General features: G+C 36.9%; 3 protein-coding genes across 5 annotated transcripts; 1 reads left to right on the top strand and 2 right to left on the bottom strand.

Moving 5' to 3' along the window:
- The first annotated feature begins 666 nt into the window (after positions 1-666).
- LOC127952198 (transcription factor MafK) lies at positions 667-16,159 on the top strand. Of its 2 annotated transcripts, none has more exons than XM_052550616.1 (3): positions 667-814; positions 10,605-10,679; positions 11,632-16,159. In XM_052550616.1, exons 2-3 carry the CDS (start codon positions 10,635-10,637, stop codon positions 12,058-12,060), a joined length of 474 nt encoding a protein of 157 aa, XP_052406576.1. In that variant the 5' UTR covers positions 667-814; positions 10,605-10,634; the 3' UTR covers positions 12,061-16,159. The 2 variants fall into 2 exon arrangements, with proteins under 2 accessions (XP_052406576.1, XP_052406568.1); XM_052550608.1 differs by having other exon boundaries at positions 10,601-10,679.
- Positions 16,160-16,206: 47 nt separating this feature from the next.
- LOC127952194 (transmembrane protein 184A) lies at positions 16,207-30,939 on the bottom strand. Its single transcript, XM_052550598.1, has 9 exons — positions 30,301-30,939; positions 29,128-29,382; positions 24,976-25,141; positions 23,680-23,770; positions 23,130-23,205; positions 21,957-22,048; positions 21,668-21,837; positions 21,310-21,507; positions 16,207-17,851 (listed from the first exon to the last, which is right to left on the bottom strand). Exons 2-9 carry the CDS (start codon positions 29,380-29,382, stop codon positions 17,619-17,621), a joined length of 1,281 nt encoding a protein of 426 aa, XP_052406558.1. The 5' UTR covers positions 30,301-30,939; the 3' UTR covers positions 16,207-17,618.
- A 466-nt stretch (positions 30,940-31,405) lies between these two features.
- Positions 31,406-32,668, bottom strand: LOC127952211 (proteasome assembly chaperone 3). 2 transcript variants are annotated; one of them, XM_052550629.1, is made up of 3 exons: positions 32,505-32,668; positions 31,910-32,138; positions 31,406-31,823 (listed from the first exon to the last, which is right to left on the bottom strand). In XM_052550629.1, the coding sequence occupies exons 2-3, from the start codon at positions 32,123-32,125 to the stop codon at positions 31,671-31,673; spliced, it is 369 nt and encodes a 122-aa protein (XP_052406589.1). In that variant the 5' UTR covers positions 32,126-32,138; positions 32,505-32,668; the 3' UTR covers positions 31,406-31,670. The 2 variants fall into 2 exon arrangements, with proteins under 2 accessions (XP_052406589.1, XP_052406591.1); XM_052550631.1 differs by lacking the exon at positions 32,505-32,668 and adding an exon at positions 32,250-32,451.
- Positions 32,669-60,948: the final 28,280 nt, after the last annotated feature.

Raw genomic sequence — 60,948 nt, 5'->3', positions numbered from 1 at the left:
ATTTAAATCTGATTGAACATTAATTTCACCAGATGAAGCGGAGAATAAAGACAGTAACTCCCTAAAACAAGCAACAGTTGAAATTGGCTGCATTAAAGGCTGGAGAAAATTTCAAAGCATTAGACCAAGAGTCTGGTGATGTATGTGGGTTGCATCACTGCTTTGATTGCATGCAAGGGATCTGCAACTAAATATTAGCTTTTAATCTTTTACATCTGTCTTAAATTCAACTGTTCCAATACTTATGCTCACATCAAATAGTTGGATGAACCCTAAAAGTACTGTCCTTTTTATTTGGTAAAACATGTAGACAAAAAATAATAAATAGTATAAAAAAAAAAAATATTTAAATGGGAGTAACGTTATGAGTTCTAATAACAGTCATGTCATACCACAGATATATTTAGGACTCTGACTAACAAATTCGACCTTTTGTCAATGTCTACCTCAATATCATTCCACCAATTGCTAAAATAACTTTTCGCTTTATGTACACATAATTTGAACCATAAATGCTCGATTTTAGCGATAAACACAACAAACCTCCCAAAGTATTCAGTTGCGTCTATTTCTGGCCTCCCCTGGTTTCCCGCCTGACTGACGTCAGCATAAAGTTATTTTCATGAATGGAGGGGGCGGTCACGAGGAGTCGCTGACGTCAGTGCTTGCGGAAGCACAGAGTGGAATGTTGATACATTGTTGTTGTTTTGTAGTTAATTTAGTTCAGGGAAACATTTCGCTTCGGTTGCAGGACGCGAGACAGGGCTCGACCTGTTGATTCCAGGACACTTCTCAGAGATTCCGCGTTCATAAGGTACAGTGTGCGAGCTTTTCTGGGAGATGTTTTGAAATTCCTCTCGAAATTGCTGATGTTCTCATGATGACGGATAAGAATTCAGCCTATCCGTAATATTTGTGTAGTCGATTGATGCGTAGCGTTATATATTGTTCTCTAAAATGATAAAGTTCCGAGAGGAATTGCATTTATTATAAAGATGAAACATAAGTATATATTTAATGGGTGAAATATTTGAGTATAAAAACAAAAATGTATCGGTCTGGAATGGACACGTGTTAAAGGTTGCAACTTGGAATTTAGCCTACAAATACTTTTTGGGATTTTTTTGCTCTTTTTTTTTTTTTTTAACTAAAACAAAAACTATCACTTGTATAAGCATACTACTTTCACTGGCACTTTATAATGTTGCGTACATTGGAAGTTTGTTTCACTTGTATCTTAAACGGAATGCTAAATCTATCGTATCGCATCTTTAACAAAGTAAACAACGGCGTCTTGTAACTTTTTGGCGATACGATTCCAACTTTTTTTTCTGTGTGAAACTGTTTACAGCGGGCATGTTTCAAAATAATTAATGTTACTACACTAGGAAATAACACGTGGTGGGGATTTTGGCATTCTGGGACAAAGGGCACGTTTTGAATTGTCGGAATGACTGTTATATCGATCCAGAATAATCACCCGTCACGCGGAAAGATTCGGTTTTCTCGCGCTCTTTAATCAACACGAGGGTTCAAGAATAGGGTGACGTTATGTCAGATTTTCGCGGACTGCGTGATGAGTATTACATTTAAGCGTAAAGATTGCACTGTGTCTTCTATAAAATGCCATTATGTTATGTTATCGTTGCGCAGTGCAAAAACAAGTGATAGTTTAAAATATTATCTATCATAATAAAGGAGCATGTGGCACCTTAAACATGTCTACTAAAACCTAGGACACTATTTAGGACGTGATAAAAAGCTAGTGATTTAATATACTCACAAGTTTGTGTAAAGAGCACATATGGAATGGAATGTATATGAGTTTGTGATGTGTAGGTGATTGGAAAAATCTATGAAGACATTAAAAATGATTGCGTCCACTCTATTCTGGCAGGTTAGCACTAGAGCAACGCCCTCACAGGAAAAATGAGTCATAACTGGATAATGTGATTCATTTCCACAATGGACGATAAAATAGCAGTTCTGAATCAAATTAATGTGGTTAAAGTAAAGTCCGATCATTGTAATTAGGTGAATGCATGTTCAATGGTCAGACAGAGCATATGTTGGTATGAAATGTCACAATAAGTACAATCAGGGTGGGAAGCAAACTTTTTTACCTATTAGTCACTGTGAATCATTGACTAAATAAAATTACTATATATTTGTTATTAAATAAATATGCAAAGACATTTTAAGTGGACCAAAAATATATTCACATTATCACACTAGTAAGGGTCTCTGTTATTAACTTTACATTCACACGTTTTTTTTTTATTTTATTTAAATATAATTCAACTTTAACCCCACAGTTGTTATGTTGCTTTAGCTTTGTGTAGAACTTTGTACAGCCACAAATATTTGGAATTCCCCGAGAGCTATGAATGTACATTGATAGAAGTGATTGTCAAGTACATGTATTAAAAGTGCTTTTCATAATTCACATTATTTCAAAACATCTTTACCGAGTTTCATCATGTTGATACCTAATTGTCAATTTTTAGGAGTTTAGAGCTACATGACAGTACATTTTATAAACAATCGAGCAGTTCCGATTAATTATATAGTTTTATATAATATAAGTATTATATAAGTTGTGGCACAATGATAGTGTGCTATACAGATTGTTATGATTAATTTATATTTTATATTTACCACACTATAAATTTATAGTGAACTGCAACTGAAGCAGCTCTTACAATACATTTAAAATTGTTATATGTAAGGCAAAACTTTCAGTTGTAAGGTAAGGAAATTCATGTGTGGTAAATGGAAAGCCCTCACACAGCATGCATGACGAACAGCAAGTCAGGCATGCACATTGAAAGCATGCCTTTCATCTGTTCCTCAAAATAAAATCGAATGTGTGCATCATTGTTTTTTATGTAACAGCATTCGGAGACGTTCTACACGTCGGCCGCCACAGCAACTGGTAGATTAGCAAAAATATCCACCCCTGTTTAAAACAGTATCCACATTTGGCTGGTGACTGGTGTTGATTTCACACCCTGGAGAATATAAAAAGGACACCATCCACTTGTGAGGGGCTGCTGTGTTCCAATCTTTAGCTTTGTTTTTCCAGAGTCAGCAGAAGATCAGTTGTTGAGGGCTGCTAGATCAGCACCAGCCATTGCCCAGGAAGAGTCCTGAGAGCAGAGCAAGGGGAAACTGCACTGAGTGCCTGTCATTACTTTGAAATAGCTGCTGGGGTCAGATTATGTTTGTGTTTCCATTGATTTAAGAGCATATTGCGGAAGATGGAACAGATAATAGAGCAATTATTGTGTTCTGTGGTGACTTTTGTCCCATCTTGATTGATATGGAAAATCATGGAGGAGGGCAACCATGTCATGTCTCCTTATTCATACAGTGTATGCAGGGCTTTGTGACCTCGTCTGAGAGGCAGTCTGACTCAGAGTAGCTGAGGTATCTGTGGCGATGGCCTCCCACAATCTTGCATTTAGAAACCCAGGGGAAGCGAACTGCACACACTGTACTGTCATGAGACACACACGTGGGATCACTAGAAGGAGGCCGGCACTCGTGTCTTGTCACTAAGCGATGCTCTGAGCAAACAGTTTACCATCAGTATTGTGTTAATCACATGATGTCAATTTTAGTTCATGATTATTGTTGTAGCATCAGGTATCTCACTTCTAAAGATAGTGTCGTCCAAAATCACTGGAGAAATAAATCCTGTGGTTTAGATGGTGCATTTGGAGAACAGGAACTCTTACAGTATCTGTTGTGGTTAGGACAGTGGGTTTTAAAAGTGAATGAGACGGCGGTACTTGGTGAGTTAATGACTCAAAATGAAACACAGGGAAACTCCAAACCCAATTCTCACATCAAGCGCAACCATTGCTTTCTCTCTGAGCACCACGTTTTAACCTATGCTTTGGCATTATCCCCAGTCATCATGAATTCAAGTTGAAATATTTAATATGCAGTTAAAGGGGGTCATATGATGCGATTTTGCTTTCTCTTTGGAGTGTCACAAGCTCATGGTGCATGAGGAAGATCTTTAAAGTGGCAAAGACTAAAGTCTCCAACCCATAGAGATTTTCTCTATAAAAGTTAAGTCAACCACGTCCTCCTAAAACTGCTCATTCAAACCATGTCTACGTCACTATGTTGGAAGATTTGCATAATGCCGGCCCATTTTATGTGCAGCGCATTTTATGAAGGATGAGGACTGTTTCCTGTGAGAGTAGCGTACAATGCCGGTGTCTGTTTCTATAAAGTGGGGCAATTTCAACTTTGCAAGGACAGTCTGGTGCTTCTGACTCAGTCTATAAGTACGTTTTCATATTTAAAGAATTTGCCACTGATGCTTCAAATGTGAGTTTTGAGCTGTGTAGGGTAGTGCTTGTTGTTTGTCATTTCTCCGATCACAAATGCAGACATGGTTTTATGTTTACGCGGCGCGAAATGCATTGTGTAAAAAGACAGTATAAGTCATTATAATCAGTAATTATGTCCCCACCGGATGCAACAAATACCTGGTTTATAATGGGTTTTATTGTTTTTGTCTCGCTGCACTGGGACATGGCATCACAGTATGTTAAGTGGTTTAACATTTCCGTCACACGCTTGAGAAATTCAGCCAATCACAAAACACTGGATAGGTGGCCAATCAGAGCACACCTCGCTTTTCAGAACGATGAGCTTTGTTAAAACAAAAAAAGCGGGGCATAGAGGAGAATCAATAATGCACATTATGTGTAAAATAATGTATTTTTTAACCTTAAACTTCATAAACACATTACACCAAATATACAAAATAATGTTCTTTTTAGCAACTTCATATGACCATTGCCAAAATTGGGAAGTATGTGATATGGGCCAGCATAACTTTATTGGCCTATAGGGTGTAGGGCTGGGCGATATATCTAACAATATGATCATGCGCAACTAATCAGTAAAGCTGCTTCCGTGATCACTGCTAAAATCGCCATCACCTGCTTATAATTGGAGTGGCATTTAATAGACAGAGCCGTAGATCGCTGACAAGCTACGCAATATCGCGTTCATTATCGAAGGCGATTCATCTGCGATAATGAACGCGGTAGCACTTTATTTTACAGTCCTGTTCTTCATGTACATACTATGTACTTATTATAGTAATTACAATAACTATGTAATAACTAGGTACTAACCCTGAACCCACCCCTAAACCTAATCCTTCCCCATGTAGTTACCTTGTGTTACCAGAACTTTCTTAGATAAATACACTTTAAGTACACTATAAGTACATGTTAGTACACGTACTGTAAATATTGCGTAGCTTGTCAGCGATCTACGGCTCTGTCTATTAAATGCCACTCCAATTATAAGCAGGTGATGGCGATTTTAGCGGTGATCACGGAAGCAGATTTACTGATTAGATGCGCATGATCATATCGTTAGATATATCGCCCAGCCCTAATAGGGTGTCTACGTAGACCACAAAGAAACACCCTGCTGTTTTCTTGTTGCCGTTTACCAGTTTCTGGATCAGACAGGAGTCACAGAACTGACCTCACCACACTGTGTTCAGGTCTGTGGAAGACCTGTGTGGTGCTTATTTCCAAAGAGCTTGAAAAAAATGATGTTTATATGTATATGATGTGTTGATGCCTCATAGCGTGATCCTTCAGTTTGTCCTGTTTGCTGTAGACCATTAGTTAAGCATAGGTCTTTGATGGCATGAGGGTGGATTTTACTTCTGATACGAATTAAGATGAGTTAAAACAAAGTTGTTCATGTCATGGTTTTCCATGTGCTTGCTGTTCTTCCCTTATTAACCACGTTGCACTGGCTTCCCTGCCGTACATACTGGGCGGGTTTGTATTTGGTTAGCACATACTTGACATTCCTTTGAATCCCTGCGTCCCCAGTTGGAAAGGAGCTTTGCTCTTGCTACCTCTCCTCCCAATTTGCAGAAAGTTCCGGTGGCCACGCTAACCGTTCCCAAGGTTCCACGTACTTTTCCTTCCACCCCTGTGAAACAACAGGATTTTCCAGGAAACGTCAGTTCGGGAGGGTGTGATTCTGTGCCGATCGTCCTCACTCTTACCAGTAAACAGCATGACTCACGGCTCTGCTATGCTCTCCATTTCCTTTACATAATATCATTGTGAATGCACCGCTGTGGAAAAGAGTAGGCTAAGACCAAAAGAGACGGAGCTCTCCATTTCCCTGCGAAAAACAGAGACTCAGAGCAAAGCCTTCTGCTACTCGCTCGCGCAGGAACATAGCAGCTGGCTGCAAAAGTGGAGTAGTCTAGCTGCTTAACTAGTGGAGCGAAAGAGGAAAAACAAACAGCAAAGACAAGCCAGGCCTCCATTTATCATGGGAACACAAGCACACATGGCTTTGAAGTGGTGTATAGCTTTGCCCAAGGCTTTGTCTCAATTCTCTACCTTTCATAAGTGGTCAAAACAAGAGAATCTCACATGTGTTAACATGGCAACGCTGGCGTCAAATTCCATAGGAGGGGAGGTCCTTTGCGGGCTGCTTCTGAGAAAGTTCAAAATCTCAAGACTCAAATATGCGGTTTCCCAGCCATATTGCTCAGGGAGCCTAGAAAGAACGTCATCCCTGTATCAGCCAAAGCATGCAATACTTTAGCAAACATTAGTAATAATCTGCCTCGTTTGGTTTATTGGGATCAGATGTCATGTAAGTAATTACTTGAAACGTAAGTTATGTGACGCCAAAGTAGTTTACTTCATGGTTTGTAGTTTGTGGAAAATGACTGTGATGTTTGGAAGTGCACCTTGACACATGCAATCATTTCCATTGTAACCTAGAGCTGCCAAATCATGGCATTAACACTAATGTGCAATAGAGGCTGACCCTTGAAGTGTGACAGAAAGGTTGTTGATTGGGCTTAATACCGTGACCAACATCCATGTGATGCCACTGACATGTCTGAACGGCTTCACCTCGTGATTACTGAATAGTTTCAGTTTTGCATGTGCCCACATATTACAGCAACACAAATCAGGCATGCTGTTGTGTAAGCACGGCAATATTATTTGATGAACCAGTATATGGTTCATGTGAAATAAAAGGCAACTCTACCACATTAATCAGCCTCTTTCAGAGAGGTCTGCAGTTTTGTTATTGTTGACTCAGAAAAGGATGTGGATGTTGGGGCTTCCAGTTCTGGTCCCTTATATCCATCTGATGATGAAATCGTAGCTTTACCACAACGATGCATAAACAAGCAACTCTTCTCGACCAAAATGCTGTGCTTGCAGTAATAAAGTAAACTTGCTGTAACAAGTATTTAAGAGTGAAATGTAGTCATAAGTGACATGAGGTTGCACAGTAGCACTATTTAATATTGTCAAAACTTTTGGTTTAGCAATGAGTGCTAAATTTTTAAATATTGTAAAATAATTATTTATACATTATACATCAAATATGTAACTAAGCACATTATTAAATGAAATCGTAATTAATAAAATTACATTTTAATGATTATTATATATATCAACATAGGATAAGCAAATTGGATAAGCAAATAGTTGGATGGATATTCGCTGTTGATGTACACAATCTCAATGACTGTAAACTAATCACATGCATTTATATGCCATTTCCATTTATTATTTAAGTCATGTTTTGGTAGCACACTGTAACAAGTGACACTAAATATAACATGGATTGAATGTGGTTATATTTAGATGATTGTAGTCATGTAATAAGGTCATTATTCATAGTATTATTAAGTATGCAGTTCTCTGAATGGAACGTGGGGCTCCTTCTTAATGTCAGTGTGTGTGGAATGTCCCTCCATTATCCACACCTTACACACTCTTTGGTGCTTCCTTCACAGAGCCTTGTGCTGTAACATGAATGCATGTTTTTTTTCCCTGCCCTTAGAATCCATAAGAAGACTAGTGTTCATATTGACTATCAAATGTTCAGCATCAAAGGCAGCTATAATTTATGTTCAGGAAACTATGAAACCCCGGCTCTGGCCTTGGGACATTTGGGCTTTTCCTCTCTGTGAGGGCTGAGCAGTAAAGAGAGGCCCCCTGTCAGTTCACCCCAGTTCACAGCACAGATGGAAAGGGGGACCATGTGCTGAAGGAATTCCAAGGAAGTGTGTGTGTGTGTCTGTGTGAGTGTGAGAAAGACCTGAAAGGCTGAAGGCCCCATGAATAGAGGAGGGAAGCATTTTTTATTTTTATTTCATGGTCCTCATTGGAAAGAAAGGCAGGATCTCCCCAGTCACAGCCATTTTAAAATCAGCCATGCTGAGCCAAGTTGCTGGAAAACGCTTCATGTCAGAGCCTGACTTGCATTGTTTGTTTGTTTGTTGCACAGTTTTAGATGATTTTGCATGGCGCAGTGCAGATTTGATATTCAAATAATTGTGATTAAATTCATTATTTCAAAGGGTGCCATTGCAATTTCACTTTTTCAAACATAAAGCAATATTGCATTTTTCCTGGTACCAGTCTGATTATAGCCAAATAAGTTGAGAGGCCCTTAATGTAGCCCTCACATCAAGGGCCAGATGGTATGAATCAAGCTTTAAGTGATTTGTTCCCCCCATGGTGATATTTGGTTTCAGTTGCTCAGTTCATACCTAATCTATACTCTTTTCCCCATCATAACTGAAACATTTAAACCAGCAACTGATGCACGTCTGGTGTGGCTTACTACCAAATCAAAAGAATGACTCCGAATTTACGGAATTTACAAAGCTATCACTTAAAATGGTTGAGGAATAAAGAGGGTTGAAGGCCAGATGCCTGGACAAGAGAAATCGACTGCGGAAGTTAGAACATGGGGTATCTGTGCTTCAAATTAATGCATTCTGAATGGAATGTATGTTTGATCCTGGAATAAGAGTAATAGCCCAAAGGAATAATCATACTTGTGAAACAGTTGCAGTTAAAAGAGTAGCTTTAAAGTATGATTCCACAAGTACTTCACTTAATAAGTTGCTTATAATATTTCCACTCAAAATTGTGTCACTGGCAACTGGAGTTTTGTGTCAGCACTCTGTGCTAAATATAACATGCACAGTTAAATAAGGACATGAAACGAGCCAGGAAAGCCTAGTGTAACAGGATCCAGTCTTTCAGCCACAGTTCTAAACCTGATAAAGAACATTGTCTAAAGGCACAAATAGAACTGTGACTGTATAAGGGAAACTATTCCCATGTGACTGACAGCCTCCTGGAATGTTCCATTTAGGCCTACTGAACAGCAAAGGACAGACTCATTTAAAACGTAACTAAAACTTGACATTACCTTCAAAAAGGTTTCCATCTGTTCTACCACTTTTTACATTTAAAATAATTCATAATAATTTGATGGATAGATGGATACATATTTACAGACAAATCACTAAATAGAAAGATAGACCGAAGGCAGAAAGAGATGACATTAAGACAGATCACAATCTATGTATCTGTCCGTCTGTCTGTCTGTCTATATATTTGCATGACAATGCCTAAGCTGTTTTTTATTTTTATTTTACATTTTACTACAATGTATTTATTTATTTAACATCATCCCTACTTGTTATTTTGGTTAATTCACGCCCTTCATTGTTTCAACAGTTCTCTAATTCTGTAGTGGGTCTACTTGAGTTTTTGCTAGTTTTGAGAGTGGTCCTCCTGTGTGGCGAGCTTATGAATGAGTCTTGTTTACCATTGTTCTGATCACGTGACATACACTCCCACATCCATTTGCAGCGTGTCTCCATGGCAGCAATCTTGAACAGAGTTCACGCGTTCTGACGCTCCTGAAATGGAACCCGCAGAGCGCGTGTCTCACGCGGTGTGTATTTTTGGTTATATTTGGTGGTGGCGGGTCTCTCGAGGCTGTGAGCTCGAACGCAAAGAGTGGCCTTTTTAAAAAATAACGCAGTGACTAAAATAGCCTGGCATGAACGGCTAAGCAGAGAGATCAGACAAAGCCTCTTGCCGAGAGCTGACCTGCTTCTATTATTGCACTCTTGTAACGGTCTAGTGAGCTCCACCGTGAGAACGCGAGATCAGCAAGTAAACAGGGTATCCCTTGTCTCACTGCTATTGTACAGAGTTGTGCTGACTTCTGCTGGTCGCTCTACGTAACTTCATTTAACTCAGCAGTTTTATTGCAATGTACATGACATGAGTCTCTGAGAATGACACGTGCAACACACACACACACACACACACAAGGACAGACTCATTTAAAACGTAACTAAACTTGACATTACATTCAAAAAGGTTTCCATCTGTTCTAACACCTTTTTATATTTAAAAGAATACATAATTTTAGTTTCATGGATGGATGGATACATATATACAGACAAATTGTTAAATAAAACGATAGACCGAAACACAGACAGAAAGAGATGACATTCAGACAGAAAACTGTCTGTCTATCTATCTATCTGTCTGTCTGTCTAAACTTCTTTTAACTCGGCAGTTTTATTGCAATGTACATGACACGAGTCTCTGAGAATGACACGTGCAACCACACACACACACACACACACACACACACACACACACACACACACAAAGTTCCTTAATGGTTTAATTTTATTATTATTACCTTTATTTAGTATATGCTAATTCATTTCTGTTATTTTCTTTAGACAGATTTTTGAGGAGTTCTGACTAGCTGCTTGTATGCAGGGCATGACGACTCATTTTAAAGCGGGCAAAGCTTTAAAGGTAAGAACATTTGTATGTTATTCATAGATTTGATATGATTTATATCTATTATTTAAAGCCAGGGTCCCCAAACCTGGGCCTCGGAGGGCTGCATCCTGCAGAGTTTAGATCTAACCCTAATAAAACACACCTGAACTAGCTAATTAAGGTCTTACTGAGCATACTAGAAACTTCCAGGCAGGTGTGTTGAGGCAGGTTGGTGCTGAACTCCTGATCTGAACTATAATTTCTGGAATGTTTATTATCAAAAAAACTTAAGTTGTGAGAAAAGTTTCTTTTCCACGTTATATGGATGGCCCTATATATTTCACACATTTAGCACCATATTATTTCAGAAGTCAGTTAATCTGAATTATTTCTAGTCTTCTAGTATATTTAATTATACATCTAATATTACTAGTATATACATTTTGTTTTTAAAATTTTTATGCATATTGTTAATTGTAAGGCTGCATTTATTTTTTGTAAAACAATACTGTAAAAACTGTATTATTGTGAAATACTTTCATGGTAAAGACAATATAATTTTTAATAATATATTTTAATATATTTTAAATGGTAATTTATTTTATGAGATCAAAGCTGAATTTTCAGCATCATTACTCGAGTCTTCAGTGTCACGTGATCCTTCAGAAATCATTTTAGAATGCTGATTTGCTGCACGAGAAACATTTCAGTTAAAACAGTTGTTGTGTAAACTTTCTTGATTATGATTTGGCCCTAAAGAACATAATTTATTTGAAATAGAAATCTTCTGTTACATTGTAGTGACCTTTACTGTCACTTTTGATCAGATTAATGGTTCCTTCATGTGTAAAAGTATTAATAAGTATTAAAGACTTTTGAACTGCAGTATATTTACTATCTAGTTAAAACCTTCCTTTTGTTTCTCTGTTGAATTGCAAGGTGAAAAATGATGGTAAATTTGCTGAAACTCTGTTGTGTGGTTCAGGTCAAGAAGGAGGTGGGTGAGAATGCCCCGGCGCTCAGTGATGACGAGCTGGTGGCCATGTCGGTGCGGGAGCTCAACCAGCACCTGCGCGGGTTGACAAAGGAAGACATGGTCCGGCTGAAGCAGAGGCGGCGCACGCTAAAGAACCGCGGTTACGCTGCCAGCTGCCGCATCAAGCGTGTCACACAGAAAGAGGAGCTTGAACGGCAAAAAACAGAGCTGCAACAAGAAGTGGACAAACTGGCTCGTGAAAACGCCAGCATGCGATTGGAGCTGGACGCACTTCGTGCTAAGTACGAGGCCCTGCAGTGCTTTGCCCGGACTGTCACCCGTGGGCCACCTGGTAAGGTGGCCACCACCAGCGTCATCACTATTGTCAAGTCTGCCAATCACAGCCCCAGCTCTGCCCCTTTTTCAGCACATTCGTAGTCCTGATCCTGCCTAGCTCCTTTCTGATCCAGTCCAGCTCTGAATCTAGACAGGCTCACGGGCCGCCGCTCGACCCACACTGAGAGGAAGCTCAGTGGTCAGACTGAGAGGAGGGTGGCGGCCTTAATCTGCGTGACTACAACAGGCTGCATCCATTTTTTCACTTCTCTCTCTTTTACACACTCAAAAAACACCTATACATACAAAAACACATCTATATTGTCTGTGCACTGTGCTATAACCTCCGGCACCGGCAGGGCACACTGACCACTCTTTCAACCTCACCACAGGCTGAGATTTAGCAGAGATGAGCACTTGTTAATGTGTGAGATAGTACTTGACTTAACCTGCCATGGCAGCACTGGTTCGACAGCTATGATGGCCATGACAAATTATTACCGTATTTTTCAGACTATAAGTCACACCTGAGTGTAAGTTGCATTGGTCCAAAAATACGTCATGATGAGGAAAAAAAACATAAATAAGTCGCACTGGACTATAAGTCGCGACTTATAGTCCGAAAAATACGGTATACATATTTATAGTTTAAACATGCACTACCGTTCAAGTTTGGGGGCAGACTAGTTTTTTTTTTTTTTTTTAAGAAAATAAGAAATTAATACTTTTATTCATCAAGGACTAAATAGATCATAGTAACAGTAAAGACAATATACATCAATAGAATCCTGAAAATCTTGGTTTCCTCTAAAATATGAATCAGCAACTGTTTTCAACATTGATAATCAGAAATGTTTGTTGAGCGGTAAATCTGCATATTGGCAAGGATCGTGGGACACTAAAAACTGATTTAATGATGCTGAAAATTCAGCTTTGCATCCCAGGAATAATAAAGCATGTTAAATAAAAAAATATATATATTTACAATTGTAATAATATTCCACAGTATTAATGTTTTTACTGTATTTTTGATCAAAACATCTTGCCTTGGTGAGCAAAAGCATACTACTTTTTTTTTTTTTTTTTTACCCAGCCCAATCTTTTGAAAAGGAGATCAGAAATAGTTTGTGATGTCATCTTGCGTCATGAAATACGTTGGCATAAGCTCATAATACATTAGTATAAAATGATACCTGTCATTGTGAAAGACCAGCGATTCTGATCCTGGTAAAGTATAAGGTGTGACCAACACAGTCCAAAGCTGAGAACGTTGAGAATGATGTTAACAACATCAAGAGCAAATCCTTATCCTGAAGCGTTACATTACTGTTAAACAGCAAATTATCCAATGGGAAAAGAGATGATTCTCTCTTAGTCAGCAGTTTAAACATAGGAATCTCAAATGGGAAAACGGCACTTATTTTAACTGTTGAATTACAGTATAATACTATGAAGCACTTGCAAAGCAGACTGACGTATGTGAATATTCACGACTGAAATTACATTGTAAACTGAGTTTCTAGAAAAGGGCACTTCATGGAGTTTTGTTTTATGAGAGGTTAGTTAGTACGATGTTAATTATCCTCAAAGTGTAATGTGTTGATGATAACATCCAAGCGGCACATCTATCAAAGATATTCCGTTTTTCCTGACCTAATTCTACACGACACCATAAAATGGTAGATAATCCATATTGGATATATAATGATGACAGGAGCTGTCTTGGCCAAAAAACAAATGCAGTTCAGTTATAACCTGTATATTACGGAACTGAGTTAACAGCCTTAAGCTTAAAAATAACGTCAAAATTAAGCTCACAATTTCTTACAGACAATTCCGTCCACTCCGAAAGCATTCCTTCTGCAAAGTCACAAAAGGTGCCACTGCCGGTGTTGGTAACCCTGATTAAAAATGTATATAAAATGCAAATATTTGATATTTCGACACATGCTCTTGGGTAAGGAGAATCCTGGTGTCCTGAAACCAGCTCAAAAGTTAATCTCTAAAACATTAACACAACATTTATATTTGGTAAAACTGATCTGTCATAAAAATCAAGATGGCTGAAATCAGGATTGTCTCTTACCTAAGTGGCTATGACTGTTCGTGTGAGCCCTCCCACGCCTGCAGGAAGCATTAGAGGGGTATTGTGCTGTTTGCCCCACATCTCTGGGGTCCTGTTGAGCTCTTAGCATTTTCATGTCTCCACAAGTGTTTATGTCTCTTTATCCCCAAACATAATCCAATCTAATGTTTCCCATTGTTTCTATAGTTTATATGTAACATCTTCAGATTGGTGTGATTCTTTTACTCATTTTTAATCACAGTGGTTAATTAAACTGATTTTAGTTCAGATGTCCAATAGAAGAAAGATGTTTTAGCCTTAAACTCCCACTCTTAATTTCTCTATGTCAGCTCATACAACCTAACACACTATTAGTTTTATTGCGAATGGTAGTGTTCAGATGCTATTGTGGATATTTATATTAAGAGTGCAGATTTTAAGAACATGTAATCTCAGTATTCATCATGTATTTGCCATTGTTTTTGGTCCTATAGCTAGCATTTCAAAGCATGTCAGAACCTCTGTTTGTGAAAGTGTCTTGTGCAGTACTTTTAAATGTGACCACAGCTCTGGTTGCCAGATCCTCTTCTCTGGTCTTATGGGTTTTTAAATAGTTGTCTCTACTTTCCTTTTAGGCAACAAAAGCCTTGGAGTGAAAAAAAAAAAAAAAATCCCAGGAATTGTCCATTTGTCATGGTGTGGCCAAGACCTAATACATTACATGATATTAGAATTTATCAGCATTTACTTCCCTTGATAGAAAGTGTTACGTGTCACTTCTTTATGAAATTAGAGTGTATGGTGACAGATTGTACTTTATTATTTTTTTTTTAAAGAGAGCGAGAGAGAAATTGACAAACCATCTCTTTCTGTGCTTTACACTGACATCTGGTGGTGATTTGTATTTCTCAATTTTTCTAAATGCTGTGATCGGATGCTGATGACACCAAGAGCTATAATTTCTTGGACTATTGAGGCATTGCTGTTTTGCTTTGCGTTCATTTCAGCTGCCACCAAAGCCATAACCCATCGGTGTGCTTTCTTTAAAGTTCACTTCATTTCTGTTCTTTTATTATTTTTATTGTGAGTTAAACAAGCTACAAACCCTCTAGTAACTAGATCGTAATGCCCTAATTTAGACTAATAAGAACACAACATGCCGTCACAGAGCTATTTTGTCATTTTACAGGGAGGCCAGTGGTTTTGGCCAGTTAGTTTAGTTATTTGTGTTATCAGTACTGACCGAGGCATTACAGGTCATCTTGTGACTGAGGCCTGTAGACATTTCCCTATTTTACAACAGTTTTGTGCAGTAAACGTTCCTCCCGACACGGTTAGATGGTGAAGATGGTCTTTAAACTAAGTGGGTACTTTTTCACTCTTTTTATTTTTATTCTATGTATGCTGTATGTGGCCTTTTGGGCTGAATGGGATAAATTATTCTATATTTTACATATGAATATATCTATTTTTCAAAGTATATATTATGTGCTCAGTCAATTCTTAAAAGCTATTTACCATGTACGCACATAGGAATTTTAACCAATGCTCTTTAAAACACACTTGCCTATAAAAATCTTAGAGAAACTCCATGACGTATAAAGTATGCTGCTCCAAATTATTACTTTATATTTGTCAATGCTAATATGAAACTGTAAGGTATTGGGGGAAGTAATCATGTTATTTGTGGTTAAAATAGTGCCTTTAACTTGTCATCATTTAAGTACTGTATGAAAGGGTGTGGTTGTTTTGTAAAATCTTATTTCCGTGTACAACCACGTTGAACAGATTTGCCTGTTTGATATGTCTCCTTGGCTTTATTGTTGTGCTATATATAAAAGCAGTTGTAAATACGGACACCAAGAAAGGAAGCAAAAGCTAAGCTTTGATTAATCATATACATGATTCTCATCATTAATCTGCTTGTATCACATTGATCTTTGATATTTATTTTATTCTTTTATTTTCAACATCTAAATTATTTTATTTACATTCTTTTCGTTTCAATGAACTACCATCATGTACAAATGAAATATATTTTTTTTCATTCTGGCTAAATTTGAGGTGGTAAATTATTCCTGTACAAAGTCTGCAGTGTTTGTTTTGTACTTTTAAATAAAGCTTTTTCTCATGTAATCTTGTTTGATTCACAAGTTTTGTTTAGAAGAAGAAAAAAAAAACACTCCCTTTCATCATTTATTTCTTATAAGATGTAGTCAACAAAATCAACTGTACAGGTAGCTAAAATATCAGTATCCAGTATCTGTTTACAGATGACTAGGTCCACATATACTCTGATTCACACTGATAGGCTATACACACTTCAATTCCTTCATTCACAGCTGCAAGGCAGCAATCATTGGCACAAGTCCTACTCGCATAATGCTGCCTCTTAATATCCATTTAACAAAGTTTACAAGTATGGATATTTTATAGACAAAATAAGTCAACTTATTTTGTCTATAAAGGGAAGAGAGCAACTCTGAATCACAAAACATAGGCTGTTGCATTTTGAAGTCCTTTTCTTTGCTAAAAGTATTTGCAAAACAAAGTAACTACTGTAGTTTAATCAGATTAACAAATACATCAACCGATATTTTAAAAACAATTCTCTATCAATGCACAGTGCTCAGAAACTTCAAAAGACAGGGCTTCAAAAACTTTAAATTCTGTTTGGATAGTACTGACCAGGACTTTGTGGTAATACGTAGTAAATAAACATTTCAATAGCTTGGTATGATAATTAACTATATGCATTTCATTTTGGACTGTTTACAAACAATTAAGGGAAACTGCCTTTTAAAGGCAAACAGTGGAGAACTAAACAAGATAATTTAACATTAACAAACGAACACACCCCAGTAACACCTGTGCCATTATACACTTACAGTGGCACAGGTTAAAGCTTTAACCAACCAAATAATGGCGGAATACAAATGATTTGCAATTAAAATACGCGATGATGGCCGAGACTTGCATTTTTGCATCAGATCTCACACTCTTTGAAGGCCTGGTGTGAAAATTAATGAACCTCCATATCAAGCGGGGGCAGTGCTCAGTCCCCCACTTTGTCCGAGTGGCATGTGTGATACAAAGGTTTCAAAGAGCAGCAGACAACAGTTTGAAGTGTGATCTCTAAAAAACTAGCGCATTTTATGAGCCAGTTCAATTCATCCAGAGACCAAGCAGAGGGCTGCTGAGCAAATACTTCAAACGACCAGATGCAAGAATGGCTCCCTAAAGTGTCAGTCCCCGATTCATTCCATCTGAACAGCACCCCATGCCTCATGTTTTTTGGCCATGCCTCAAAATGGGTCAGAGAAGAGAAGTGAACTCTCCATTACAAGGCCGGATCGCCCACCACTACAGAGGATCAGGAAAGGATGAGCTCCAGGACTACAATGAGGAAAACATAACAACCCCCTACCTGACACAGTCTACTCTTATCCCTTGTAAGGTAACTGTTCAGATCCCTTTACTGAACTCTCTTTTTTAAAATTCATGAGCTGATTTACATGATTAGTGTCCTCATTAAAGTTATAGAGTCAAATTCGTTTTGGATTAAATAAATAGAAAGATCGGGACAAACGGGGCACTAGAGCTCATCATCAGTGTCGATCAGCATCACTTTGTCAGATTTCTTCGAACTCTTTGAGGTGCTGATCCCAGGCTTGCCATTCATGTTGGGCTGCACCACTTCCTGGGTGGACTGCTGGGTGTACTGTTGGTAAGCCGGAGAGAAGTTGTGGATTGCATCCTGAACCATGTCTCCAGGGTTAATGGTCTCCTTCAGGCCGCTGGATATGCTGTGCATAGGTGCTACATTCTCTACAAAAACAAAATGAAACAACAGATTAAAGCGTCGAATATCACACAACCTATTTACAATTGTTTTAAATGAGCAAATCTGTTTTTGTACTACCAGAACTTAGAATGGCATGAAACTTGAGGAAGATGTAACCAAAACACAAAGGGAAATAAGACGCCGTTCTACACACAGCCGCATTATTAAAACCCATGACATTATGGCTTTGTAATGAGGTCAACATTTGAGCCCTTGTCTAATGTAAAGGTCTGTTTTTCTCATGTGAGACCTGGCTGGTGTGGGTCAAGTTTTAAATCAGGAGGGAAAATATTCATCTGTGAGCGGAAAGCAAGAAAAAAAAAATACTTTGTCAAATGTATTTTGTTTTTAAGGCACAGAAACAGCTAAAATAAACGGTTACTGGATATTTTCAATGGTGTGTGTGTGTGGGACAAAGTATAATTTGAAACTGTTTGAAACACCATATGCAAACCTCTAGTCGGATCCATCCCACCAATAAAGAACTGGAGTATTTAACAGAAAGACTTAATTTACCTAATGTAGATAAACAGACTTCAAGAGAACATTCACCCTGATGAACAAACATGCCCAGAGTGACTTAAAGCATTACAGTCATGTTTTACATTTCTGAGCTATTTTGTTTGTCTGGATTACACAATCTGTTAACAGCCGGTGACATTTCAACACAATGCAACCTTGCTATTATCCTCACTCCTGTGAGCACATCACCACGGGCAACGCCAAGGTCCAACCCAGCTGTTCGCAAAATAGAAACCGGAATGAAAACACTAGCAATGCGGAGCTCCACTCCACTGATGTGGTTTCCAAATCACTCTTCTGCTTCATTTATCTACTACAGGCTGGAGAGGCCAGGAAAGAAATTCACAATCACACTGTGCCCAGATTTGTCTCAGCTGTGGATGCATTATTACAGAGTACAGCCTGATACACTGCAAAATGATGAGTTCCGGCTAACTCCATCTTGCCTTGTGGATGATGAATGAGAGCTTGGATAAAGGTGACAGCAGGCTGCTAAAAAGAGGGTGCAAGTTTCTGACCTCCTGTTCGTGAAATACTTGAACTATGCTTGTAGTTCTCCAGTTGCCGGCCTAGGAGTTGTACTGTGTGTGAACGGATGGACAATTTGGGACCTGCCCCCATGGGCAGAGGGTGAAATCTCAGGATCCGCAAACTGCCCTGAGCTTCTTCACAACTGGTCCGCTTGGGATAAAAGCCCATCCTGGAAGGTTATTCTGCCTAATAGGTTTCATGACAGTCATGACCTTTTATCAACAGTGAAACCCGCAGTGACTTCACCCTTTGAGCTCTGTGGCTCTGGTAAAATATGGAAAATACCACCATGCTTTCATATGCCAGTAAGGTGAAGGGTTCTTAACATATTTGTAGATTTTCTCACACATACATTCCAACAACTGTTGAGCAGCATGCTGGAATTCACTGCGAAAGAAGAACACCTCATGCTTAGAATATAAACATTCAAACTGACACAAGACTTGAAACATACATATCTGACTGACAGTCCATTTATATTTCATCGAAGCCCCTTGAAGTCAGAACATAAATCTGATGCAGCTTTTAACATTCAGCAGCTGAACTGACATTACAACTTAAATTGGTGGTAATCGAAACAGAACTATTATTCACCTTGAAAAGCACAAGCGACAGAATATAACAAATCCGTTATGCATGGAGAGGCTTTTGTAGCTTTAAGGATATGATCAGAATGATATACTACTAGTATACTGCTTTCTGTACAGTGCATATATCTATGAAATGTAGTATGTACTGTACGTTATTGTTTGTCCTCTATGCCCCGCCTGAAACGCATTGTTTTTACAAAGCTCATTGGTCTGAAAAGCGAGGCATGCTCTAATTGGCCAGCAATCCAGTGCCTTGTGATTGGATTGCAAGTTTGACATCATATACCTATGTAAATAAAAACAATTTAAATTCACTTATCAGACACTTCAATGCACTTTGAATGGAACATATACGTTTGCCTTGAACTGGAATCATGGCGGAATATCCTTTGATGTCCACTTCGCAGGGCACTTTCGAATAGAACAAATGTCTGGAGCCTCAAGAGAAACGTACTAAATGTGCAGAGCAGGGAATCGCGAGGACTGGAATTGATAACCGCTTCTTATACACTGCTCAAAACTCACGATTGAATCATCAGTGGCAAATCCTTTACATAAATTGTAAACATACTAACAGACTGAGAATCAGAACAGCCAGCACTGTAGTCTTCTCTCCCAGGATCAGTAAAACAGTCCTCCATAAAATGCACAGCACACATCTGAATATTTGGGCTGAACTGTTCTGGAACAGTGTTAAAAACGTAACCACTGATTTCTAGTTCTGTCCTCTTTTGGAAGGCCAAACAAAGTAGTTTCGCAGTAGTTTCGTAGTTTTCACAACGAAACAGCATCTCCACAACATGGCGCTGGTAGCAACAGTGAGAATCAAAAGTTAAACCTTCATTATTTGCGTGAACATTTGGGTGGTGTTATGCAAATCTTCCAGCATTGTGACGGAGACATGTGGGGTCATGTTAGAATGAGCTGTTTTAGGAAGGCATGGATGATATAAAGATTATCTCTTTGGATTTCAAACTTTAGTCTTTGCAACTTTACAGATCTTCTTTATGCACCAAGAGCTTGTAACACTCCAAAGAGAAAGGAAAAATTTAAATTGCATCATAGGACCACTTTAAATATACAAAGAAATATCTACAGACATCACAATGTGTTGCTATTACTGCCACACAAAATCCGGTCAGAGGAGGTTACAAATGCTTTGAGAGTGAATGAGTGGAAAAAAGAAAGAAAACATAAAATGAATCTGAATTTGACTGACAGCTTAATTTTTCTTCCAAAATTTCTACAGATATTGCGATATCATGAATTCTTGGGTTAAATGCAAAGCACAAATTCTTTATGTATGGGTCACCATACTTGGCTGTATGTCATGTCATTTTTTTAAAGTCACAATAATCATGTAGTGAAAATCTGATATCAGGACACCCCCACTGCAAACAAACAACATATGGGTGAATGTCAGAATTTACATTTTTAGGAGAACTATTTATTGAAATTGCCATAATTTGACCTCAATATATTGCTACTGAAATTCCCAAAGTAAAGATTTGCAGCAAGAAAACACCTGCTGAAGACTTTGTTTTCAAATTTTTCAGGTGTAATGCATCATTCAACTTGCCACAGGTCTGGGTTTTCTCAACACACAAGTTATTTTGATGATCTGTATCTATGAGTGGAGCTTTCCAGCAGTCCTCTGAACTATGAGTCATAACCCTTCTGAGGAAGAAAACTTTCAATTGCCTTATAAAAGATTGCCGAGACATGTTTCTAAGATCCTCTAAACAAGTTAAAAGATTTTGCTTAGTTTTTCTCAAGTGTTCGATTTATGAGCGTCTTACCTGGTGCTTCACTCTTCTTCTCGCGGTAAACACTGGAGGTAAAGGCGTAGCGGAGGGCGATGGCGGCAAAGACCATTTCGATGCAGATGATGAAGTTCTGCCAACCAGCTGCCACTGTACCAGCCCCCACCTCATAACCATCAATGACAAGAGCTTCTGGGATTACACCACATCGCTCCAGAATGGCCAATACCATACCTAAAAAAAAAAAAGACATACCAAAAGAAATTGGCAGGAAGTTGGCAGAATTTTTGATTCTAAGGTCCTGCCTTGTCCACAACCATATTCAAAGAAAATGTTTCATGTGTCAATGAACAGCTTGAGATGAATACTGAACATATAACGCAGAGTAACCAACCTTGCCAGAAGGAGAGAAAGATGACGGATTTGATGGTGAGGAATTTGAGCACAGGCTCAAAAGGTCTCAGAAGGTCACTGGTCGCAAAGTAGAAGAGAAAGAGGGCATAGAGAGCCAAACTGACAGAAATGTTGTAGATGATGGTGATGTAAAGGTAACCTCCCGTTACACTATACAAAAAGACACATGACAAGGAGTAAGACAAGGAGTAAAACAGTTCTTTAAAAAGTCAGATGTTGTGTTACTATGGCATGTTGATATAAAAAGGAATGAATGCTGGGTGGCTCACTTAAAGTCTCCATCGTGATATTTGCCAAAAGCCTGCAGAAGGATGGTGATGACAGCCATGATGGGCTTCACAACACAGAACTGAAGTGTGGCCTAGATGATGACATTAGTAACAGAAGCAGATGAATAATGGTGATGGTTTAGTTTTTACGCTGAATCCATTTATTCATGGGCCTGTAATATAGTTTGAGTGATAGAAGACTTCCAGTCCTCATCATTTTCAAAGTCATGGTAATGTTGAATGCTTATTTTTGACAGGAAGTGCTCATTTCTTACATAATCAACACAAAGTTTGACATGACTGACAAATCCACTCACGTTGAGAATGACATAGAGGATCATTTTTATCCCAATCTCGCTGCATGCAAGTCAGAATCAACTGTTTGAGTCATCAACGTGGAATTTAAGTTTTAAATCGAAGCTGTCTGTGAAAAAAGCCATCGCAAAATAATCAAAGCGTGCTCTGTCTCTGCTACAGTCGGGTACATTGCAAGATGATGCTTTGAAAAATCCCACATGTAGGCGTATGGTCAGATAGATTTATGCGTTTTGAAATTCCACTTCCTATTAAAAAAGTTCACTTCACATTCTTTTCTTTCTTTTTGGGTATGGGGTATCAAATCCAATTTCCATCTGTATTATTCTCAAAGTTCGAGTGGGTTTCTCAGTTGCTGTGTAGACAGCATCAGGCTGGCGGCAATACCTATTTTTCTGTGTTTATTATCGAGTGACTTGCACCTGCTTCCTACTGTTTTTAATCCTACTTTAACCACTGGAGCTTCTCAGGAAAGACAAAAGTACAAAGATAACAGCTGCCACTTCATGACGATTCAGGTAGAGAAGGGAGATAAAGGTTGAGGAGACAAAGTCACAGAAATTCAGACCCTCTTATTAACATATTCATGCTGTTTACATACAGCCATTTGTTCTCATACAGATGCAGGTCGAAACAGAATGGGATACAAGACATGCTAAAATTCTAAAATGTTCAGCTTATTTCCAAATTGTACATCTCATATTTTCAATTTGGTCTCACACTTTTGGACTCCACTGGAATTAATCTGAATATTTTAGGATTTCTAAAAAGTTAAAACAAAGAGATGTTATGAAAAACATTGCTGTGAAGAAAAGTCATTTTAATAAAAAATAAAAATAAAAAAAAACGGTAACAAACCTGCTTGCAGAATCTCAGAAAGCCAATGGAGTAACTCATTCCTACCAAACAGCACGTCCCGTAAAGGCAACTAGACCTGTTAAAGGCAAAGGAAATGGAACATTTGAAAGGTGATGCTATTCTTGATGGTAATTTGACAAATATATATTTTAAACAAGCCAGGCATAAAGGTATGTTGCACAAAAATAAAAAAAACTAGCTTAGAGTTTAGCACACATGCTCTGAAACACAGAGTCATGATGATCATGTCATCAAAATTGTATTTTATTTAGTCATCCATTATATTTATTTTCTCAAAGCTCATCACTATGCATTTTGTAGGACTTCCTTCCTCATGCTGGATAAATGTGATGCTGCCTTACAACTTCCAAAATGAGGTACAGAGTGGCAGCATAAATATTAAAATGTTAGATTGGCAGCATAATTAAATCGTCTATGATTTTGGGCAGCCTTTAAATAGGAAGTACATTTATCATGCCTTAAAATTCTGAACACTAGGTTATTAACCCAGCAGTTCTTTAACAAAAAAAAAAAAAAAAAAGACACTCACTGAATAGGTTTTCCTCTTATTTCCGACATGATGGCACTTTCTCCTCCAAGGTACTCAAAAGATAGACTCAGGAAGTTGTAGATCACAAATGCTAGAATGATAAATGAAAAAAAAACAACATAAGTCAATCATGAGAGCCTGACATAAACATTTTGCTGAATCTGCAGAGAGAGGTTTAAATAAGCAGACATAATATGTTCGACATGACCAATAAATAAATAAATCATTTCCTGTCACTTTGTGCAAAAACAAGTCAAGATCGAGGAGTTATCTTAACCCGAGAGGTCTATTTAAAGACAGATGGTTAGATTTCATTGTCTCTCAGTGTGTACCCTCTGTACAGTGTGTATTACTTATGGTAATATTTTACTGATGGTCTCCTTGACTAAGACTTCACACGTTTGAAATTAATTACAATTATATCATTTTATTTATATTACATTACTTATATTGAAGGAAATTAAGGCTTTTTATTCAGCAAGAATGCATTAAATTGATCTAAAGTGACAGAGAAAATTTTAATAAAGATTTGTATTTTAAATAAATGCTGTTCTTTCGAGGTTTCTATGTTAAAGAATCCTGAAAAAAAGGATAATGGTTTTCACAAAATATTAAGCAGCAAAACTGTTTTTAACATTAATGTTAAATGTTTCTTTAGCATATCAGAATGCTTTCTGATGGATCATGTGAGACTTAAAACTGGAATAATGATGCTGAAAATTCAGCTTCAGCATCACAGAAATAAATTTGCCTAAATTTTAAAATATATTCAAATAGAAAGAAATATATTCATTATATTTATATGAAAACTTGCCAACTTCCAAACTTCTGAATATTAGTGTATTAAAGACATAAATCACTCTAAATTTCATAACAGACTCATTTATATAAAGTAACAATATTCCATTCAGTAATACGATGGTTTACATGAAACAAAAATCCCCACAATGGAATTTTCCCATGTTACTTAAATAACACAGTAAAAAACTGTTTCAAATAGTTATTGTCTAGGAGTAGTGGGATAGGCCTGAAAAGATAATAACACATTGGGCCGTCCTCCCTTCTAGGTGCAACATGACAAACTGGTCTGTTCAGTTACAATGAACATGTATTTGTTTCCCCTCTGTGAAACCTGCCACCCCACGTCTGTAAAGTAGGATGTCCTCCCTCACTGCAGGCCAGACTTCCAAACAACAGCACACGTCATTCTCCCAATGTGATATTTGGGGTTAATAACATTAGCCCCAGGGGGCAGGAGGGACTGTAAGGGTAGAGAGCAGCTCATATTTACTGTACCTTCATAACAGTCACGAACGGAGTCGAAATACACATAATACTGGTCATTACTGATGAACAGCAGGCTGAGCCAGGAGTCAAAAGCAAAGATGGGGACGATGAAAAGGATGCGGATGATGTAGCGCTGCTCATTTGGCACTGTGTACGACCTTAAGTGCAGGTATATCTATAAAGACAAAGATTTTATTAAGCAAGACACAAATTTGCTTGACTACAAAAAAAAAAAAAATTTAGTCAGACATACATTGCAAAAACTGTGAAATGCAATAAATGATTAAAGTGCAGTGGAGCAACATGCTGCAGAGCAGATCAAAAGATTGCAAGAAAACATATATTATTTATTATTTATTATCAGACACTTGTATGCAGTAGTACTAGTGACACACACTAAATAAGTAACTGTAAAGTCTATATAAGTTTATGGACAGCTAACAGAACAAAGCAATGTTTAACCAAACTAAAGCTGACAGGATATTAATAATTATATACTTCAAAAGAGCTTTTACCATCACTAGCTGTTAGGAGACAATACATACATTTTCTTAGCAGTATATTAGCCACAGAGTTTTCTTCTTTTATTTATTTATTTTTTTTGCAGTTTATGATGTCTGGTAATCAGCATAAAGGTTCATTACCATCACTTAATGCTATTTTGGAGTGTTTGTTTGGGAATTTATGACCAATTATCCACAGCATTTGTGGGTCAGGCTGTGATGTTGAACAAGAAGGCCAGGCTTGTAATATCCGTTCCAGTTCGTCCCACAGGTGTTTGATGAAGTTGAAAATAAGGACTCTGTGAGGGTCAAGTTCTTTCACACTAAACTCATCTAACCATGTCTTTTTGGACCTTGCTTTGTGCACTGGGGCACAGTCATGGAGTAGAAAAGGGCTTACCCCAAACTGTTCCCACAAAGTTGGAAGCATTGCATTGTCCAAAATGTCTTTGTTTGCTGAAGCATTAAGTTTTCCATTTACTGGAATTACGCAGCACCATACCATTATCCCTCCTCCACCAAACTGTACAGTTGGCATAATGCAGTCAAGCAGGTACCATTTTCCTGGCGTCCACCAAACCAAGACTCACCCTTCAGACTACTGCAGTTTCCAAGCTACATATTAATTTGGCACAGAATACAACTAATGTGCTGTCACAGGTGTGCATTATGCTATATAGATATACAGTTTGGCACTAACGGTGCATTTAAAAAAATACTATGTAGTTTGTGAGGTATGTGTATGTCCTTAAAGTCCCTTTGAACTTCACATTATCACTGAGGGGGTTCAATATTCACCGGTTTCTTTAAACTCTTGGACACTCAATCATTTGAAATCAGATTATTTTTAGTCCGTCATTCCATGGGTGGAGGCTTGATGTATTTGTGGGCTCTAAAAAAAGCAAAGGGAGTTGCTCTCTGAACTCACCTAGCCTGCAGGGGAAATAAGTTCATAGTCTCCCAGACTCCATTACATGGAGCCGACAGTAAGAGAGAGAGCTCACAATAATGGCTCTGGCCATTGACGGTGTACTGGCTGTCACAGAAATGGAGTCAAAGCTAATTACAACCTGCCTGAAGCAGAGAGGAACTGCCGGTGGAGCTGCAAGGAAACCAAAAACAAGGGCCGGTGAATCACAAAGGTATAGCACCAACTTTAAGACTGTAAAGCTTGTAAAAACTAGAGAGCTGAGAAAAGGCCGGCCCAAGAGTGCTGTTGGTGCTTTGTCAGTACAATATATAACAATTCACTTAAGAAGGTTTGGCCCAGAAGGTGCTCATGTTCAAAATAACTGGTCTTCAAAGACTACTTTGATATCTCTGGAACTGATGGGAAAGTTTTGCAGGCAAATCAGTAACTTTTTAGGAATGCAATCTCAATTTCTGCCTTTAGTATGCAGTGTGCAAGAAAAGCTCCACCAGGAGAATCTTTTGTGGCGAAACAGAAAGGCAGCGAAATACTAAAACAATCCTGAGGGCTCCTTTAATCTCCACAGGATTTACATATGTTGTCTAACTGAACCCTCTGCAGGTGGCTGTTTGGTGGTAGATGAGTTGTTCTCTTGCTAGGCTGAGGGACAAAACTCAGACTGTTTTGACATGGTCGTGACTTGAAGAGGTAAACCACTACACAGGGACTCGTTTCCAGGCTCCATATAACATCCCGACGTTGTTTGGCCGCTTCAAAACTGTCAGCTTCTCCGAGGTATTGGCTTTTGTATGGCACACAAGACACTTTGGAGGCAATCAAATCATATTCCTCCGGGCACACTGTGGGCACTGCAATTCAAAGCTGAAGAAATACCTTTCATGACCTCTGCTCTCCATCAGTACGATCCCAGCAGTTCAATTACATAACAGATGCTTGAGAAACATATTCTATATTAAATTTCTTCATGGGTCATATAGGCTGCAATGAAAAGGGATTCAAAATATAATAGCAAGAGCAGGGAAATTAGATTTCGGCCTTTTATGAAACCGAACAATGTCTGCAAACATAATTGGTAATTCGACACACAAGATGGGTATATTCATACTGTGCCGGCACTTCACCTGACAATTACTTTTACACAAAATTCATCCACCACCAGCTGATTTCAGAATGCTGTAGGCAACACAGTGAATGCCACAGAAGTGGATATTCAGGTATGATGTGCACTTTTAGCTGTTGAACAGCAAAATATAAAAGACCGGGAAGTACCCAAGGAAATTAGAATTGCTCAGCATGTTTAGATCTATAAAGAAATTACCAAACCTTTGCAAGAAGACTTATTGAACAGTCTGGTGTCTAAGAAGCTGCCCTTATCGCTCTCTTTCATTGATAGAGCTGGTGTGAAGGCTAGTGACTGATGGTCTTTCATCAAACACAAAAGATCTTCTATAAACAAAGGTCCAGCACACAAATATTGCTCACACTGTTTCTGCTTCAAACCTGTGAGCATACATTACCAGTCAACAGTTTGGACACACCCCCTCACTATTTTCCACATTTTAGAATAATAGTAAAATCAACAAAACTATGAAATAGTAATATATATATAAATGAATATCAAATGCAATTGTGTAGTGAGCAAAACAACAAAATAAAAAGCTAAATCAAAACGTACATTTTAATTTCTTCACATTTTAAATTTTTGCTCACATTCGCTCAACCAACTTCAAGGTATCCAATTTGGATGCTTTTTTAATGGCTTTGAATCTCACCAATTTACAATAAATAAATAAAGGCCATGCATCGATTGAACTAAATGTTCAAAAGTAACAGTAAAGAGATTTATAATGTTATATTAAATCCTTAACTACTTGAAATACTGACAAACACTATATTAGAACCACACACACACACACACAAAAAAATAAAAACAGATAAACTTGAGTTTTGTCAGACTTCTTGTCATAGAGACAATAACCTTCTTTAAAAGTGTTCCTGTAGTGCACAACGCAGATGGTACATCAGGGCACATATATTATTGGTTACGTATCTTTGCATTAGATCACCAGAGTGCACTAAAGCTATATTGTGTGTTTACACAGCACTCTTATCAGCTCTGGGAACAGGTACCACTCTGCTCTGTAGCTAACTTTGATTAGTCAAGGATGGTAACAGCAATTTAAATGAATCATTTTGAGTAAAGAAAACATGGATAATGGTCTAGAACAAACATGCAGGTATTTATTGATCTCTGATGATCGATAACCAGTGGAGGCAGGGAGTGGAGGTTTAGTTATTTCTGTAGTCTTTAATGACTATGTGGCATAGATTAACCTTCTGAAATGACATAGTATTATCAGGATCTGCAGATGATAATGAGCCCATGGTCAGGTATGAGGGAGGAGACAGCATGCTACAGCTCTTGTTTTGTCTGTGTAGGTTATTTGACTGTGCTCTGAATGAAGCACAGCTATTAGAGCTTCCAGCTTTCTCCAGGTCTCAAAACCACTCCATTTAATGCTGAGATTTGTTTCTCACCTCATGGCCTATAGTTGCTATACTCCATACTAGTTTAAAAGCAGCAGTGATGCTTTTCAGTACCTAAGTAAGCAGTTGTGAGGTCTAGAATTTGTGCCGGATGTGTGAGTGCCTGGCTGTAAAAGGATTACCATGAATTACTTGTCCTCAAACACATTAGTGACATTTAGTTCCTCGAAATGAGCCTACCTGATGACAGGTGATGAAGAGTGCAGACCAAACGAAAATCCCTGACAAGGCTTGGGCCGTGCGGGTGTTGAGGAAGAGCTGGTCGTCCCCCACTATTTCAGTCCCATTACTTGATCTGATCACGGTTATGTTTGACATGCCGGTTATATTTGACAGCACGGAGTATGATGACAAAGGAACGGAATTATTCATGTTTTTATCCGAATCCATTGACAAAGTGCTGAAATTTGCTTTAGCAGTCACAGACTCATTCATCTGTAGGAAAAAATAAATAAAATAAAAATAATGTAACATTTTTCAAAATCGAATTAAATCCAAATGAAATAAGTCATAAATATTATGTCTTTTATTTACACCTTTGTTTATAAACTATCATCTAAATTCTTCAGAATTAATGATCCTTGAGAAATCATTCTACTATGCTGATATGGTGCTCAATTATTATTAATGATGATGAAAAATACTGCTTATATATATATATATATATATATATATATATATATATATATATATATATATATATATATATATATATATATATTCAGATTTGAAAAAAAGAACAGCATTTATTTAAAAATATAAATCTTTGTAACATTACATCATATCTTATGTGTCACTTTTATTCAATTGAATGCATTTAAAGAAAGAAAGAAAGAGAGAGAGAGAGAGAGAGAGAGAGAGAAAGAAAAAGAAAAGAAGAGAAATCTTTGAACAGTAGTATACAGAATTCAGTTTATTCTATGAAATGCAACCAATTACCAATTAATTGCACTATTTTTGTTCGAATGACAACACACACTTATATATGTACAGTTTAATATACAAAAACAAATTTACCATGGCTACTATAATTACTAGTTATTTCTTATTCCAATAAAATGGTGTTCCTTTGTAAGTACAGTCTACAGTCTTTTTTAAATGTTGTTAGAAGGAGATCAGACGTCAGTTTATTATGGTTTTACAGTAATCAAAACAGTATTTGCTGATTTATTGCATATACATATTTACATATATTTTACTGGAAACTATGGTTAACATTTTTTTCTTTTTGTCAAATTAAACGCTGCGTGAGGATACATAATTTTAAAAGAGCTACCTAGCAATCATTTCACTCCAACCTATTATTGAAACAGAAGACAAGACCTGTTTATAGATATTTTCTGAAACACTTACCCTGATACAGTGTCAACACCTGTGAGAGTTTAGTGCGATCAAACTCGAATTACTTTACCATAAACCTAACTTCTCTCTGAACATCGCACTGGGACTAAAATAATAAATAGATTACGTGGACGAGAGACTAAAGAAACATAAATATACGACATGAAGCCAAAGGTAGACACGGCCCGCGCGATGTCTCAAGCGCACTTCCTCGTTGAACTATTATTGACAGGTCTGACGTGCGTCAGTCAGCTCGGTGGAAACAGCCCGGAATCTAATTGATCTTTATAAAAATCCCGAAGAGAAGAAGAAAACGGTACAAGATGACTGTTTTTCTAAAGGCTTTTTCCAAAACACAACAAACAGGCTCGTCGCTCCGTCTCAAATTAGGGCAGGTGTACTTAGCGACAAAACAGCACTGCCAGGTCATGTGACCTTGCGACTTTAATCCTTGGTCACGTGACTTGACATACAGGGACGGGCACCTGTCGATCAAAGTTACAGTATTCTAACTGCACACGTGCAATGTCAATTGATACACCAATGTAAAGCTCAGAGAGTAAATCTGTGACAGAGCTGTGCATACTGATAAAAACAATATAGGACATAATTCAGGTACTCTAGGCCACTTTGAGATACAAAAGGACCATAAAGAGATTACTTTAGTGATCAGTGATGAGTGATCAGTTTTAAAAATTATTTCTTCGCCAACAGGAATAGGTTGCAGCAGTCAGGTTCAGAAAGTAATTTCATTTATTTTGTTGTAGACCTAGATCAATTGATTTTTAACAATTACTTAAACCTTTACTGTGAGCTATGAGGTCCATGGTATATGCCTATTTTAAAGCATTATTTAACCTTTTATACAGAATTGTGTTTAACAAAATAATTTTTGGAGCAATATTTTATTACCCACAGTTCTGCAAAGAAATCTACACTAATCAGAAAAACATGACAAAATCTCACCGATAGGATCTTTAGTGCCCACCAACTCCCATGTCTCCCTCCCTATACATATACATACACACACAAAGGTTTTGTTAATGGTGGAGATGCTGAGCCAGATGCCTCTTCATAGACTTTGGGATTGGCGTGACATTCAAATAAGTGCAAAAAATTAAAGGTAGGAAAATATAACTTTAATCTTAGGGCATCTGAAAGACATCCATTATACAGAGGCAAAAAAAGTGATCTTGAACAGTAATCTTTAAGTGTAATATTAAAATTCAATTCAAGCAGTGTGCAACAGCAACAGCATGTAAGACCATTCTCTGCACAAGTCTTGGGTACGTCTAAATTCATAAATTCACTGACAAGTCAAGATTTATGTTGTAAAAATTGTCCTCATCCAGAAATAGTGAATTTGCTATGTGACCTCCTGTTTACCAAACTTGGCAGGCTTTGATCATATCTTTAACGTCTTTCATAGTTTCAGCACTGTTGTCTTTGAGTGAAAGGCCCAACAGGACCGGTCGGTTTCCTGATTCCTGCGAGACGAACATTGCAACATTCTTGGCGTAGACATGTGTAAGAGGCTGCAAAAGAAAAAAAAGGACAAAGTGAAACACAAACATTATTTTATCTGCCATACTGATTATCCAACAAAAGTAAACTTGATTACCTCATCCTTCCCCAGCAGTACTCTAGTAGTGAACATAGGTAGGCTGATCTCACCAGACCTCGTGTCAGGTGTTATGGACACAAGTGTCCCAATTTTACCATACTGTGTCAAAACTATAAAAATGTAGTTGCTGAATTCTGTGCAGACAACTTGTGTTGGGATTCCATTTATGCTTTTTTCTGTCTGTCTTGATCGGATGACGGGTTGAGGAGCCATTATTTACTTTCACCTGAAAAATAAATAAAAGTTAAAAACATGCTGGCTAATAATATTCAGTCATAAAACTCTCACAACTGAAAAACAGTTAAAACCGAAAACAACGTAGTATGAAATTAACTACTTTAAGTACAAGGCAAACCGAGACGATGATCGTTAGCTCATTCATTCAGCTCTGAGAAGCACGAAGCTACAGCGAAAGTAGGCCGCATGAGATCGCCGACGACTGGCTTGTCAAAAGCGGACAGACGACACAAGAAACACCGAGGCTTCAGAGTCTCAGGCGGAGCATTAGATACCATCCGAGATATACGCAACAGCCTTACGGTATGCACAAACTTTTGAAATAGATAGCATAGATATAAGAAAAATTCCCCACCGCTAGTTTAAAGTCGTAATTTATCCTCTCAGGTTGAATGTAATTCCGTTTGCAAACATCCCTCGGCGTGACGGAACACTTTGGATGCGTTTCACCTACGCAGTGACAACAAGGTCAAAGATGCACGCTGAGGGGAGGAGACGCGGTTGAATGTGTTTTGGATAACATTTTATTTAACGTAACTTTTATTTAAGATTGTATATAATCATATATTTTTTAAATATTAAACAGTAGGCATATGACTAAATTTGTAATTTTATTACTGTCAGGACATAATCAAACATTATTATTATTATTATTATTATTATTATTATTATTATTTACATTTTTTTTTTTAGAAAATGAAAATTCAGCTTTGCCATCACAGGAATAAATTACATTTATATATTCAAATGTGTGTGTGTGTGTGTGTGTGTGTGTATATATATATATATATATATATATATATATATATATATATATATATATATATATTATTGTTATATTTCACAGTGTTACTGTTTTTACTGTATTTCATTCGAATAAATGAAGTCATTATAAGCATAAGATAAAACAAAACAAAAAACAAAAGCCTGTTTATCATGTTCGTAATGTTCCATTATCATATCGTAATTAACAGCAATGTATTTATAAGTGTGTCTGAGTTGTTGTACGCTGAAACAATGTGCAAAGGAGACAGGCTTGTTGCAAGTCTAAATATATATATATTTTTAAGAAACATTACCCAGAGAATTTTATCAAACAAACAAACAGACATCTATCAATCTATTTCAAAATGTTTTATCCTCTCTATCCACCTGGAACAGCCTGATTGCATGCTGTTTGTCTGGACAGCTTTATCTTCTGGCTGCCTCACCCCTGTCAGTGGATCTAGTGTGGATGTGTCATACTTTTACTGAGTCTAGTCCATTTGACAGTGTGTGCTATGTTCGCTGAGGCTGCTCTTTGTGTTCCAGACTGTAGCTGTTCTGGCAGACTTATCCTGAAGCCTTTGAGCTTTACATATGACTGAAAAAAAGTTGACATCTTTGCACTTTTCCTCACAAGGTTGAGGTGCAAAGGTTCTCTCTCTCTCTCTCTCTCTCTCTCTCTCTCTCTCTGTCTCTCTGTCTCTCTCTGTGTCTCTCTGTCTGTCTCTGTCTGTCTTTTAGCTGAATGGAGGGTTAGTTCTGTTAAACTAATTCACATCAACACACTTGTTTTGGAATGATATGTACTTTGCAGTGTCAAATATGTTATTATAGATAATTTTCAGTTGTTTTTATTCTAGTTGTATGCCTGTTATTGGAACCAGAATTAAGAGTAAAGGCCTGTTCACACCAAGGAAAATAATGAAAAAGAGAAATAATTCTAAAATGTAAAGAATAGCCACACCACAGCTATAACAATACTGTCACAGAGCAACGATATCATTGGAATCACTTTCAAAATCACTTTTAAATTTCCATCGTCCTTTTATGTCAGACTGTAAAATGCACATTGTAGCCAAGACTTTGATCATGTCATCCCTTTTACAATTAATTGCATGATTGCCATGCAAGCGTCATCTTAAGCCAGTATCACATGAAGGAAATTAATAAGCCTTCACTGAACATGTCATAATAAGCAATCAAAAAGCCTTTTACAACCTTCAAATTTTTCTTGACTTTCTCAGTGTGGTCTTGAGTCTATAATGGATATAAAAAGTAGATCATCAGTTGTTCTGTCATAACACAAAGGTCTTGAGCAGTGATGGTTCTGTGATATTTTGCTTTCACGTAAAGTGAAACTCATTTTCCAAAACAAATCTCAGATGTGGCATTTTTCCTCTAAAGCACCATTAAGTAATCATTCTCAGCTGTTAGCATTAGGTAAAATGGGCATGCATGCTATAAACACGCTGTGAAGTGATTTGCCCTTCAAAGTGCTAAAGAGGCGCCAATCAGAAGCTTTATAAGTTTTGCGTGTTCCGGAGGCAGAGGGAGAAATGATGAAGGAGCAAGCAAAATGCCTATCATGGCTGATAAAAGGAAGGAACAAGCACATTCATTGTTCATGAACACCTCCCACAGAAGAGGACTATCATTTTAATATATCTTTAATGTTCTGCTGGAAATATGCATGTCGTTTGGGTTCTTTCTGTTCCCACAGCAGGAAGATAAGTCTGATTGGCTGGCAGAATTTAATTAGTGTTACATTTTATCCTCAGTGTAAGTCCCACATTTTGCCACATACCTACACTCTTTTGTTCAGACATCCTTTCATTTTAGTTCTGGTTTCTAATGAGGACAGGATTATACAGACGTGATGGACATCCATAATTCAGGTTGGGAGAAGCGTCCTAAAATGCGATAATTAAGGTTTTTGTTTCATTCAAGTCAAAATTTCATGCCGAAATAAAATGAAATGTATGTTAGATTTAAAATGCATTCAAGCTAAACTTCCAGGCAGCATGATCAAAGCTTGATTTGCATGTTGAGCATTTACAGTGGGTTATTATTTACAAAAGTATTCAGAACGTTAAGTAAAGAGATCGAAATGATGCAAAACATTTATAGAAACTAATATAAAATATAACCAATAATAACATTCTAATAATAATAATAATAATATACAAATATTACAGGGGAAAGACAATCAGTTAATGGACTTTCAAGACTGAGGATAGATAAAAAAAGAATTATTGTAGGCCTTTTTTATATTATGCACTTTATGTTACTGTACATGTATTCATTATAAAATTCATTTCAATGCTAACTATTGCACGTAATAAAGTCTGGTAGCCAAGGCATATGGTTAATATAAGAATTTAATAATAAATAATTTCAAAATACAAAATACAATTTTAATGAAAATCTCTGATAATCCCGGGTTGCTATGATCACGCAGGTTTGTTTACACATTAAACTCTTGGCCACAAGAAAAACATGTTGTTCCTTCAACATAAGAAGTCGTGGCCGCGAGAAATGGATGTCGTTTTTTCAACATAGCAACAACATAAGGATATCATTACCTCAACAAAATGATCTCGTGGCCTTGGTCATATTATCACGTTCCCACAAGTTATTATGTCATGACATGGTCGGTTCAGTATTTACCTTCATTAAATATAAAGGTAAATATATCATATATACAGTATATATTATATATTTACCTTCATATTCAATAATAATAATAATACTCATCTACCCATACACGTCTACTTACATGCATATCATTTTATATAGTTATATTTTTCATTTAATTAATTTTCATTTTTATTTACAATTCTTAATATTTTATTATAATGTAGTACACGTGTGTGTGAATGTATGTGTTTTGCATATATACACACATTAACACACACAGTAACCAAAACAACCATTAATGCACCGTAAAATTAGTACAAATTTTCTGAGGAAACTTGAGGGTGAGGTAATTTGTATATTTTTGGCTGAACTCTTATCAGAAATAGAAGGGGAAAAAAACACATCTGTATGTTCTGGACATCTTGATATGTTTTTCATATGTGTGGAGTGCAGCTTCCTGTCAAAATGGTGTTGTCAGATTCAAAGGGTCTGGCTTAGGGCTTGGGGCACAGTTCAGACCCACATAGTCCTGAAAGAGTGCACTCACCAGGGGTTAATGAGAGCTGCCATGGGTCGGTTACCTCACAGAATACTTTCTGCTCCATTGATATGACAGCCCACCCCTGGCAACATTCAGCTCAGTCTGTCCTACACACCCACAGACACATGCAGTAGTGTGATGGTGAATATATAGGCTGAGGCTGAAACCAACACATTCACAGTTAGTTTTACTTTCTTTTATTTGTTGTTGTTCTGAGTAACAGAGGATATGTAATAAGAAAAAAAATGTACGGTTGGACTTGATTGTATCCATTGCGAATTGAGTGTATCGTGAAAAAGTGTTGTATGGTGATTGGGAATCTTATTCTGAACAACTTCGGTTTAGAAAATACTCGAATTGAAACCAAACTTCTTATTCCATACCATTCCCATCCCTATTAGTGACGTCAGAGGCTGAGTGATTTTGATTGCAAAGACAAATTAGGATTTATTTTCTTTCAGAATAACATGCACCATACTGTTCACAATAAGACCAGGAATGTGCATTAATAAAGTAAATAGAGTTGATTTTGATGTCATGTTGACTTTAAATATCCAACGCTTATCAGAGTTACTTCCTTCCTCTTCGTTTCAGTGTTATCGTAAATGGCCTCATGCGTATTCATGGGCATCTACGTCACATGAAATACATCATCAGCACTCTTTGAGAGAGGCTGAATGCACAAGTTCATCCTCAGCATCGCTGTCTCAGTCGCTTAGCATCTGATTCATGTTGATCTGTAAGGCTAGATTCATGATGTGAGTGGAAGTCAACAATACATGTAATGAAAATTGCTCTTCTACCATCTGGAGCCTTATGACAGGGGCTCATTCATGAAATAAGTGTACCAACAAAGACACACACACACGCACACACACACACACATGCACACACACATACACGCATTCTAGAAAGAAATGCATACATTCCCCAAGTGACCACTAGAGTGCTGTGCAGCATTACAGATAACATTCCCATAACATTTGGAAATTTAAGCACATTACATAAGTGATGTGGCCTTTTAAAAGCAGGCTTCACATTATGGATTTCCAATAATGCTTATAGTGTGCTGTAAGTATTGAATTAGTCTTAAATGAACGCCTGACATTTAAAGAGGTTTTTTTTTCAGCAGATTTGCTGTGATTTTATTATAGCGTAAAGCAACATGAGCATGCTATAAATAATTGTTCCAGAAATCCTTTTTGTAATTTTTTTGTGTGTTCCTTTATTTCTTTTCTTTTTTACATTTGAAGGCCTAGTTTCTTTATAAAAAAACAATGCCATAGGCAAACCAATAGTCCTAGAAACATTAGCTAATTGAGATTCATATCACCATAAAAGCAGGGAAGTTGCATTTGTTATATAAGGTTAATTTATAATTAAACACAGTTGGAGAGAACCAGTTCAGATGAACTGCTGCCAGACCATAGCTTAAAATGCAAGTCATAGTCCTAGGGTGTTAAACAAACCTATTTAAAACAAAGAGCAGCCTATTCAGATTTGACTGATAGCATGCCAGTTCAGAACTGAATTGATATTGTTAGAAATAATCAGTAAATTATGCAGAAACAGAAAAAAAAATAATCCATGGAAAAGATCAAAGAACATCACAAAATATTAATATTATATCCTGAACAAAAATATCCTGAACAAAAATATCCTTCCATCTAATCCATTTAAATTGTAATATTTCACAATATTATTGATTATACAGTACTTTTGATCAAATAAATACAGCCTTGGTGAGCATGGGCAACTTACAAAACACTACAAATCTTATTCCAAAATTAGAGTATATTTTCATATCGCTTCATTATCTTGGCAGTAAATGCAATGTGGGTGAAACACTGCATCATTGCTCCTTGTTTAACACTCAGATCTAATGCAGTGAGTGTGTTCAGTGGTGTGAGGTGACTGTGCCTGGTTCAGTGGCGTGCAGGCCAGGACTAGAGGAGGTGGATGTAGACACGCTGAGGGGAGAGGCTGATTGAGAACCTCCGCAGTGAGAGAGCAGGGCAGCCTACTCCCATGCTACTGGCTGACCTTGCACAATTCAGTTCCATGAAGCCAAGTCACAGCCATCCCTCTGCAAGAAAAGCTTACTGACCATATGGGTCATGTCTTAAAACACTGTTTTCCTTCCTGACATACAAAGTGCCCCCACCTACAAAAATGCACATGCAGCATTTTATGTACGAGCCCATAAATGCTCTGAGCTATAGGGAGAACAGTATCTGACATCATTATTACCAGACTTTTGTTTGAATTCTAAACTAGCCTCAATAAAAATTAAAATTCTGTCATGATTTACTTACCTATGTTGTTCCCTAGGATATATATTTTCAGAAGCCTTCAAGCTTTCTTTCCATCAGAATGATTTTGAAACTGATCTTTCAAGGTAAAAACGACGACTGACACTGACAAAGCTTGTTGGCTAATGCATTATAATGTTAACAAATGAGACCATAATTTAAAGTGTTCATTAAGGTTCATTTAAAATCATTAAAAATTATTTGATGCATTAGCTATAGACATAATAAACTAGGAAACAATACTTTACAGAATTTATTAACCCATGGTAATGTAATTTCTTTATTGTTTATTCATTCAAAAAACTGTAATTTCACGTTGAATTGACATCAAACTAATATTAACAAATTAAACGATATTGTAATGTTAATCCTTCAAAACTCAGACTGAACATTTTGTTCACAAATAAGACTCACCCAGTTCCCGAGATGCAGCTCACTGCCAAAATTGTAGTTTTTGAATACATTTAAAGGTCAAAACTAAATTTGTATTTTTTTTTTTATTTTTTTTTTTTGCTTCAGAGTAACTTTTTGGAAAGTCTGTCCTCTCAGCATGAATGTTCAGGGTGAATATAAATAGATATATTGATTTGTGCACGGGGGAGTATTAGTGTGGATGGTAACAGCAGACACAACAACTTGGCTGATTAGTTTGTTGGTCAGAGTATGAGAGGAAACCAGTGGAGGTCTGAATAATCAAAGCCCTGTGTGCTGCCTGCCAATAGAACCCCTCATTACTGGGATGTTTACAATCAGCTACACCAACGGTGACACTATTTCCTAGTCCTCCGAGTCCGGATCCTTTGAGTGTCATGGGGGGGATGGCATTGCAAAACACTTGTATGATAGAGAGAGATGCTTTGTGTAACAACAACAGCTTGTTTCTTCCATCCAGTACACAGAGTTTGGTGGCATATTCTGTGTACTGTCCTGTAATGTTCTTTCCTGTTCTCTTTTTCTCATGGCACTAATCACATGGTTACACTACACTATTATTAGACATCCTCTATGTTTACTTAATGCTGTCTTTGTGTGCGTGTTTTATGTAGCCTTGGTTTCCAGGCGAGTACGCAATCAAGCACATTTGTACAATCACTACTTATGCAAGACTGAAAATAACTTGGAGATACTATCATTGCCCAGAAGCGTAATGGAATTCAGAATCAATAGAATTCTACGGCGTTCCGGAGCACAGTGTGATTGGACGGAATCAATGAGTCATTATGGGATCATAATGACCCAAATCAAACTTTCTTATATATAGAGCCAGTGATTTGCACTGTGATTATGAACAATGATGTAACTTCAGAGATGAAGCTGTTGCATAATGTTTTGACAGGTTTGGAGAACTGAATAAATAAAGCTCCCATTTGGTCAAATAATTTCTCTTCATATTGTACTTAGTTTGATTAACTTGTGACAGCCACTGTCAGTTTGCCCTTCTCATTAAATTTAAATGATCTCTTCAATGCTTCTGTTCAAATGTCATTTAACATTTAATGTGATTTATATGGACCTCTGAAGTAACCTGCCATTGTTGTGTTCTATTATTGATTAATTAGACAGGAATTTAATCAGTACATTAATTATTTGTGTTTAAATTGGAAGCCTTTTTTTCCGGTTGATTTGTGAGATGCTGAAAAAAATGGCATGATTTAATGGATCCATTTCATATCTATTATAACCAGTGCTTTGCTCTAATTTAAAATAGAGACTTGAGACTTTAAATTTCATTATTATTACCTGCACCATTGGGGGGCTTTACCATTATGAGCATATTTGTAGCAAGGGAACTAAAGCATGATGACATTCTACACATAAGCTGCCAGGGTGTCATGCTGTATTCCTACAGAAAATGATCAAATCATTAAAATCGATCAAGTGTAAGAGAAAATATCAGGAGCCATGGGGTGAACCTCTCTTTCAAACAAAACCTTCATATGCAGTCTATCGTACCTTTATCAAACCCCTGCTGTCATCTGACTCATATGTGTTAGCCGTATATAAATGAGCAGCTATTAATGAAACGAGTTGCTCTGATGAGATTTGAGGAATATGAGAACTTCATGTGAACTTCAGTGCAGATTAGGCTTTAATGTGTGGAGCTATGCCTTCCAACAATGATGATGGGATGAAGTAAATTGTGGGGCAGTTTGTTTAGCCATGCCTATGTCTATTAAATAAGATCTTCATGTTTTATTCTTTCTCAGTTTTTGTGAGAGAGCAATCTCATGAAGTATTTAACCTACTACATTTGTGTCTCCACTATGAGTGTGCAACTACTTTTTTCAACCTAGGCTCATTATAAAAATAAAAAAATGTACCTTGACCTACAATTCACTTCAGTTTACAGGTGAAATGAACACTTGTAGCAGTAAAACATCAACAAATTGTATTTATTTTCACACAAATTATGATGATAGAGACATATAATACATTAACCCTTCATTAATTTATACAATATATATTTAATTGAGACTTAAATATATATTTAAACCACACAGTTCCTTGCACAATACTATGTTATGACCTCAAAACACTTTTACCATAGAGCATATCTGAACTAATATTCAGTTCATTTCACCTTTATTTTTATGGCGCATTTCACAATACATATCGCTTCAAAGCAGCTTTACAGGAGATGCATGTTTCTACACGATAGAAAAAAAAAAATTCTAAAATGTAATGGCCATATGACAGAAATGTACAGTTCTAATACAAATCATGCAGTTAGTTAATGACATGTATTCATATAGAAACGATGATCATGATTAAGGCAATGATTGCATGTTGTGATTGTGAACATAATGATTACAATGTGTGGACAGTTTGGCTGTTTAGTATATTTATTTGCATGGGTTGGCATCATCTCTTCACATGTGTAGGTTCATCTGAATTCTTTGTAAGAGGCTGAACACAAACTGGTGCTTGTACAATCTCTAGAAACAGAAAAGAAAATAGAGAATAATTACCGTAGCTGGTGCTGATAAAATTTACGGAAAATAACAATCATGTGCAATTGATAAAGTATAACTGGGGTACATGATTATGAGATGCATCATATGAATGCTTGGCTAAAGATATGTGTCTTTAATCTAGATTTAACAAGAGAAGGCAAAATCTGGAAGGCTATTCCTGAGTTTAAGAGCAAAATGTGAAAATGCTTTTAGTGGACTTTAGTGACTACATTGTGACATTTACATCACATAATCATATGTATGGCTTTTCTGACATGGCAAACTTGCTTGTAATCTTACCTGTAAAGTGCTTTGTGAAGAGATCACAGACTTGTAAAAGCAAGCTAAAATGGCATGGTTGCTTCAGCAAATGTGTTTTTACCTTGCATTTACCTTTGTTAACACTTTTAGTTAGGTTTAGGGTAGGGTTTAGTGTTGGTAGTATGTTATTACTACAATAACCAATGTAATAAATGTGCCAGATCTGTTTTTCTGAAAAAGCTAAATGTGCTTTTAGCACCACTCATTTCACTTTGAAAGTGTTGCAGAACATGCAAAAAGCACTGCAATATAATTTTGCTAAAATGTCGCCACAGGTTTACGTTTTTCCAATGAGTCTGGGTTGACTCTTTTTAATAATTTCACAAGGAGACAATTAAAGCTTTATGTTTGTCTTCAAGAGCAATCGGAAATGCAGGAGGAATCCAGTGTAACTCACTGTTCGGCAATCTCAAGGTGACTACACTTTGAATGACCTCTGATTTTTAATTGAACACGCAGAGACATGGACACAAGGCCCAGGAGGATCCATGGTCGAGGTGAGTGTGAATATGTAGTGGTATGCAAATGGATTCAATCCCCCTCTCACGATAATTAGGATGGGCTCCCTAATTCCACAGAAGTTGTTACTGACCTGCAGTGACTTCCTCTCTAATGCAAATACAGCTACCAAAACCGAGAGGTGCACATCAGCCAGCTCAAGTGAGTCCAGAGATCAAAACACGTATGGACCTTGTCATGCATACTTCATAGGGTGTATCCTTCCAAAATCTTGTGCTGCTATTAAGAGGAGATGAGCTTTTGGATTGCATCCCATGTAGAATGCATTTCTTCAAGATCCCATTATGGAAGCTACAGTGCGCAGAGAATTTAATGGCAGGGTAAGCTCAGCCTACAAAAGTGAAGCTCTAAATCAATCAATGATTAAAACAACAATGCTGGCTTCTTGGTGGCTGGCTGCTTTTAATTTCCAGCCCAAACCAGCCTCCGTGCTCTTTTCAATTTTTCAGCGATCCCTCAAAGTTGCCACTTCGCCAACATGTCTCGAGAGAACCACTGTTATTGTCTCGGTCGTCCCACCGCCCATCGAGGAAGTGGCTGGAGGGGCTTCTCCTGATGATGCCAGTGGAAAAAAGGCCCCTATTAATTACTGATGTGGTCTCAGAGCTGGGACATGACAGCAGGTAAATGAGATTCAGGAAGAACAGCTGCAGCTCTACATCTCCTGCATCGGCTTTTCTTAGAAGATAAAGAGCAAGCCGGATGGGCACTTGCAGACCTAGCCAAAGAAATTAACGGTTTCGAAATGTCCTCTAATAATGGACCTTTCCTCACGTTAAGTGTTGTAATTAAGTGGTTATTTTTTTTTGCACATTGTGCAGAAGTAGGTGGCTGGAGGCAAGGGCATTTGAAAATGAAAATTTGAAATGAATTAAAGGAAACGTCTAAACGCAGAAATATAGTGCATTCCATTTGATCATTTCAACACCTGAGAGCACATCTGATGATTCCTGAGTTTTGAGTTCCCATGCAGAGGTCGCATCAAATATTCATCAGCTTTCTTTGGTCTTTACCGGGGGATGAGTCAAAAGATGGATTTGTTCTATAAGCAAATTCATCTTGGAGAAATCATACTGCTCAGAAAAAAGATCAAGTCTCAAAGTGGGACACAGGTCAAATCCTTTAAAAATGATAATTGATTTATGCATATCTTGATATCAGGCTCACTGACATCCAAAGGTTCTTTCTGAAACCATCCTCTGGCTGTTCATCCATTTGCTCGCGGCATAATGTATTCGCATTAACGCTCCTGTCATTCATCATGCCACCTGATGAATTTGTCGCAATTGTTTATTTTGGGAAAAAAATAACGGGTTCCACATTTTGCAGCAACAGTGATGTTTTTGTGGGCGGACTGAGCTGAATATGGGCATCAATCTTTCCCTCTCCCTGCTGATGATAGGAGGTGCATGGAGGATGCTGAGCACAGGTTAGCTGAAAGGTCCCGGATTCCAGCATGGCATTATTTACTGTGGTGGGAGACATACACATACATTACAGACATCTGAGGAAAGGTCATAGAGAAAGATGGAGAGCCACAGTAAATTGCTTCTCCATCACATTATTGGGCTTTCATATTGCCAGGTCAGTCATGCTGGCACACAAAGGGCCCTGACCTGACTGGTTATTCTGTTCACTAGTAACATTACCCTGAATGTCTGATACGTGAAATCCAAAAGCCTAATAGCAAGAGATGAGACTTCATGGAACCGATTTATTTGAGGTTATTCGCTCTAGTATTTTCTTAGTTCCTGTATTTCTTTCTCTTAAACAAACCTGAATTGAATGAATGTTGGTTTTGCATATTTAAACTAGGGCTACTGGAGCCAACATCTTTATGTAATTTTAAGTTGGTTTCCTTAGCGAATATTGATATACAGTAATACAAGTCTATTAATTAATTACAATTAAACACTGTCTTCAAAATGCAATAGAATATTTATTTATTCTTAAAATATTTTTATTTATGTCAATACAATAATGTATTTTATTGTATTTACATAATATATATTTTTTATTTTATAGTTGTATTATAAAACAATGTAATGTCTTTTATTATCTTAATGTAATATTAATTTGGTGGCTTTTCCTAGTAAAGATTGATATATGTAATTCATTTTGATAATGAATCTGCATATCATTTGACTATCATTTTGTATCAATTAACAGCGCTAATTAAAACCCATCTGGATACATTCCCAAATTACATCACCTGAAATACTCTCACATAACAGAATGGAGAGAGATGACAGAATCAATTGAAAATTTGATAGAGTAATCCCCAAAGGGGCCTGAAGTCATATGTAACCGAACAGAGCGATTTATCACTGCTGGCTTTTATGTCCATTGTTTACAATACTTGGATCCTGATTGAAATAAAGTGCAGGGAATGTTTTCCCAGGACATGTAATTTCAAAGATGAATGACCCGTCCTCATTTGCTCCCAGAGATCAAGATCCATAGTGCATCTAAGTTCTTATAGTGACCATTACAGAGAAATACTTGGAAACATTGGAGATGTTGGAAACTGTGGGATTTCACCTCAGGCACCGTCTGACAAAACACTGTGCCTAACTTTAAATCCGACTCTGTGTGAGCCTTAATGACTTGACACCGACCACGCCGCACTCCATTGATTAACCTGCTAATGGAACGCTTCAACTCCATTCTCATTTATTCCTTCATCCAAATTGACTCAGTCAACTGCTGATTCGACTTCCATACATACATACCCCCCCCCCCCACATACACATACACACACACACACACACTAAACTGAGCTCTGTTCTTCAGAAAAATCCTTAAGGTCCTGTAGTTCTTCAGTTTTCCAGCATCTTTGCATAATTAAACTCTTTCCAGCAGTGACTGTATGGTTTTGAGATCCATCTTTTCACACTGATGACAATTGAGGCACTCAAACACAACTATTAAAAATGGTTCAAACATTCACTGATGTTCCAGGAAACACAATGCATTAAGAGCCGGGGGGGTGAAAACTTTTTGAATTTGAAGATCAAGATAAATTGTACTTAATTGGTTTTCCGGGAAACATACAAGTATCTTCTGTTGCTTCCGAAGGGCAGTACTAAATGGAAATATATATATTATTTCTAAAAAATAAGAAAAATTTGGAGATCTTCATCCTGTTCAATAGTTTCACCCCCATCTCTTAATGCATCCCGTTCCCTTCTGGAGCATCAGTGAATGTTTGAAGTGTTTTTAATAGTTGTGTTTGAGTGAATCAACTGCCATCAGTGTGAAACATGGATCTCAGAATCACACAGTCACTGCTGGAAAGAGTTCAAATATGCAAAATATGCTGTAAAACTGAAGATTCTTTAGGACATGGAGGATTTTTCTGAAGAACAGAGCTCAGTTTAACTGTTTCAGAACAAACAATGGACTCATAAACAACCATCACAAAACAGAAGGACAGTCGTGGATCATCAGGTAAAAGCACACACAGTATTAAGAACCAAGGGTTCCCAAACTTTTGAATTGGGTTATTTTTTTTTTGATTTGTGGACTATTAAATGTAAACATCTTTTATGTAAAATATCTTACTCAGGACAGTACTAAATAAAAAATAACATGTTATTAAAATGATATTTTTCAAAGATTCTTCAAGGGGTTCACAAACTTTTAAGTGTCACTGTATATACTGTATTATTTATCTCCATGAGCAAATGTTGAAATAAAGACTTGCTATTGATCATCCTACAAAAAAGAAATTTCACAGATGTCACGCTCTACAAAAAGCCTGGTCTCTGCTTTGTTAATGCCACAGTCTAATCACACATTCAGACGACATCTGTGAAGATGTACGAGACAGGTTTTTGGATGTTAAACAGTGTTTGGATTCGCTTGCCCCATGTTTATCTAACTGTAAATTATTTGCAGCCCAGTGCCCTGAAATCCCATATTCCAGATGTAGCCGTGCATCATTTCCATATATGAGCTCACTGAAAGTGCACCATCTTTCCATTGAGATGGTTTGAATTTGTGTTACTCAGCAAATCAGCCTCTCTCCATCCCGTAGCTTGAGTAAATGAATAACATAAAATCAGAGCAGGAGAGAAAAAGCTTGTCGTTGACCACAAAAGGATTGGGACATCTGTATGTGAGAGCGTGTTTGATGGGGTCTCTGAGGTCCGTGTGGCAGACCTGTGCCGTGTTTGCTTTAGTCAGGGGTCTGTTTTGAAAAGATTCTCTGCTGTGCTTTTCTCAAGTGTACTTAGTGTCCAGGGCATATCTGACAGAAGGAGGATAAATCTGTCAATTTAATGTGCCCACTGAGCAGGAACATTATGTTTGACTTCACCTGTTCTTATCTGGCCCACAGAGCCATCACGAGTTTTCAGACTCTAATTGACTTCCTCTCAAAGGTGGCTTAAATTTAGTCACGTTACTCGAACAAACAAAACCCCAAATGGCAGTTTATCATTACATGCCAATTTAGACAGACATGTAAAAAATTGAATGAATTTCAAGTGCATCCTTTATGCCTATAAATCCTAAATGCAATAAATCCTTTTACTAGGCCACCGAGGTTTCACTATAAATGTTCCACCTTCACTATCAGTCTTCCATTATTTCTGTTTGCTGGATACTCTCCCTGTTGGGAACCCCTGTGGCCTGTGGCTAAAGAATCAAGTTTGGCTCCAGACAACACTCACAGAAAGGCAAGGCTGTTGTTCTCCAGCTTGAAATTCTGTCAGTGTGCTGATGTTGTATTACTTGCTCTCTAATCTGTCTTTTTTTTTTAGTCCATGGACAAATATGTCATTATCTTTATCAAGAATTATCTTTCATTCAGAATTCATATCAGCATTATTTTTTTTTTATATAGTAGAATAATATGTATTTCCTTTAGTGTGGACATGCTACATGGGTGATGCTGCACTTTTAGCATGTGGATTAAAAACAAAATAATAATGTCAATCAATGGACATATATGCATCACTTAAGATTTGTTTTATTTATTTTTGTCCCCTTTATATTTCCGAAGTCAAGAATAAGTCAAGTTTCATTTTTACCACATTGTGTGTAATAGCATTTTGTGATAAATTCACAGATAATATTTTGTGTCATAAATATAAATACATTTTACACACTTTTTAGAGTTTAACAAAATTAAAGCTTAACTTAAAAGCTTGGAAAATACACAAATATCCTGTTCATAATCATGTGGGTTATTTAAATTGTTTTTGCTTTTTTTTTTTTTTTTCTGACCGTTAGACAGCCGTTACTGCAGGGTAGTCTGAATTTGTGTGTATATATATATATATATATATATATATATATATATATATATATATATATATATATATATATATATATATATGTAAAATTATATTTTTATTATATATTTTAAGATTGAAACTCTGGGTTTGAGGCCCAGGGTAATATATATAAAGCATCTTCAGTTAGTTTTTAAACTTTCCAAGATTATTTTACTTTGACATTCATATAACAGAAAGAAAAAAAAATGAAATCTGTAAGTTTGAATAAAAATCAACCCCTGGGACATTAAAGTGCCTGCATTTGAAGAAACTCCCACATATTGTTGAATGACTAACTCTACATTTATCTAGTAAACCTTAAATGCAAATCCCTGATGTTCATTTGTGTGTGTGTGTGTGTGTGTGTGTGATAAATTATAGGATGACGTTGTGCAGCAAGAATGCATATATAATTGCATTTGACCAGTTGCAGTTATAACAAAACTCCCAACTCCTGCCATTACCATCACTGTGCCCATAAACAACCTGACTATTCATGCAGGTTTTATGTATAAGCCTATATATAATAGTAGGAAAAAATTACTTTTAGCTCAGTAAAATATATACAAATATACAGTAAAGTATATCAATAGAAAGTTTCCCCCATGATAGAAAATGTTTGTATGTGTTTATTCTCGCTTCATTATCCATCTAGGAAACAAATTTCTCACAATGAAACTTGAAAATCCTACATTGTAAGATACTTCCTTGTACTAAATGGGTGATTTTTTTTAAATACCTTTTTATGCTGTACTTTTACAAAATAAAATACATCAAAAGGTTGTCAACATTAATATGAATGTTACAGTGATGTGAGCATCTTAGGTCTCGAGGAAACACATTTTCTTCCTTGAAGTCTAGCAAAATACAGTAGCAGCCAAAGTGAGAGCAGGCGAAAAGCAAAGCACAGGGAGCTGTTCAGAGAAAGATGCTTGATAGGTCACAATCTATTCACTATGAGCAGGTTGAATTAAACAGAGAGCGGGAGTAACCCTGTGAAACTGTCCCGATTATGGAGATTGTTTCTGATGTGTGCAGAGGAAGCGCACACATAGCCTATGCCAGGATCCGCCACAGCTCAGAGCAAATAGTTTCAGTTTTTATTTACAGTCTTTATCCATTTTGTAATGCATTTGCATATCATGACTGTTATTAAAATCCAATTTATATGTTAAAGGGGTCATATGATGCGATTTCAAGTTTTCCTTTCTCTTTGGAGTGTTACAAGCTGTTTGGGAATAGATACGATCCCTAAAGTTCAAACACGCCCCCACATGTGGGAAGATTTGCATAACACCTCCCAAATGTTCATGCAAAGAAAGAAGGCAAAATTTGTATTCTCGCTGTAGTATAGTTGTTACTGCCGCTGGTGCCATGTCATGAAGACACTGTGTTGAAAGTGAAACTACTTTGTTTGATCTTCCAAAAGAAGACACAACTAGAAATCAGTGGTTAAGTTGTATTTACAACACTGTTCTAGTTCAACCCAAATATTTAGGTGTGCAGCAAATTTTACGGAGGATGAGGACTGTTTCCTGGGAGAGTAGCCTACAATGCCGGTGTTCTGACAAATAATGCTGACTCACAGTCTGTAAGTATGTTTTAATATTTAAAGAATTTGCCACTGATCATTCAAACATGAGTTGCGCTTGTTGTTTGTGGTTTCTCCCATCACAAATGCAGACATGGTTTTATGTTTAAGCAGCGCAAAAGAACAGTGTAATCAGGGGTGTCAAACTCAATTCCTAGAAGTCCGGAGACCAGCAGAGTTTAGATTCAACCCTAATTAAACACCTGATCCAACTAATCAAGTCGAGTTGGAAAAAAAATCTCTGCAGGGCTCTGGCCCTTCAGGAATTGAGTTTGAAACTCCAGGTATAAGTCATCATAATCAGTAATTATGTCCCCATTGTATGCAACAAATGCCTCATTTGTAATGAGTTTTATTTGTTTTGTCTCATCGTGCTGGGAGACGGCATCACAGTATGCCAATCACAACACACTGGATGGCCAGTTAGAGCACACCTTGCTTTTCAAACCGGTAAGCTTTGTAAAAATCTATTATATTTGAGTGAGTAATTTAAGGTATAGCTGATTCCATATAACTTTTGATTATGTTTTTCTATTTTTCCAAACCTACAACTAGGAGTATTATATCCGGTTGTGAGATATGAAAGAAATGGTGTGTGAACATTTTGCAAAAGAAAATTTGTAAAATAAAAATAACTAAAATGTAATCATACGTATAAATTCTTACATGTAAATGATTACAGAATCTTTATTCTCTTAATGAGAACATTATTATATTCCCATCACTTCATTCATTCTAGAATGTCTGATATTGCAAACACTGTCTGAACTTTTTCTATAGTAACTTTCAATGCTAGTGAGCAAGCATGCTATCGTCATGAATAATTCTTCAGCTGAAGTCCTCATCTGTAACTGAAAAGACAACATAGCCGAGAGGAATCCATCAGTAATGTTTATTACATTTTGCAACGTCTGCACATCACCTACTGCTCTCCACCTTCTAATAAAACTTGCCCACTGGTAATGGATGATTTTTTTTTCTTTCTTTCTTTCCGTGGGCTCAGGAGACGGATGTGTTAGCATGAGGTAAGTTGTCACTACAAATAAGGGAGACAAGTTGGAGCCTGTGCACTGAAGCATCTCTCTCCCTCCCTCCATTCCATTTTAGAAATCATGGCATGCTATAGTCTTTCAGTTTTTATGATTGCATTCTCAATGCCAGATTCCAAATTCTGAGACATGGGGATGCAAATCCGAATACATCAAATAAAATCAATGCTTTCGTCTGTTGGTGAAAAGTATTTAATGTTACAGTCAAAATCCTGTAAATCAAAATCTGAGGAGATGCAAAATGTAATGGCAGGTTGAAAGGACCAAGGCAAGTTGCATTTATAACTTCACTCGAACATTGTCAGGTTTGACTTAATACATTTCCATTAGCCAATTGCTTATGGCTACAGCACTAAAAGCAGAGGTATGTAAACATCTGTCATGTCTCTCATGATATTATCATGTATGGAAGCACCTCACTTTCCATGAACTGATCAAACAAAGACGGTTTCTCTGCACGAACAAACATGGTACCTTTCTTAGAGTGAGCTGTCAGCAGTTAAACCAGACATTTCACCTTCAACTAGCATGCTTCTGAATGAATTATTCCCCAGATAAGCTTTGGTTTTGCAATAAACATCTGAAGCTTTATTTGAAAAGACTTCAGTCTTGCAGCTCTGTCAAAACCGATATCAAACGTCTGAAATATTTATTGCATTATTTAGAATTCTTTGTGGGAATTATGCATCAGCTTGAACCTACCTTGATGCTTTATTAATCACTTGATTAATTTGTATGTCAAAAATGACAATAATTATGACAATGGAAACATTTTTCAAATGCCATTTCATGAATAAATTTCATACAGTGCTGGAAAAGCATGTTATAGAGAGTTGAGTCTATAGAGAGCGGTATGGCTAGGTTTAAGGGTGGGTTAAGGTGTAAGGGATGGGTCAACAGTGTAATTAATGTTATTGCAGAAATTATTTACAGAGGTATTTTTTTATACATATAAGTACAATGTAAGAACATGTATGTACCAAAAGATTTGATTTAAATGTACTTACATAAGTTAAGGCCACTTAATATAAGTAGGACCCAGATTTATTCACAGACCTTATGGATGAAGTTGAAAACAGAGGATTATGCGACAGGGAGAGGGAGATTTCGGATATGTACATAGATTTATCAGCCCACACAAATGGAGGCCTGCTCTTTAACACTCTTTATTTTTTTATTTAATTTTTATGGAACTTGTAACATATCTAAAGACACCATGCATTATTCGGGGCTATTATCTGTAGCAACATTAATCAATGTGTGTTTTGACAGGAAGTGTCAGTTTGTGGGTGCTGGGTTTGATATATTATATGAGATTGTTATTGTCTGTGGATGTTAAGATGCTTTTGCTGTCTTGCTTGGTGACATCTGTATTTCAGATAACAAGAGTAACCACGGCCGTCGATTAGACATATGTTGGTAAGTCTAATTAAGAATTAGATCAAGAACAATTTCACCTAAAAATAAAAATTTGCTGAAAATGTACTCACCCTTAGGCCATCTAAGATTAATTTGTTTCTTTATCAGAACAGATGTGGAGAAATTCAGCATTACATCATTTTCTCACCAATGGATCCTCTTCAGCGAATGGGTGCCATCAGAATTAAAGGTGTAACAGCTGATAAAACCATCACAATAATCCACAAGTAACTGCCAGTCCATAATCCAAAATAACACTTCCTCCATCCATGTTGTCCTTTTACATCAAAATCCCTTGTTTTGTACTGTCTTTCACTTGTCATACTGTTTGCTTATTTCTCTCCTAATTCAGACGAGATTTCATATTTACTGGAGAAAGCAATATAATGGATAGAGGACTTATATTTTAGACAGAAGCAATGGTTTGAGGTTAAAAAAATCTTAATGTCTTTATTAATTATTATTGTTATTATTTTTATTTTTTATTTTTTTACAAGCACACAGCTTTTCACTATTGTGATATTTTTATCAGCTGTTTGAGTAACTCTCATTCTAATAGCACCCATCCACTGCTGAGGAGCCATTAGTTTCTCCAAATCTGTTCTCATGAAGAAGCTAATTCTGAGTGTGACTATTTCTGCAGATTCTCATTTTTTGTATGAGCTATTCCATTAAAGGCACTAAAAGAAACATCATAGACCTCTACAGTGTGTCATGACCCTCTTTTTTTTTTTTTTTTGGTTATTTCAGGAATGAAAACATCCAACATAACCTCAACCCCCAGCACTTAGAATGATTAGCTCTTGCGTAACCTTTAACAGTGCCAAAGGGTTAAAGCCCTTTTTTAATGTAATACATACATTAATGAGCCTCGGCGGTTTTCTCGGGCTGTAATCCAAAAGAACAATTTAGGAGAATTATGGGAAGCACATTAAGTTGTCAACATCACCGTTCACTCTGTGAAAAGCAGAAGCAACGTGTTATTAAAATGAGCAGAAAACCATTGCTTCACCTGTGTGTAGCATGAAGAGATAATCACAAAAGAACTGTCATTACCTTTTCTATTGGTGTCCATTTCCCATGTGAGCTTGAAGAGATCTTTTCATTGAGTTCATTTTTGCCCAGAGCTGATGTTTTAAACATGGTGGTGACGTGTAGATTCATTGCACTGACACCCAATTTGTTATGAAATCTAAGCCTGCTGTAACGTGAGGAAATACTCTAGGAATGGCAGTAGTGAACCTGATTGCTGATAACAATAAAAAGAGATTCCAAATTAACATTCACAGCATCATTCTGTTTCATCTTGGTAATGATCCCATTCCTGTACTCAGGGTAATGAGTGACACAAAACGCATTATTGAGACATGAAAGCACATACCAAACACCAGAGCCAAAGAAATGAAACCCACATATGTGCGTGCTTTGAATATATAAATGGTGTTGGGTTTCTCTTTTCAGCTTATTGTATTTTATATATAAAATAAACATCATTCAGAATATGCTACTCAAACACTGAGTGCTCACAAAACCCCGAGGACAAGATATTCATAAAATGCATATAATGCTGAAAATGTAAAATGGTTCCTGAAAACAATACCAGAACACATACCTGCAGTATAATTTACAATACATTTTATTTGGAATAGAAAAGTAGCATACAAATGCTGCTTACTGCACAGTATATATTGAAATTAAGTGGGTTGTAGGTCTGTTCTGACAGGGTCATGAACAGTGAGGGTAAAACAATGCTAAATGCAAATAATAATATGCATTTTAATACTTTTTACTGTTTAGGAATGTTAATCATAAAGCCTACTGTACCAATGTACTGTATAGCATCAAAATGATTAATTAGTCTGACCTCTTCAGGTTGTGATTAGATTTTTTTTAAATAATATTAGTACGAAGTTCAACTTTTCCATTTCAAACAAATAGATTTTATTGTTTACATTTTTATTTTATTATTTTACTTTTATTTCATATGTTACAATGCATGAGTGAATTGCATTGTGGGATGCCTTTCAGTGTTTGTGTTTAACATAAAAGTGACCTGGTCCCTTGGAGCCCGTAGACCAAATTTTTGTGTTTGATTTACCTTGCATTCTTTTCAATATCTTTTATTGCTTTTTGAGAAAAACATAAAACACATGAAATCTTTGACAATAACTTGCTCATCACCTGAGAATATGTCTGGCACTTTGGAGCTACTTTTCGGTTATTTGACGTTCATGATCCAGGCTTGCTCAAAGTTTCTCTCTATCAAAATACTGGTCTGAAAAGTTGAAAGCTCATGTTGAAAGGAGGAATGTGGTGGAGGTTTCCTTTAATAGATCCCCCTCCCCAACTCTCCTCATGATTATTATTTTCTCCCATGCACTTGCTAGTAACGCAGCATCTGTGCAAATGCACTGCACATTCTTTTCAACAAATCAGTGTTGGATCAAGACATCTTTGCCTTTGAAGTGGCTGAGGAAGAGGCAGGCGGTTCCCCTGGTGATCTAGGTTCTGCAGGGAAGGACGCTAAGGAAAATTGCCCTTGTAGGACAAACTGATCTAAACTCAAAGTGCCACAAGTGCAGCCCTTTGGTTTAACTGAGAGAATGAGATGAGGTGGCCATACTCATGAGGAAGACCCTGGGTAGAATGGCTACTTAAAATAACATGAAAGTACCCCAGAGGAGCTGGATATGTCAAAGCTGGACATCTTCAGTGAAGGACCAACCAAACAACTAATCCTAGCTCTTGATCTTTCTTGCAAACGGTTCTCTGCTACTATCACCTTGTGTGATTGGTAAGCTCAGTGAAGATGACTCAAAAATCCTGCAGAAGGATGAGTACATGGAGCATGTCCAAAGTGAAAAGTCTGTCATCATTTATTCACAGTCATGTTGTTTCAAACCAGTATAGCTTTCTTCTGTGGAAAATAAAAGGAGATATTTTGAGATATATTTATGTGATATTGTGTGTTTGGTTGTTTGGCTAAACAATGAAAGTCAGTTGGGTTGAGTGTTGTGTTGACAGTGTTCCACAAAAGAAATAAAGTCATACAGTTTAATGAGTCAATGATGACACCATTTTTGAGTTAACTATCCAATTAAGTAATATCATGTGCAATTTTGCTTCTGCACTCTTGTTTAACCCTTATTCAGAAAGACACAAATATTCAGTTAAAAAACGAATAACAGTTTCTATAGAATAATAAAAATGAAATCATAATTTCATCCTTTCTAAAGCAAAGTGAACACACTGCTCATGTTTTATATATATTTTTTTAAGATTCAGGAATAAATTTGTATAGCTTTTTGTTTTTTTTTATTTATTGTTTTACTTTACATATATTATTGTAATAATAATAATAATAATAATAATAATAATAATAATAATAATAAAGTACTGTTCAGAAGTTTAGGGTTGTTTCAAATGTTTTTGCTTATGCTCACCCAGGCTGCATTTATTTGATTAAAAAATACAGCAAAACAGTAAAATTGTGAATGTTTAAATAATAATAATAATATTTTTTTCCTGTTTTAAAGGGGATATCAAGTGTGCTCGTGAAATGTCTGTAACATACTCTTCAAAGGTCATGTAAATCGACACCCTTTTCACCTTGTTAAGCTCTGTAAATAACGACCAGTCCATGTCTCCCCCCACCTACAATTACTGTCAGTTCGAGTCTCGGACCAGCAGGAATCATAGGTGGGGGGAGTGAATGTATAGTGCTCTCTCCACCTTCAATACCACGACTGAGGTGACCTTAAGCAAGGCACCCAACCTCCAACTGCTCCACGGGTGCCATAGCATAAAATGGCTGTCCAACGTTCCGGGTGTTCAGGGTGTTTGTTTAATGCTGTGTGTGCGCACTTTGGATTGGTTAAATGTAGAGCACGAATTTTGAGTATGGGCAAAGGCCATCTTAGCAAAACCTCTGCGCAGCTATTTCAGACTAACCAGACCAAGCTCCTATCTAAATGAATGGGCATAGAGTCAGAACTGCACTTTCACTGGTCACCGGGACACAAAATTTTACTCAAATAGCAAGCTATCTATATAGAAACCGCTGCAAACTGAAACAGCTCGCTGAATGACACCGTTTCAGACTCAGACAGCCCATTAAGAACTGGTTGCGTGTTTTCTTTTCATCTTTTCTGAATTGGCAGACACACCAGAAACTAAATGGAAAAAAAAAGGAAAATTTCCTCTGATTAATATACAGTATTTTAACATTTGAATTTTACTCCATTCTTCTGTGTCACATTTCTTTATTTTTAACAATGTTATTATAAAAGAAAGATAATAAGTAAATAAATAAAAGCAGCAATTATTTGAAACTGAAAACTTTTATAAGAATGTAGATGTCTTGAATGTCACTTTTGAAATTGTGATGCATCATTTCTGAATAATAAAAAAAATTCTATATATTTTGAAATGGTATAGTGCACATCCAAAAAATGGGCTATTTATACCCCAACCGTAACCAGTTGTATCCAAATATATAAAGAGATAATTTTGTCATTACAACAGATACATATGTTGATAAGACTTCACTGCACACTCGTAGCTCACACACTGTATTCTGACCAGGAAGAAAACAAACAATAAAACATCCCAATGCTGTTATACATTGTATGCACTCTTTAGAATGTTGCTCAGTCAAGAAAATTCAAGGAACGGAACTTACTGTTATATAACAGCATGGATATCAAATGATATCTTCTTTAAGTTCCATAATCATTGTTTGCAGTCAGATATTATTCACAGGCCTGTAAGCAAATAATTACAGATTTGGGTAATAATGACATTTTCTTTTCTCTGTGCTACACTGGAGCAGAATCTAACTGTAGAAGCATCGTTTCACCATTTCACTGCTCTTTTCTTCTGCCAATGAGTAGTTTAGTTCATAAGAGCCCTAAAGCAGTTGCCTTCATAGTGAACATAAACCTTAATATATATATATATATATATATATATATATATATATATATTTATGCCTGATTGTAACTCGATTGAAAATTTAAAGAGCCATTAAGATGAAAATTCTAAGCTTCTTATCACTGCTTATAAGTTCTGTACATTAGGTTTAAATCCACCCAAGGTTAAAAAACATTGTCATTTTGTCAAAATATTATATCCCCAAACGGTTCGCGCGAAGGTGTTCAAAAGATTCAGTTTCCTTAAACCCCACCTTTCGGTAGCATACTGTGTTCTGATTGGTCAACTAACATAGTCAGGTTTGATTGGTTGTTCCGCACACACCTCCATGGTAAACTATGCGTTAGCATCTGTTTGGGGTGAATGATGTCTTATTCCTCTCATCGCGAAGCAAACAGTAAAATAAAAAACTTGAACAGTCTCTCTGCTTTTTCTTCTGTGTGTGTGTATTCAAGCCACGCGCTTCAGTTTGAATCTGAATAGCGCGTTCAGCGCTTTTTATTTATGCGCACCAGTCGTCGGTGAGGGGCTGGCGCGCTGTTTTGTGTTTATTTTGAATATTAAAGTTTGATTTTGATTGTGCGCCGGTTCCCGCCTCCTTCTTCCCGATGAATAGGAAGTTTTTATCATTACAACGGAGTTACACTTCATTTTAATGACGTGTTTGTACATGACGATCAGCACAAACAAAGGCTGCAGACAGCACACATAAGACACTCGGGAGAAAACAAACACATAACTTCATAATCATACTTCGCGTTGTGATTCGGAGATGCTCGTTGTTTAAATAAAGTTGGTAATGAATCTTTTATGGCCAAACGCTTTGAAAATCCCGCTGTACTCACCGAGATTAGAAAAGCAGTCATCAGTGAAATGTTGTGAACACAACAAAAGGGGTTTGTTGTACTGCTCTGGTATTGTGGTGAAAATGAATTTTAGCCATTGGTTCTTGTGATCTTCATTCTTTGGCAGTGAAAATAAAACAAGCGGTCTCCTCGACATGATGCTATCACACCAACCAGAGCGTCTGTTGTGGGGGGTGGGGCAGGTCAGAGTTACGTTTCTCCCAGAGCCATATAGAGTGAGAGTTGCGACAACTCCATTGACTCCAATGGAACGCTTTTTTTACAGTAATGGCGGCTCGTGGAGCCTCTAAATAGTTCCCGGAAGTAGCAGCAAACCGATGCCGCGCCGTAGAGAGGCAGCAGGACAAACCGTTCGCGACGCACTTTTAACGGGTAAGACGTTTAAATAATAAGATTGAATATTATCAGTACATCTTAATAACAATAAATTGCAAATTAAAACCTTCTAGTAGATTATCACTCATTAAATGAGTAGATTTAAGGTTTGTTATCAGATAACTAACAGATTAGGCTAGGATCGGAGCTGAATAAAGTTAGTAACGAACACCCTAATAATTGTAAAATCTGCTCTCATAATTCAGTTTCATCCATCGTGTTTGCAATTAGAAAAAAAGGAGTATAAACATATTTTTTTGCAGGGTGGGGAAAGTTAGCTAACGTTACATAGCCTATTACGTTAGTTCAATATAACGTGTGACAGCGGTGAGTGGAAGTGGTAAAAATGAGGTTATAAAGTTTGTTCCTTATTACACGTATTAAATTACTTAATAATAAAATGCACCCTATTGATATACATTTAGAGTGAATTGAGTTTGTAAAAACATGGGTGGAGTGTTTTTAGTCATTGTGATTCATTTTCTATTACCTGTCTATATTATATAATAATACTGCATTATATACTTAAACTTGTTAGTGTATAAAAGTAACATACTGTAACATTCTGTGGGTGCTGGTGGGTGGAGGATTAGTGGTGCCACTGAACTGTTCTGGGATGGAGCATCAGTGAGGATGCAGGTCAGGAGAGCTGAGGGGACCCTTTCTTTTGATAGCTGAATTTTCATTATTTGAAATTTGCATTGTTTGATTTTTTTTTTTTTTTTTTTTTTCTTGTCTCTTAAATTTTTTTAATAGACCCAGGTAACTGGCTGATGGTTCACTGGAATGCTGACTGGCTGCTGACTGACTTGCTGCTGGTTGACTGGGCAATGTCACCTGTCCCTGTCTCTCCTCTCTAGCCATGTCCTTTTTCTTCACTCTCACTTTCCTTTCTCTGAGTGTCCTCGTTCTTTTTTCCGCAACCTTTGAAACTGATCGAGGTAGAATACATGGTTTTGCTAATTTTAAATATTGAAAATATCACATCACTTTACTTCAACTAGTACGAGTTTGTACTTATTATATATGAATCACCTGAAATTACATATCTGTAATCAGCAGCCATTTCTTGTATGTTCACAGGTCTAGGGTTGCATTGTGGAGCAGGGCCCTCCTCTTTTTGACCACAGGACGATGTACAAAGATTGTGGGAATAGCATCTGACCTCACCTCAGCCTACTCTTGCATTTTTTGGTCATGACAAATTGCTTTGCCGCAATTTGTCTGCATACTGACTTCAGTTTAGTTTACACACACACCTTTTTTTTTTGTCTACGCACATACAGTACATATCACATGGTGGTTAAATGCACAGTTATAGGTAACACTGATGACTCCCTGCAATGTCTCATCCTGAGTCTCAGCTCCCTGGGTTTTGCAAGGGTTTGCTTGTTCCTTATTTCTATTAAAACATTGTCAATGTAAAAAAGTGCAAATAAATTTAAGAATAATTACCTAACAATTTTTTGTTGTTGTAATTTTTATTTGTATTTAGATTGCTCCTGCTGACTTGAGCCAACTATTATTTTCTCCTCTCTATGTCAGCGGGGAAGCCATACATTCGCACACCTTTCTCTGACTGAGTGGAGCATCCCCATGCAGCACAGTAAACCATGGTGGAGACTATGCATTAAAGAAAGGACACATACAAAATGCTTGTCATGCTATTAAATTTATTAGAAATGTATTCATGAATTGCTGTAAATAGTTAATTGTATAATTACAATTTAAAATAACTGTTTTCTATTTTAAAATGGAATATACTCCTGTGATGCCAACCTGAATTTTCAGCATCATTACTTTTGAATGGGAGTGTACATGTTTATATACGAGTATGCTTAAGTTGTTTTAAACCTGAATATATTGTGTACATGAATAAGTATTGTAAGAATTATACTAGATATAATAGGTATATTATTTATAATACATAATTGTAAGAATTATAAATTATAAGCTTCATTTTACATTTATTTAACATGCTAATTACTGCTGCTAACAGTTAATTGGCCCATAGTGCGGTGTGAGCTGAAAATCACCTGTCACCAGCCTGTCTCTGTACTACCTGAAAGTCATCAATATGATATGAGTTAACATTAGATCAGTGAAAAAATTGACAATATGTAACGTATAAAGGCAACAGCAACCCGTGTTTATAAAACTTAACGTTAGCCTGAAATACGTTTTTAAAATAACGGTAATTGAACACTAATTCTCAAATATTACCCGATTTGATATTTTAAAAACAACATCGCTGTAACTACATACTCATGCTACATACATGTCAGTGTGTTGTATAAATATATAAAATAAATGCATTTATTGACTCCTTATTACCAGAAATCGCAGTTCTATCACTCTACTCTATCAGTTTGAATGGCCGCCAACGCACTTCCTGGAACTATTTGAAGTCTACACGAATCACGTGACAACCAAACATTTCGAACTTCCGTTGTCGCAACTCTCTCTCTATATGGCTCTGGTTTCTCCCAACACGGTCGGCGGAGATTATTATGCAAAGTGCTCTTAGTGATGTACATAGAGATGGGCAAAAGATTTGAAATCTATAACGACTCGTTTCAGCGATTCAGAGTCGACTCCTTACTTTAGAAGCCAATAACTTTATAAATCGTATACTTTTTGGTTTAATTATTTGCACATTGTTTACACTGATGGACAGCTACATCATTCACTGTAATACAGGTAATTTTTGATTTCCCATCTGTGTGGCTCTTTAAGTAATTTTCTTTTAAAACAGCCAGAACAGTAAAACATCCCCCTTGACGAGAGGATTGTACATTACCACCAATTAGCATCTGTAAGAAAATGAATTACATTCCAAAGAAACATTTAATTCATTACAACCAAGTAAATACTGAAAGTTTGAACTGTCTGAATCCATTATGAGGGACACTCTCAAGAACGGAAGTGAAAGCTTAATGCATCTTAAAAAAGCCAAAGGATCCCGGAGCTGTAGTTGTTGCCGCTGATGTATACGGTTTACACGCCAAACTGTGCTCCTCTGTCTTTCCTTAATTGGGATTGATGCTGCGCCAAATCAAGGGGAACAATATAGATCTACAAAAGAACTAGAGATGACAAGATTTACTGAGAGGCAATCTTGCATTTCCTCGTAGATTTATTTTAAACAGATAAGCGATTCATCGAATCCTGCAGCGGAAAGGAGGAACATGCAAAGCAACAGCATTGGAAGTTTTTATTTGGACAATCAAGGCGGT

This window comes from Carassius gibelio, chromosome A3 (genome assembly GCF_023724105.1).
Source record: "Carassius gibelio isolate Cgi1373 ecotype wild population from Czech Republic chromosome A3, carGib1.2-hapl.c, whole genome shotgun sequence".
NCBI lineage: Eukaryota > Metazoa > Chordata > Actinopteri > Cypriniformes > Cyprinidae > Carassius > Carassius gibelio.
This window is presented reverse-complemented; position numbering and strand designations above follow the sequence as displayed.

Excerpts from the sequence above, each read along its gene's own strand:
- LOC127952198 (XM_052550616.1), top strand. The coding sequence starts at position 10,635 with ATGCAGGGCATGACGACTCATTTTAAAGCGGGCAAAGCTTTAAAG. Across the intron at positions 10,680-11,631 it reads AAGCGGGCAAAGCTTTAAAG|GTCAAGAAGGAGGTGGGTGA; the intron begins GTAAGAACATTT and ends TGTGTGGTTCAG.
- LOC127952194 (XM_052550598.1), bottom strand. The coding sequence starts at position 29,382 with ATGAATGAGTCTGTGACTGCTAAAGCAAATTTCAGCACTTTGTCAATG. Across the intron at positions 23,206-23,679 it reads ATAAGAGGAAAACCTATTCA|GTCTAGTTGCCTTTACGGGA; the intron begins GTGAGTGTCTTT and ends TGCCTTTAACAG. Across the intron at positions 22,049-23,129 it reads TTCTGAGATTCTGCAAGCAG|GCCACACTTCAGTTCTGTGT; the intron begins GTTTGTTACCGT and ends GTCATCATCTAG.
- LOC127952211 (XM_052550629.1), bottom strand. The coding sequence starts at position 32,125 with ATGGCTCCTCAACCCGTCATCCGATCAAGACAGACAGAAAAAAGCATA. Across the intron at positions 31,824-31,909 it reads TACTGCTGGGGAAGGATGAG|CCTCTTACACATGTCTACGC; the intron begins GTAATCAAGTTT and ends TTTCTTTTGCAG.